Source organism: Miscanthus floridulus, chromosome 18, assembly GCF_019320115.1.
Source record: "Miscanthus floridulus cultivar M001 chromosome 18, ASM1932011v1, whole genome shotgun sequence".
NCBI classification, from domain to species: domain Eukaryota; kingdom Viridiplantae; phylum Streptophyta; class Magnoliopsida; order Poales; family Poaceae; genus Miscanthus; species Miscanthus floridulus.
In genome coordinates, this window is record NC_089597.1 from 13,839,387 (window position 1) to 13,911,475 (window position 72,089).

General features: G+C 47.8%; 1 protein-coding gene across 1 annotated transcript; it reads left to right on the forward strand.

Moving 5' to 3' along the window:
- Positions 1-35,940: 35,940 nt before the first annotated feature.
- LOC136521924 (protein EXORDIUM-like 3) lies at positions 35,941-37,657 on the forward strand. Its single transcript, XM_066515698.1, has one exon. It carries the CDS (start codon positions 36,159-36,161, stop codon positions 37,191-37,193), a length of 1,035 nt encoding a protein of 344 aa, XP_066371795.1. The 5' UTR covers positions 35,941-36,158; the 3' UTR covers positions 37,194-37,657.
- Positions 37,658-72,089: the final 34,432 nt, after the last annotated feature.

Here is a 72,089-nt window from a genome sequence, read left to right on the forward strand (position 1 = left end):
AGCATATGCGGCCTTTGTTTGCTTTATGCTTGTTTTGCTTGTATGGACATCTATCAACCTTGTGGCCCATCTCATTGCATCCATAGCATCTTCTTGTTGCAACTTGGGCTTCCTTTCTTGCCTCCTTGTACATTGGGCATTTCTTGGTTGGATGCCCCAACTTCTTGCACATGAGATAAGTGCTTTGTCCATCACTTTTCCTTTGGTTGGCCAACTTGTTTGAGGTCGTTTGATCGGCCACTTCACACTTGTCGGCCCAACTCTTGTGTGGACATGTGGTAATCTCATGTCCATTCACTCCACAACCATAGCATAGTCTTTTTCCATGTTTCTTGCTCTTGGTTGTGTTGGCCTTGCTTGAAATGTGATTCTTTTGTTGGGATTTGGAGGAAGCAAGGTTTGAACCCTTCTCAAGCTTCTTCACCATGTTAACACGGTTATCTTGCGAAGGTTGTGCTCTCTCCTTACCCTTCAATCGAATCACATCATTTCTTAGCCTTTCCACTTCTTCCTTAAGCTCTACATTTTCTATAAATTTTTGCTCAATCGAAGATTGGCTTGCTTGAGAAGCACACTCATTAGCACAAGAAATATTCAATTGAGATTGTGTACAAGTGAGTGTGCGAGTGGGAGGTTGAGATGATTTTACCATTGTAATCACAACCTCATGAGCCACCTCAAGCATGATGCTTGATTCTACTAATTCTTCATGAGAGCACTTGAGATGAACATAGTTTGCTTGTAGCACATTATATTTGCTTGAGAGTTCATCTAATTTTGCCTTGAGCTCAAAGTTTTCCTTCTCTAGTTGTGAAACACTAGAAAAGGAGTTAGTAACTAAAGCATGCTCAATTGATAATTTTTCATACCTCTCATTTATGGCCTTTAGCTCTTGCAATTTGGAGATGAGAAACTTTTCTTGATTTTGAAGTGATTGCTCTTGTTTCTCATTCTCTTCCTCTAGCTCATCATTCTTCTCAACTAGCTTCATGAGAATGAGCTTGTCTTTGTTGCTTAGATGATCAAGAGTGTAGCTATCTTCAATTTCAATATCACTCTCTTCTTGATCATCTACTCGTGCTATCTCCTTGGCTTGATCTTTCTTGCTAGCCTTCTTTTTGCTTTTCTTGGCCATGTGACACAAGTGATGAGTATCATGAGATACTGAGGTTGACTCATCACTTGGCCACCACCGGGCTTGAGCCTCATCATCATAGACTGCCTGCTGTCCGGCTGCCTCAGCCATACCAGACACGTTTGGTAGGGATACCGAACACGTCCGGTATGAGCTTGCAGACAACGCAGTCGCCTTGGCTTGCACCTCTTGCTCCGGCTCCACGCTCTTGAGGTCTTGTGAGGCTTCTTCGCCACATGAAGACATAATGGACATATTTTCCATTGACTCGACCTCAAGTGCATCATCGCATTTGGATTTTCCATATACCTCAACGAGTTTGGTCCAAATGAGATGAGCACTCTCAGGAGGTGGTTGTCCATTGAATATTGCCTCATCTTGAACCTCTACACTCAATGTACTCAAAATGATATTAATAGCTTGAGCATTGAGTTGCACGTATATTTCTTCCTCTTTTGATAAATTTTTATAGTTGCTCCAATCAACTATAGGAAGAGGTATGCTGGCAAACACAATATGCTCAACAAGAGGACTAATATCTCTAAAAGCATTGAGTACATGAATTGACCAAGGTAGAAAGTTTGAACCATCATTTTGGAGAAGCATCGGCTCCAACTCGATAGGCGTCAACATCCTTTTCTCACGGCGGTGAAGCTTTAGGTGAGAACCTCGCTCTGATACCAATTGAAAGGATCTAGGATGTCGCCTAGAGGGGGGGTGAATAGGCGTTTCTGAAAAATCAACACCTTTAAAAGCGGAAACGATTAGTAATAGGAGTTTCCAAAATGGAAACTCCAAATCAGAGTAATACAACCCCTCACAAGTTAGCCACAAAGTATATAAAAGATACTAGATAAACCTAGGGAGCCAAACAGCAGCAACCAAAGAGTTGAATCAAAATGCACTAGTCAGTTAATGTCGGAAGTCCCGACAGTTTGGGTCAGAACTTCCGACGTGCCAGAAGTCTCAACGTTTGGGTCAGAACTTCTGACATGTCAGAAGTCTCGACAGTTGGGGTCAGAACTTCCGACGCAAACTGTCAGCACTTCCGACCCCTACGGGAAATGAACTACAAGTGCTAAAATGAACTTTGTGATGCCGATAACTTACAAACCCACTTCCTAGTGGTAAGGTAAGGTGATGGGTCACTCTCTTGACGTTGATAAGCCACCACTTCGTAGATCGAGGCCCAAACCCTAAGAAATAGCTAGAGAGAGGAAGACAACCAAATACATGTAATTTCGAGCAAATCACAACAACAACAAGCACGCGGGAGACAAGAATTTATCCCGAGGTTTAGCAGCCCCACAAAGGAGCTCCTACATCCTCGTTGTTGAGGTGACCACTTTGGTCGGAGTCTCTTCCACCTCCTTGCCTCACTCAAGGATACCACAAAGGTCACTTGAGTTTCTTCACTAGAAATCAAGGGTAATACAACTTCCCAAGGCTCTTCCACAAGATGGAAGGTCTTGGGCGACGCCTCGTCGGCTAGGGGAAAATCCCCAAGAGTAACAAATGCAAATCAAACCGGCTTGACGAAGAAATCAAGTGCTCAAGCTTGCTCAAAGTGTTTTTCTCACTCAATCCACTCTCCAATCACTCAAACCCTTTAGGAATTGAAGTTGGAGGCAAAGGAGAGAGGAGTGGCAAGCCTAGAATGCTTGGGGGCTATTTTGGCCGACAGTTTGTCGCAATGAAATGAGTAGCCAGCGGTTAGAAGAAAGGAGAGGGGTATATATACTCCAAGGCAAAATCTAATTCAGATCTATGTCGGGAGTTCCGACGCAGATCTCGGGACTTCCGACGTATGAAGAAAACACTGTTCATGCGAGGTCAAAGTCCACTCGAGACAGCCAATGTCAGAACTTCCGACGAACGTCGGGACTTCCGACGGTCGGAACTTCTGACGAACGTCGGGACTTCCGATGTGCACAGTCAGCAGGTCAGTAGAACCATCGATGTCGGGACTCCCGGCTTGGGTCGAGACTTCCGACTGTCGGGAGTTCCGACTCACGTTGGGACTTCCGACGTCCACAGTCACCGCGCAGGCTGTGACTGGGAGTCAGCACTTCCGGCAAGAGTCATGACTTCCGACTGTCGGGAGTTCCGGCTTACGTCGGGACTTCCGACATCAACAGTCACAGAAAATAATTCTTTGTGCTCGTGAAGTGCTAGAGTGTCTCTCTTTTGATTGAATTATTATGCTTGAGCACTCTATCTTCCTCAGACCACCTAAACTTGCATCCCTCTTAATAGTACGGCATACCTATTAACTCAAGATCAAAAGAAAAATGAAATTAAACCTTTTGAGTTGATCTTCTTTAAATTGATGCCGTGTCTTTCAATCTTCATCAAATGAGGGTGCCAACATGTCAATATTGATCTTGTCACTTGAGCATAGCCATCTTGAGCACGTGACTTGATTCCATTCATCAAATATGAATAACTCCAAAAGCATCAAGTCACTTTAATCAACTTGTCCAATATAGATTTGATCCTTCACATCAATATGACCATCTTAGCTTGATTAGTACCTCAACTAAATGCAAGTACTTTCTTCTTCACCCTAGCTAGGTTCTTCAGCTGCCAAGCCGTCGCTTGCCCTTCACCCTTGCTTAGTACCTCGAAGCCTTTCCTTGCTATCTTCACCATCTCAAGCCATTAAGTCACATCTTGTGTTGAATCATCCATTCATATTTATTGTTATCTTTTTCATTTCAATTTAGCAAGCTTCAAATATGAGACCATTCTATATGCAATCCCTCATGTCTCATTAACTAATACTCACAAGCTTGCTTTCACATAGTACATGGAAATCCCACAATAAACAAGTATTTGCATGAATTCCATTTGTATTGTTGTCTTGTGCTTGAACTAGATTGTTTATACAACAACACATCATTTTGGCTTTCATTAAGTACCTGTGAGATAACCTATTACCTGTCCACACTTAGCAAACGGGTTAGTTCTTTAATCACATTGTCATTCAATCATCCAAAACCCACTAAAGGGCTAGATGCACTTTCAATAGGCCGTGAGCATGTCTAGCTCGTTCATGAACTCAATGTACGCTCGCTCTAACCTCGCGTGCAGAACTCTAACCTGGTCTCAAAGGTACGCCCACATCGGCTGCCGACCTGGAGACTGACCTAGGAACCCGTCATGACGAGCAACAACCTTGGGATGGACAACTAGTAGACAAGCCCATATCCACAACTAGTGTAAGTACACGCATCCAGTAAGTGAGGCTAAGAATGAAGTCCAACGACATGCCTCGCAAAGCTACCGGTAAAGAAAAGCCAACACTGTAGAGCCCCAGCTGTACTGACCCGCCTAGTCCTAGTCAGTGAGGCAGTGGACCCACATCCACGACGCAGTATCCCCCATTGTGTCGGGGAAGAGAACATAGGCAAACGGGTGTAGGATCCATGCCCTGTAGTAATACCCAACTTTCTCATGGTCTGCCTCCTCAGGGCACTATGCGAACTCTTGCTGGAGCTAGGAGATTAGAACTCCTAAAGTGCGAGCCCCTTGCTCACCAACCTCACGCCCAAGGAAGGCCTCCACTCATGCTCTCCAACCTTCTGACCTACATGGTCTAGTCATTGCATTGCTGTGACTCCTTAGACCTAGCATTTTCTGACAGTCCTAGAGAATGACTGTCATCTCTTCGGAAGGAAAGTGAAAGCTATGAGTCTTCGGCCGCCACCTACATTTTAGACAAAGCAAGATTACATGTCAGAAAGGCAAGCGTATGAACAAATGCATATGAATGGAGGCAATGGTTGAAGATAATACCTGTCAACCAGCGTATTTAAGGCCGTTGAGTTGAACATAGGAAACCCATGATGAACCTAAAAAGAGATGACATCTAGGCTAGCTCTTTGTAGGAAAGGAGTGTACCTGTCGTCGTACTGCATGTCCAAGAACCCATTGTAGGTTCTAGGACGAAGGAGCGGAAGGTCTTGCATGGAATAAAACATAGTCTCCCATTACTTCACGAACACATGTATGCTTACAAAAGATTGAACAAGATGTATAGATTATTACCTAGCTCTCCGCTATGTGACATCCTCGGTGGGTCTCCTCGTACGTCGGGTCGAGCAAGTGGAATTGCGCCATCCTACAAAGAAAAGTCAATGAAATAGAAATTCAATATACAATGAAACATAAACTTAGATATGTATAAGTAATTGACACAATTAGAAGCATAAATTGAGACATGCATAATTAATGAAATGAATACGCTAAATATGAAATAATGAAAACAACCAATAGTCGCACCTCACTAATCTACCAATGGCAAGTGTGTGAATTGTGGTCCAGTCTACCATACTTGCCACACTCGTACTGCTCGGGGTCAGTAAGAAACAGGGTTCCTCTTCCATGCCTCGTTCTTCCAAGTATCCGATCCATAACCATCCTATGTCTCGTCCTCTTCATGGATCCACGCTTGTTCCAATGGTAAGCTAGATCCACAATGTACTTTGGCCCATCATATGGAGGCCACTCTCCAGGGACCTAGAAAGGCAGGAAGCGGGGGCTCCATGTGTGCACAAGCGTGTCGACACTGAACTCATGAGGTATCCTGCTTTTGATATTATAGTTGCGAGGCCTAGCTGCTGCCACCAAATGAGAACATAGAAAGTGGTACTACCTTGGTTTACCACAAGTGCATGTGAAATCTTGGAGGACTACCACATGCATCCTTGACTCTTGAACCTCGCTGCCGGACGTTGTACTGCCCCTATGCTTGACCTGATAAGTCCCTATGGCGTAGTCAAAACATGTAACCTCATGTGTGCTAGCCCTTTCATTTGCCTTATCTAGGTGTGCCTTTGATTTTGGAGCCCATATCTCTCCATCACTCCACAACTTCATTGCATGGGCGTGTTTATCGTTGAACCAGGCAACAAGCTTGTAGAAGGTGAATTGAATGATTGCATTCTTGGGCATACCACGTATCCCCAACAGCATCTTATTGAATGACTCAGCCATGTTGCTGCATTAAAACTCGTACCTCCATCCACCGGTGTCGTAAGCTCTTGTCTATTTCTCCAAATCCATCATCAAATCTGTGAACCATTGTCTACCTTCTACATTTGATGCGGTTCTGACCTGCTCTAACTTTTTTTGAAAGTACTTGTCCTCAAGCTGTCAAGCAGCCTCCTAGAACAGATCAAAGTTATCCTTCACACCATCCTTTTGGCGTAGATTCTTGGCAAGGTGTCGAGTACACCAATGATGGTGGAAAGATGCATACCCCTCTATATGCTCTCGGATGGGAATAAACCGTGTCCATCTATGGGCTATTTTGATGAGTACGATGGCAGCAGTGTAGAATCTTTCATCTAGAGTCTTTTTAGGATAAAAAAAGAACTTTGCTCTAAAATACCATATATGTGTATACGTGCTAAATTTTTTCTAAAGATGTTGGATATGGTCGAGAGTACCCAATCATACCTGTATGTATATGCACCCCTAGCTTTGTTAGTCAAACATTTGTATATTTTAAACCTTTGATCTCCATAAAAATTATATAGATTCATGGCACTATTTATTTGGTGATTCTAGAAATTGATCTTATTATTATACAACGGAGGTAATATATTTTTAAATTCACTATGAGAAATGATTTCATAATATATAGTTCATATATTGTGGTACAAAAAAATATTTAATGATGGTAAATGATCATAATATTTGACTTAGAACAAAGCTAATGTAATATATCAAATAAATAACAGAAGTACCCTTGCGTTAGGAGTGAAGGTGTAACACCTCTGGTGTTATGAGCTCACTAAGCACTGAGATTATGACCTGAGAGATAGATCTGTTAATATAGTGAGTTAGTTATGTAAATGCCTATATGTGTTAATGAAAAAAATCCTAATGGGAAGAGTAGAATAAGTAGTTCTAAACATTGGCACGGAAGCAATTTTTATAAACAAAATAAAATATAACTTGTATTTAGTACGTGAATAAAATTTGGAGCGCAAGTTTAATAGATGAAAATGCAACTTTTGTTTCCGTAAATAAAAGTCGTTCGATAGTATTTTGATAGATCCTGTTTGTGCATTGTAGTGCACGTATTGCTTGTAGATACGCTATCCATAGGTGCCACGCGTGTCGTATTGTGCACGACTGACTCATTCCTGTTCTGGAGTTAATGCTAAACTGTGGCTTTGTGCTTCGCTCACGCCTGCCGTGATCCATGTCTCCCCGTACTCTTTTCTACGCTCTTGTCGGAACCATGTCCTACAGCTGTATTAGTCATATATGGCCACATCGCTTGCCTTGAACGCGCGAAAAATTTGATCGATTCATTTATAGTGATTTCATGCTGAAACCATGGTGGACCATGCTAGGACCCCTGACAGCCCTGCCTTTATAAGCAGGGTCTAGCTTAGCCATTGGTACCACCACTTGGTGCACTTTAGCTCACCTAGCTTTTCCTTTTGAGCCAGCTTTTCACTCAGTCCTCCCTTGCAACCATCGCCAGCGATGGCAGGAGCCTAGGTTAGTAGTTACTGCCTGAACACTAAGGGTTTTCCCAAGATCCTATATGCCACCCTGCAAAAGCTCAGAGTCAAAGATCGTCTAGAGTATGAGGGTCGTGAGTATGAAAAGCATGGCACTAAACGGTGTGAAGTTGCCGTATACATTGGGAAGAGTGAAGAGTTCCTCGACATCACTGAAGCCTGGAATGTGACCGCAACCGGGTTTCGCTTCGTCGACACCTACCAGGTTGTGGCCCGCAAAGCCTTGTGTTACCTTTCCCAGATCTATGAAGAGCCCATTGCCCGTACACCCATGAGATTCTTTCCACATTTGGAAAATAATCGATGGGCATGGAGGGCTCGCATGGAGGCTTTGCAAGGGTGGGATGCGCAAGAAGATAGTTCTACCACGGTTCACTTGACCATGTACCAGCTTGCTCTGGATGAGCAGTATGACCGACAAGACTCGGAGCTGAGGAAGTGCCTTCGGCAAGCCAAGGAAGCCGAGATTTTCTCTAGGATGCTCCAGGTGTAGCTTGCCAAATGTGGTAGAACCACCCGAAATAACACGCTTACAGAGGTGCTCGTCTTCCACCAGACACTAAGCACCCCGAAAGCAAGCTACAGCGGGTGGTATCCGTCGGCACACCCCAAGGGAGAAGCCGAAAGATCCATATTTTTCCCAAGGATCCAATAATGAGAACGAGTTACAATACTTGTCCATTTCATACATCAGAGTTTCTTAAAATCTCATTATTACAATACCAAATGTCAGAGTGCGGAATGATAAACAGGGGAATTTAAAACAAACATCTAGCGATAAGGACGAGGATCCGTCTGAGCCTACTAGAAGAATCCTACACACAACGATACTTCTCAAGCATCACCTGCAATAGGGGTAAATAAACCCTGAGTGCACAATGTACTCACAAGACTTATCTGACTAGTGGGAATAATTTCTCGACTCCAAAGAATATGAGAAGCTTTATGGTTTGCTGGTTTTCTTTTAGCAGAAAGCAATACTAATAGTGAGTCCTTATTTATGTTATTATTATCAGCCGTATTAGGTTATTATCTATCCAATCTATATAAGCACATATTCTACTTTTAAGAAAGAGTTGAGCAATCAGTTCCATTTCATCACCTTTCATCTTTCAGTTCTTACTACGGTGCTAGACCAAAAAACAAGCCGTACCGGATTGCCCGGCGATTCGTGAATCAATGCCCCAAGCTGTGTACCCCGAAAACACACGCCTCGCTTTTACCCCAGGCACAATCAGGACTAACCCATCACACTCCTGTCCTAGGTGTCTAGGTCCCCGTCTAAACTTGGACTCCAAGCCTCCACTCCTGAGTCTCGGACTTAGTGCGGTGCAAGGACCTCCACCATCCCCGCCTCTAATCAGTCGGTCCGGAAAGAGCTGGATCCATGACAAGAGAGCAACGAGTCTTTCCTGTGCCCATACCCAAGTATGTGCTCGGGATAATAGATCTGTGACTTGCCTCGAGACATAGGCAATGACCGGTCCTTAATTGACATAGACAGAGAAAAAGTGTAACCGGGCTATGCCCTGTTGGCTGTAGGACACAACCCCTTACACCCACCAATACCCAAACCATATCCCTGCCCGGTCACTATTTTTCTTTCCACCATTTTATCATGAGTGATCATATTTATCTCCTATTTGCAAGTAACCCAGGTTACTCACTCTACCGATATCCTGTGCATAGCAACTATTTGACATATACTAGTAGGACTCATTGGTAGATATATTTATACATGTAGTTTCCATAAAATGCCTGTAACTTAAATGTATATATATATATATATATATATATATTCGGTGTTTCATAAAATAGGGATTATGCATCGGGGCTTACCTTGGACAGGCGACGAGTCAGTGAGGTCAGCACCAAAAGGCTCCGGGGCTCCCTCCTACACGAGGATCTCCTCCTCGTACTTCTCGATGACTTCCTCATACTCCTGTTCATCGGCAGGCATAAACTTTACCAACTCATGATCTACATGCATGAAATGATGATGCAATACTTAGTAATATAGCAATAACAACTCTTAAAATAAAAAGTACATCTGTCTAACTACTAAGCTAGTGCTACCGACCAAGGTACTAAGTTACCAATAACAAGTATAAAGTATGGCATACCATATTATAGCAACTACCGGTATTCTTACTCCTAATGCTAATTTACGCTATATATGATAAAGCAAGGATAATAGCTACTCTATTTATCTTCCTACTCTAGGGCTATAAAATTTACAGTAAGTACATAATAATCTAGTGAGCCTATTGTAAAATTTTCATATCCATATCTATCACCAATCTACCATAAAAATTCCTACAATTATTAATCCACATAATATTAAGCTCTCTAGTTTGAATTTATGAACCTACCATTATCCTAGCTAAATATAATCTAACTATACTAACAAGTAGATGGTATTTTTGCGAACCTAACAAAATTGGTCTCACTATTTTTGGATAACTACACAATTTACTACGATTTATCAAAGTTCAGCTCAAACTAATATTGAATAAACATTCACGAATTTACTGGAAAAATCGAAACTGATTCCTATCTTGTGGCCCAACGCGAGCGGCTCGGCCCAACTTGGCGCCACATGCACGCACACGGCGTGGCAACCGGTGTGGCCCATTCAGCGGCGCGCGACTCAGCCCACATCCCGCGGCCCACAGCGAAAACCCACACGCGGCTGGCTCTTTTGCGAAAGAGCCCCCGTTATCTACCCTATTCGCGAAACTAACCCGAACACTATTACACCGAGTCACAGATTTTCATCTACCACCCTCCCCTTTCCCTTCTTTGCCGTGGCCACGTCCCTCGGCACCCATGCGCGCACCGGCGCGATGCCGCGGGCAACGGGCGGCTACGCCGGCCACACCCGAGACTCCAATTCCTATCTAAGGGGCTGATGCTCACCTTGACGTCAACGCAAAATGGTTGGAGGCGATATGGCAAATAGGGACGCTGTCCTGAGCTCCCTCCCCGATGATGGTCCTCTCCCTACGACGGTAGACACGTTCTCGTGAGCCAAAACACAGTCAGCGTGAACCAGCTCACGGATAGGCAATAGAGACTCACCCCCGAGCCTACTGGTCGTGGTGGCTTGACCGAAGACTACCCAGGTGCACCTGGCCATGCGCACACGGGCAGTGCGGTGGCGCACGACAATGGCACGGTCATGTCAGGGAAGGCTGGGCTACGGTAGCGCTTCAGACAGGTGCACATGGTGCTTAGCATGTGGAGAAGAGGTCGGTGGTGCAAGGAATTGCCACGAGGTGCTCTAGATAAGCGGCTTGCCGATGGCTCATGCCAACCTAGTCTTAAGGACCTGGTGAAGCAGTAGCTCCAAATTGGAGCATGATAAGGCAAGATTCGCTACAAAGTGGGGTCGGTTGGGTGGCTAGATACACAGCGAAGCTGAGAGTGGAGTTAATTGCACTGCGATGGCTTTACTACGATGAAATTAGAGGCGGCGGTCCTGGCGACTGTGAAACAGGGAACTTATGTGCGACTTGGCTCGGTGCTGTTGCGGACATCAATGCAAAGCACAGGCACGCACAGCGATGGAGAATAGCGGGGCGTGCACAAGATGTTGGTCACACTGCCCAGCACGCTAGCCGCTGGCGGCTCAGCACTTAGCGCCGCAGAGAATGGTAGGTCTAGGAAAATGATGGCGTAGCCTGGCAGTGGACACGAATGTGATGGTGAGGTTAGGTAGCCGTCTGTCGGTGTAGAAAGTGACCAACTAGTAAATATTTGTAGTTTTGCTGCACGTTGTGATCGGAGGTGGCCTAGCACTCAATGACATAGGATTTATACTGGTTCAGGCAATGTGCCCTATGTCCAGTCGGGGTTGGTCGGTGACTTTATTCCTAAGCCCAGGTGCTCGAAGTCTGTAGTGGGGTTACAAATGAGAAGGAGAAAGGAAGGGGTGTACAAGAGGTTCGGTTGGCTCCGACCAGAAGGGTTGCGGTCAGAACTTGGTGGTGCTATGGTTGTAAGGTGTTGATGTCGATCTAGTGAGTCTGAGCTTGGTGAAGTCGACCCCCTCGTTGGAGGGAGTGCATCCCCTTTTATAGATGAAGGGGATGGCTTTATAGGTGAGAGGGAGAGAGTACGGATGTTTCCAAGCCTTGTTGCCTACGCTGATGAAAACTAGATAATGGTTGACGCCCCCAATACTGTCGATGTTGCTGTAGGATGTCAGATGTGCATGGGAGGTCGAGCTATCTTCTTTAGAAAGGATGACGCCGGTACCTGCAAATACTTCTTGATGCCTAGTGGCATGTGAGGAGCCGCGCTATGTTCACCCGGTATGGCAAATCCTAGAGCCCATACTACGATCGATGTCTAGAGACACGCATGGGGCTTACCATATGGGAGTTTCTAGCAGCCCCTACAATACTTTGTGTTAGGGTGGTTGCAGAGCACTGTTTTGTGCAGGGCATGGTACCTGGTATAGTGGTTTTGACTTGTGAGCCATGCCTTGCCTTTCTCCACACGTCTTCTGGTTCCTTTCGAACGGGGAGCCCTCGGTCGGATGGCTCCAGTCGACTCTTAGTGTGCCGGTCAGAGTAGAGCGGTGAGCAGGGTTCCCACGGGCCCCGGTTGTAGGTCGAAGTCATGGGGTCAGAGTAGGAAGCAGCATTTCAGGCCTTTCGATTGGAGAAACCGCTCGGAGATGGCTGTTGCCCAAAGCGAGCACTCCAGTTAGAGAGGTGGGACGAAGAAGTTGTCGAGCGGGTGCTTGTTCTTAAGGGTAGACCTTCCGGTCGGCGATCGGACTACCCTTCTGGCCCGCTGTGTTTTAGATTTTTGGGCTGGCCCATGAACTATATGTTGTTTTCCTGGGCTGAGCCCGGGCGTGGAAGCTAGTCCTCGAGGGACCCCGGGTTTATGAACCCGACAGGAGCCCCCGAGCCCCGGGCGATTTGAGCCGAATCGTCCGGGGGATTTTTTCGTCTCGCTGGCGGGTGTGCGGGTTCATAAACCCGACAGGAGCCCCCGGGCGGTATGGGCGGAACCGGCTGGGGGTTCTTTGTGTTGTGTCTATGGGTGCATGTGTTTTGAGTTTGAAGATGTAATTTTGTTTAACCATGGCGTCGTTGTGCAGCCGAGGTGTTTTTAAGCGCGGAGATTGGATTGATACAGAACTTACTGATCCCGGCCTTGGTGCGCGCCGAAGATCGGGCAAGGAAGTTTAGTTTGAGACAAGCCCTGGCATTGGTGCGCGCCATGAATGGAGATAGCTTAATTTTGGATGCAACAGAGTTTGATCTTTGGCGTCGGTGCGGGCCGTGGGATCGGGTAAGGTGGAGTCGCGAGTAGACCTAGGCGTCAGTGCTCGCCGTGGATCAAGAGAGTTAGTTTTAGTTAGTGAAGCCGTTACGCGAGTTCGAAGTCACAGTCCCAAGAGCCGTAGCTGGATGTCGCCGATCTAGTCGACGCGAGTTCAGAGTCATGGTCCCAAGAGCCGTAGCCGGATGTCACCGATCCAGTCAACGTGAGTTTGGAGTCGCGGTCCCAAGAGCCGTAGCCAGATGTCGCCTATCCTACCGACACGAGTTCGGAGTCGCGGTCCCAAGAGCCGTAGCCTGATGTTGCCGATCCTATCGACGCGAGTTCGTTGTCGCGGTCCCATGACGTTTAAGTCCCCGAGCCTTGTCGGGCCTTCGTGGGGGTCGATGTGAGTTGTTTTGCGCTACCCCATCTGATTCCTCACAACCAGAGGGGTAAGTTTCGTCGCCTGTCCCGATCGCTCAGGCTCGAAGACTAGCACGGTGAGCTCGCTAACAGGTGTGATCGAGCGGAATTCGGGTCGGTCGTTCATGATGGGGTTGGCATAGCCCTCTTGTGGCGTTCCACTACTCCTTTACCTACAACCCGGCCAATGCCTAGGTCATTCCGGAGACCAACCTGGGTGGCCTGACAGCGTCCCCTCGATGGAGGTTCTATGGGTCTAGCGAGAGGTTCAGGATCGAACGAGAAGGTTGAGATGACCCGGTTTGCCAGACCGAGCGAAGGTCGCACGGTGCTCATCTACAGTATTCTCCCCTAGATTTGTTTGGTTGCTCATGTTGAATGAGGCAAGCCGCCGCTTTGTGGCGCAACACGGAGCGTTCTGGTGTATTTCGCTGCACGTGCGATGCTTAGTTCCTGAGCCCCCGGGCGGTTCATGCCCTAACCGTCCGGGGGGTTCAGGCGTATGAGATGAATGCACGTATGGATGTATGAATAATTTGTAATGAAATAGAGGGGGTTTTGGTAACGTTTACCTTGACGATTGGAGTGACGGGGCTTGGAGGGCTTTAGTCGGAAATGTCCGACCGGAACCCGTGCTCGTCGTTTGAGACGGAGTCGGCATGGCCTGCATGAGGCATCGCTTTGCTCCTTACCTGTCGCCTGGTGTCCCTCCTAGGTGACTCGATCAACTCAGGGAGGTCTGGTAGTCTCTTCTGGCGGAGATTCCTCGCTCTCTCTTCCTTCTTCTTTCTCACCGAGAGTGCCTATACGTTGTGGTGGTTCCTAAGTGAGAGGAAGAGTGAGCAAGGGGGAGGACTTACGGCTCCTTTTGCGAACCCAGAGCGTGATGTCGGATTAGAGGTGACGCTGGATCTGGTCTACGAGGCCTCCTTCGGGATTTAGCCATGTGTAGACTTTCTGGTGGATCTTTTTTAGGCGAGCCTTGTTGGAGGGGAGGTTACTCATGACTATGCTGGTGGAGGGTTCCATGCCTACAGCTACTCAAGCTGGCCAGTTCATAAAGTTTGATGAGATTTCTTCCAGCCATGGTGACCTTACCTCGGTAGCAGTGCCCCCCTTAGGAGCTGCCTTGACTGCATAAGAAGGTTAGGAGCTCCATGTTCTTCTGCTGAGCATCTATAGGTGCGACGCTCTTGAGGTACCTGTTGCGTTTTGCTGAAGTTTTGAAGGAACGGAACCGAGCGATTTCTGGCGTTCAAGTGAAGTTGTCGAGTGGCCGTAGTAGTTTTTGTAATAGTAGAAAATGTATTGGTTAAGTTCATGGGGGGGAACCCTATGTAAAATGTTCGTGTGTGTTTTAATGACTGCAATCGGTTTTTGTTTTTGTGATGGAGTTGCTCTGTTCGGGGAAGCTTGTTCCCTTTCGTTCCTTAGTTCTCCCTTAGCATACTTTTGTTTTAAATTTCTTTCTCTCTTATACCTACCCGTTTGTTCCGTGGGCTGCAACTTCGCATGCCCGGGGCATGGCCCGCGAGGCTTGGCCGATCGTAGCCGTAGGAAAAGGCAGGGTGCAAGCAGTCAGAACATTCTAAAGTAAAGCTACGTAAGGTAAATCAAAGGAACAAACTGCCCTTTCGTTTGGGTAAGAAGGAGTTTCTCCATATGAAAGTAAAGGGAAAGAGAGGCAATACTCAATATTTGTATATTTATGGAGCCCCCGAGCGACCCAGGTTGAAAGTGTTCGGACGGGGGTGCTCTTATAGGAGCATGTGCTTTAACCGAAGGTGTTTAGACCTATTCTAAGGGAAAAACGACGTAGTTGTTCAATGTTCCAAGTGCTGTTGAGAACATTGCCGTTGTTGTCCTCCAGTCGGTAGGTGGCCGGTTGGATTACTTTGGTTACCATATAGGGTCCTTCCTAGGGTGGAGAGAGCTTGTGTTTTTCCTTCGTCGATTGGGTCCTTCGAAGCATGAGATCACCGACTTCAAGAATCCTTCCTCTGATCTTCCTTTCGTGGTACCTACGGAGGGTTTGTTGATAGCGAGCGAAGCGGATGATGGTTGTCTCGCGGGACTCTTCGAGCAGGTCGACTGCGTCTTGTTGAGCCACCACGGCTCAGTCGCGGTCGAAAGCTTTTACTCTCGGTGCGTCGTGGTCGAGGTCGGAGGGCAACACAGCTTCCTCTCCGTAGGCCAGGAAGAAAGGTGTGAATCCCGTGGATCGGTTTGGGGTTGTTCTTAGGCTCTAGAGGATCGCTGGGACCTCTGCAACCCACCACCCGGCGTGTTTGTTGAGTTGGTCAAAGATGCGCAACTTGAGTCCTTGGAGGACCATGCCGTTGACGCGTTCGACCTGACCGTTAGTTCCTGGATGTCTGACCGAAGCCCAATCGATTCAGATGCCGTATCCATTGCTAAAGTCTTGGAACTTCTTTCTGGTGAAGTTAGTTCCATGGTCAGTGATAATACAGTTAGGAACGCTGAATCGATAGATGATGTCGAGGAAGAATTTGACCGCCTCTTCCGAGCGGAGATTGGTGATGGGCTTGGCCTCTATCCATTTGGTAAACTTGTCGACTGCTATGAGTAGGTGAGTAAAACCACCTGGACCTTTCTTGAGAGGTCCTACCATGTCGAGGCCCCAGACCACGAATGGCTAGGTGATTGGGATGGTTTGGAGCTCTTGCAATGGTAAATGGGTTTGCCGAGCGTAGAACTGGCATCCTTCACACCTGCGGGTGACTTCCTCTGCATCTTGTAGCGCGGTGGGCCAGTAAAAACCTTAGTGAAAGGTTTTTCCGACCAGGGACCTTGGGGCCACATGATGCCCGCAGATCCCAGAATGGACCTCGAGGAGGATCTGTTTTCCTCGGCTGGCGGGAACGCACTTCATGAGCACTCCTGACGAACTTTGTTTGTAGAGTTCATCACCGAGCACGATGAAGGTGTTGGCGTGTTGAGCGATTTATCGGGCTTCAGTTCTTTTAGGTGGGAGAACCTCCTCGAGGAGGTAGGCGACTAGTGGTACTCGCCAATCAGTTTGAACGAGTGCCAATACAGCGACGTCCGCGAGTGACGTCGTTATAGAGGTACTAGGATCAGAGCCCCCGAGCGCCGGCTGGCCATCGGGGCATGTCTGGGTCAGACCTTCCAGGATGCGGGTGGATGACTCGTGGCCATCGTTGATGAAGACTCCGCTCAGGGACGGATCTCGCCTGGCGGCCAGTTTTGCGAGGAAATCGGTGGCGTCGTTGTCCCTTCGAGGGACGTGATGCAGTTCGATTCCCTGGAATTTGTCCTCGAGTTTACGCACCTCTTGGCAGTATGCTGTCATGAGGGGACTTTTGCAGGAGGACTCCTTCATGACCTGATCAACAACTAGTTCTGAGTCGCCGCGGACGTAGAGTCGCGTAGCGCCGAGCTTGATGGCAATGCGTAGTCCATTGATAAGGGCCTCGTATTCCACGGCGTTGTTTGAAGCTGAAAAGTGGAGATGGATGGCGTAGCAGAGCCTACTCCCATCTAGGGAGATCAGAACTACTCCAGCCCCCGAGCCGGGCGCCATTACGGACCCATCGAAGTACATTGTCCAGTACTCGTGGGAGACGTCCTGGGCCGGTAGCTGGACCTCCATCCATTCGGCGACAAAATCCATGAGAGCCTAAGACTTAATTACGGTGCGGGTGGTATACCTGATGTCATGGCCCATGAGTTCAAGGGCCCACTTAGAGATTCGTCCCATGGCGTCACGATTGCGGATGATGTCTCCGAGTGGGTATGAAGTGACGACTGTGACTTCGTGGTCGGTGAAGTAGTGTAGGAGCTTCCTGGTGGCCATTAGCACGGCGTATAGGAGTTTCTGCACCTAGGGGTATCGGACCTTGGGGTCGGTAAGTACTTCTCCAACGAAGTACATGGGCCGCTGTACCTTAAGCTGGCATCCCGGTTCCTCCCTTTCGACGACAGGGTGGCACTCACCACTGGGTTACTTGCCACGACGTAAAGGAGGAGGGGTTCTCCCTGTTCAGGAGCGACGAGGATCAGGGTTGACATCAGGGATGTTTTGAGGCTTTCGAGAGCCTATTGGGTTGCCTCAGTCTAGACAAAGGTGTCTGTCTTTTTGAGGAGCTTATAAAGTGGTAGCCCCCGTTCACCGAGCCGGGAGATGAAGCGACTAAGGGCGACCAGGCAGCCGGTGAGCCTTTGTACGCCTTTTACGTTGTGTATGGGACCCATGTTGGAGATGGCCGTGATTTTTTCGGGGTTGGCTTCAATGCCATGCTCGGATACGATGTATCCAAGTAGCTTTCCCCTTGGAACCCCAAAAACACATTTTTTGGGATTTAGCTTGATGTTGAACCTTCAGAGGTTCGCGAACGTTGCGGCCAAGTTTGCGATCAGGTCGCAAGCTTAAGCTGTTTTGACCACTATGTCATCAACATAGACGACAATTGTTGGTTTCAACTGTTCAGCCTGGTCAGGCTGATTAGGCGGGTCAATTTGGTCGGCGAAGCATTGCTGCATGCACCTTTAGTAGGTGGCGCTAGCGTTCTTCAGACCGAAAGGCATGGTTACGTAGCAGTACGAACCATACGGGGTGATAAACAAGGTTGTGAGCTGATCAGAATCTTTCATCACGATCTGGTGATAGCCTGAGTAGGCATCCAGAAAGGAGAGGATCTCGCAACCCGAGGTGGAGTCAATTATCTGGTCTATGCGTGGTAAAGGAAAGTGATCCTTCGGGCACGCTTTATTAAGTCCGGTGTAATCGACGCACATTCTCCACTTCCCGGTCTTCTTTTTGATAAGGACGGGATTGGCGAGCCAGTCGGAGTGGAAAACCTCCCTGATGAATCCGGTTGCTAGGAGCTTGGCGATCTCTTCGCCTATGGCCCTACGCCTCTCATTGTCGAAACGACATAGGCATTGCTTGGTGGGCCTTGAGCCCGGGATAAAGCATAGCGCGTGCTCAGCGACTTCCCGTGGTATCGTCGGCATGTCAGAAGGCCGCCATGCGAAGACATCGTGATTGTTGCATAGGAAGTCGATGACCTCGCATTCCTACTGGGCTGGGAGCTGGGTCCCGATTCGCACCATCTTGGCTGGGTTGGTGGGGTCGATACCCACCGCCTTGGTTTCCTCAAGCGGGCGGAAGGCCATTGAGAAGGTTGGTTTGTTGCTGTCTAGGACTGCTGGGGTTGACGACTCCCCGGGCTGTAGGAGCTCGGATGAGTTGACGACCACGGTGGCGAGCTTGTAGTGCTCGTGGTCGCACTCGAAGGTGTGTGAGAAGGTGCTACTCACTGTGATGACACTGTTTGGTCTCGGCATCTTCAGCTTGAGGTAGGTGTAGTTGGGGATCACCATGAATCTTGCGTAGCATGGCCTCCCCAAGAGGGCGTGTTAGGACCCCGGAAAGTCTACCACTTCAAAGGTGAGGACCACTGAGTGAAAGTTGGCCTGGTTGCCAAACATGATGGGCAGATCGATCTATCTGAGCGAGTATGCCTATGCTCCCGGGATTATCCCATGGAAGGGGGAGCCCGCTAGGCGGAGCTCCGATCAGGGGATGCGCATGGCATCGAGGGTGTCGACGTACAGGATGTTGAAACCGCTGCCTCCATCCATTAGCACCTTAGTGAGTCGCTTCTTGCAGACAATGGGGTCAATGACGAGCGGGTAGCATCCCGGTCTCGCGAGGTAGGAGGGATGGTCCCTCTGATCAAAGGTGATCGGGGATTCCGACCAGCTAAGAAAGGAGGGGACGGCCGTTTCGGTGGTGCACGCCTCCATGTAGCGTATCTTATGCTGGCGTTTGGACCAGATGGCATTGGACCCGCTGAAGATCATGATGCACTCCTCAGGTTCAGGGAAACCATCCCCATCCTTGCCTACCACGCCACCCCTCTTGACTGCCGGCTCCTTGCTGTCCCCCTCCTTTGGCGCGCCGGCCTATTGGAGGAAACGTTTGAGGAGCTCACAGTCCTTGTAGAGGTGTTTCATGGGATAGGCGTGATTGGGGCATGAACCATCCATGAGTTTGTTGAAGTGGTCAGGCAGTCCCTGTTGGGGCTGCTTGGGTGTATGATCAGCTGCAGCAATCAACGCGGTGTCGTCCGACCGGTGCCGATCCTTCCTGTTCTTCTTACCCCTCTAAGTGGAGGGGCCTTCATCTAGATCCGCGCGCTTGTGCTTGCCTTTGTCCCGACCTCCACTGAAGACCGCTCCGACCGCCTCCTCGCTAGAGGTGTGGTTGGTGGCGACGTCGAGCAGATCGTGGGTGGTGCGGGGTTTTAGGCAACCAAGCTTGTGGATCAAGGACTCACAGTTTGTCCCGGAGAGGAAAGCACTGATGACGTCTGCGTCGACGACATCAGGGAGGGAGTTACAATGTTGGGAAAACCTGTAGATGTAATCCCGTAGGGATTTGCTGGGCTCCTGCTGGCAGCTCTTGAGGTCCAAGGAGTTTCCCGGGCGGACATACATCACCTAGAAATTCCCGACGAAGACCCTCTTGAGGTCTGCCCAGTCACGGATGCTGTCGTGTGGAAGGAATTCGAGCCATGCCCGAACATGTTCCCCCACGCAAAATGGGAAGATATTGGATGATGAAAAAGTCATCATCCACTCCTCCGGCTTGACAGGCGAGCCAGAAGTCTTCGAGCCAAATGCCTGGGTTTGTCTCCTCGGTGTATTTGGTGATGTTGGTGGGAGGCCAAAAATGCTGTGGGAACAGTGCTCTCCGGATGCACCGGCTGAAGGCCCATGGCCCCGGGCCCTCAGGGCTGGGGCTCCGGTCATCCAACCGGAGATCGTGCCTGGGGCGCGTTTCACCGCTTCCCTCGATGGTTCAGCCAGGGTCCATGTCGCCTGCTGCCGTATGGCGGACGTTGTTGCCGTGTTGGGCCCGACGATGGTTGCTAGTGATGCTACGAGCGTCCTGGTGCAGTCGGTGTGGAGCAGGCGCCTGGTTGGACCGTGGCGCGGCTGCCGCTCCTCGAGTCGAGCCTGCTGGCTGTGGCGGCGAGCGAACAGATCAATCCGGCTGGTGCGTCCCCGTCCCACTGGAGGGGAGGGCGCGGGTCGGAGTCGCGATGTGGAGCTTTCTGCCTATTGGACAGCGGCGGCCTCTACTAGAACCCAAAGGTTCCGGTAGACCGCCCGCTCCTGAGGGTCGACGGGCTCGGGAACACCGCGAAGAAGCATTGCTACAGCAGCGATATTCTGGCCGGCCCGGGCAAATTGTGGGACATCGTTCCCCTCGCTCATGATGTCATGCTGAACTTGACGAGCGCGACCCTGGGAGCCACCCGCCGGGCCAGGCGCATGGGGCGCAACATGCTGTACTGACGGCACCGGTGCAGGCGGCGACTGATTCTGCCGTCGTTGTCGTAATTCCTCAGCGTGTGCTTGCGCAGATGCGAGGGCTCCCGTATGTGGGTCCGGAGGGGTGTGAGTTTGCACAGACTCCGCAACCACTGGCAGTTGTCCCAGAGCATCCGCCATAGCGCACTCCTGGGACGGACAGTGGCGGGGCGCCATGTCACCGATGCTGGAACCGTCGCTCTCGCCATCACCATCCGGGAGTTTGTGGGAAATGGCAGGAACGTAGCCCGCCACTCCCATGAACTCGGACGTGAGGGGGGATGGTGCCAGCATCCTTTGGAGCCCCCCAAGCGTGTGCATCCACGGAGGCCGCGAGGCTGTAGGGGAACCGATCGTATGTCGTTTGTGGCATGGGTGGTACATTCCCTCCGGGCGATTGGTGAGGGATAGTAAATAAAGAGCGAGTAGTAGTACGCATATTACTTACAGCAGGGGTGGCTGTGGCAGAACCTACTAAATTATAGGGCCCACATGCACCTGTCACTGTCCGACGACGACCTTTGACATCTGTGCATATGTTTCCGGTAACTTAAGAAGATTGTTGGGTGTCCTCGGTGAACCCCGAATCATCCACGATTTCCGAGCAGGATCACGTTACAAAGTCATTGCAGTATTACAACATTTATTCAAATATCTACACCAGACTAAAAACAGCGGAAGTCTTATTATAACATAATTTACAAAATAGTAGCTTCAAACCTCACAACTAAGTTCGATGATTATTACAAAATGAAATAGTGGAGTGGCATTATAATATAGTACAAAACACACAATGAAACTGCCCTGCCCAAGGCCACATATTTACTTCTCATCGTCATCACAAGGAACAACCGTCATGCAGCACGATCCAAAATAGATCTGCTCATGAGGCTCACCTACAACAAGGGTCAACGAACCCTGAGTACAAAAGGACTCAACAAGACTTAACCGAAATAAAATTGATAGAACTCAGGAATGCCGGCTCATGGGATTCAAGGTATGGCTTTAACAATAATCAAAGTTCTTTTGCGTAAAAGCTCTTTGTCGGTGTTTTGTACAAGCACCGGCAAGTGAATTTATAGTAATGTGCGTTAGGCTCGGATGGTGCGCTAAAGGACACAAGATTTATACTGGTTCGGGCGGAATGTCCCTACGTCCAGTTTGCTGCTGCTTGTGTTATTAGCACCGTGAACGGTCTGTAGTAAGGGGTACAAACTATCGAGAGAGGGACTGGTCCCAAGTCTCTGATGGAAGGGTTGAAAGGTGGTCAAGAGCTTCGTAGCCGCTTGACTGTGCGTATGAGTGCGTTCTCTTGTTCGGTCCTATTTTTCGGGGTCTTCCTTGATGGAGGAAGCGCATCCCCTTTTATAGATGAAGGGGCTGGCTTTACAAGGGTGAGGGCTCTAGGACGCGTACTCTACTTAGTCTTGTGGCTCACGTCTACCCGGTCAGGTCCTTCAGTGCGAAGGAAGATAAGTGCTTATAATGTTGTCGATGTCTCTGTAGGATGTCAGGTTAGTTTACAGAATGCTGCCCTACGCAGGGTATGGGCTGTAGTACAGTGGTTTTGACTTATGAGCCTCCCCTAGCCTTGCTCCGCACGCCTTTTGGTTCCCATGAGTCCTCGTTGGAGGAACGCGGGGTCGAGGGTCGATGTAGCGCCGTGGCTAAGGCCTTCTGACAAGGTGGGCCTGAGGGGTCGGGAAGCGGGCGTCGCTCCCTCAGGTCCACAGCGTGGTGACGGAATATCCGTCATTCGTGGAGATAGCAAATCCTTTCGTGGAGCGTAGCGGTTGTCGTATATCTTCGTCGGGTTCCGTGTCCCAGAGCTGAAGGCGGCGCCTACAACTCTACAGGGCGGGATGCACGCACCTGCAATGCCTTTTAGGTTCTGCGGCGCCCGGAAGGGTCTAAAGCATCAGTCCCGTCGTTCCCCGGCAGTCCTTTTCCTGCCAGGGCGCAGGGTATGGCCCTTGGAGCCATGGTTGACCCGAACGTCTTGTCTCGTCCTGTACCCATTATTATGAGGTACAGATATCGACCAGGGCGAGGCTCGTTTTTGGACGTCGGGTGAGACGGAGACCAATCCCTATCTCTTGGGCGAGACTAACCCCATCCCTCTGGGATCGGGCGAGGCGGAATCCATCCCTCAGCCCTCGGGCGAGACCGAGCCCGCCCTATAGGCGTCGGGCGAGACGAAGATTAGCCTTGAGCCTTTGGGCGAGGCAGGGTTATCCCACAAAGGCGTCGGGTGAGGCTGACCCCGCTCCTCCGGGGTCGGGCGAGACGGAATCCATCCCTCAGCCCTCGGGCGAGACCGAGCCCGCCCTAAAGGCGTCGGGCGAGACGGAGTTTATCCCTCGACCCTCGGGCGAGACTAAGCCCGTCCCAAAGGTGTCGGGCGAGGCGGAACCGAACTCCCATCACTTGAACAAGGGATGACATGGCGCCCTTATGCTTCCAGAGGTTTTTCACATTCGGTGGTTATCGGCTCCACCTTCTGGGGTACCCTGGTATTAGGTCCTCGACACTCTTTAACAAAATTCTTTACTTCAAAGGTAAAACTTTATAAGTACCACATATGAATATGCCATGATCCGTAATGAGATCATGAACTTCATATCAATCTCTTTCGCAAACCTTTCTCAAGTTCCAGTTATTAATACTATGATGATGAACAGTGAGTTGAGTCTCCATAACCGATGAGCAACGACGATTCGAACCGATTAAAACCCAGCTGGGAATTCCAGACCACACGACATATGCAGGTCCTCGACCTACATATACCAACCTGCACTCAGATCCTCTAGAACAAGAACGGATCCGCGCCACCCGAGAATATACTACTCCACCAATCTAGCCTATGGCCACGTGGGTACACGCTACTCTCGCCATCTCTCCACTCCCAGTGCGTGAGTAGCCATTCTCGTAATAGAATAGCCAAGTTAAGGCTTACCGGAGTATGTGGTTAGTAGTACAAAGTCTCACCTCATGCAATTCAACAACGGACGGACCTTAATCGACACAGGCGGAAAGAACCCGCTCACAAGACCTCCATGTCTTGTGGCTCACACGCACCGAGTCCGCCCGGTCTAGATTTATTACTCCACATTCCCATATCACATGTTAACATAATTAACCAAAGTTCCATTTAAAGTTCGCAGGTGACAGGTAATCACCCGACTTTCATCGTTCTACGCATAGCTAAGCAAAACTAGGCATATACAAATTTAAAACTAGTAATATGGTAAATATAGAATAACAAGGTTGGTAATGTACCAATTTGGTTTGTACTTGACTCCTAATCACTTAATGCAGTAAAAAGAAGCAAAAGCGAAATCAATTTGAAAAATACAAGGTAGGGTTGTATGCATCCGGGGCTTGCCTTCGTTGACGGAAAAGTCCGGTTCCTACGACGTTTCACAAGTATTCGATCCGACCTCAACAGACGGATTAACCTTCTCCGCAACTTGATTAACTACTACGTGTTCACCTTCGTTCACTACACGTAGTAACAATGCCGTGTTTAATATGATGCAGAATATGAAACATGATGCTCGATGATGGATGCAAAAATTAGCAATTTGAATACAATTTTCTTTCGCGGTACAGTTATAAGTCAAACTAACCAAATCTTTTTCATACTACTTACATCAATCGCCAAAGATCATTACCAACTAATGACCCAAGGACATCACTCAATCAAAAATGCAAACAAAACCTAAATCACTAAAGGTTACTATTTGCTTTTATGAATTAATTAATTAATTAAGAATTATGAAATAAATCAACTTGTTCCAATTGACCTCAAAATTTTTGTAAATGTTCATTACATGATAAGTAAGTGACAAAACAAATTTCATAATTTTTGGACAATTAAATAAGCCTAGAAAAATCATGGAAATTCATTTATTAATAACTTAAGCAATTTTTATCACATTCAAAAAGTACTGAAAAACAACATTTCATATTTTTATTAAATATTATACATCACAGAGAAGTCACACAAAAATTTTCATAATTTTTGAAGCTCTAAATAAATCTATACAAAAATAACAAAAATAGACACTATTCATTCAAATATGAAAATAGAAAAAACCATTTTGAAATCACTGAGTCACTGACACCTTGACCCCACCTATCATCCCCTTCCTCCCGCACTGACTACGGCAACGATGGCGCTGACCGGCGATTTCTCGCTGTCGGTGAGACCAACGGCAACAGCGAAAGTACCAACACACTCCCGTCATCACCCCGCATCGATTGAGTGTACTATCGAGACTAATTGCATCGGTGCACGAGCTTGCCGACAGCCATGGCGGACACGGTGGCATGGCTGCGCTATGCTGGTGAAACAAGGCCGGTAGCGACTAAACAAATGGCCCAGAAAGACTCAGGGGCTCACCCCGATCACGCTGGAGTCGAAGACCGAGCCGGAGGACCAACGGAGAGATGGGTCGACGTGTACAGCAACCACGGCGGAGCAAGCCACGACGACGGCGATGTTTCGGCTACTGCGGTAGACAAAACGGTCAATCAACTAGGCACGAAGCACCACAGCATCACGAAGAAGCTGAAACAAGGCTTCACAAGGTCAGAGGCTCACCGTAGAGCGCTGGCCACGACGGCGCTACCACGACGGAGATGTTGCCGACCGCGAGGAAGAAGAGCGTGGTCAGTGAGTTCCCAACAAAATCAGTCGACCACAGTTGGCTGGGTGGATGCGCAAGAAAAAGACAGAACTGGAACGGCCTTTACCGAGACGGCAACGGCACTAGGGAGACGATGCGAGCTCGCCGGAGCTATGGCGTCGGTGACTGGAAAACAGAGCAAGGAAAAAAAAAGAACGGCGACTGCTCCAGAGCTTTATAGGACGGCCAAGGAAGCAAGGAGAAGCCATGGTGGAGTCTTTCCCGCGCCAGCGCGAAGCCAAGGCCGCCACGCGCGCGCCTGGAACGCCGAAGATGGTCGCCGGTCATGTAGCAAGAGCGGTGAACACTGTTCATCGAATTTACAAAATTGCCATCCAGTTTGAAACTCAAATTACTCCCAAATTTTTGTAACAACTAAAAAATCTCCAAAAATAAAAGTTGTTCAAAATCAAAAGTTCTACAACTTTTCTTTTATAACCACCCCCAAATTCGGTCTAGATTTTGAAATGAACTTTTGAATTTGAATAGGGGAAATTTAACGAATTACGCCTTTTCGAATTACTCCAAGTTTTTCATAACAACTTTGAAAACTCCAAAAACAAACTTTGTATAACTTGTCAAGCTCTACACTTTTGCTTTTGGGCTCAACCCCAAAATATGCTTAGATTTTGAAATGAGTTTTCAGGGTAGGATTTAAATGCTGAAAATCAGGGTTTCTCGAAAATTTTAAAAAAATCCAAGCAAACTTTGAACTTGAGTCAAACAATACAATTCAACACATACCACATAAATATAAACTTGTTTTAGTGTATGCATCTCAAAGTTTTCACCAAATGCCAAATGCTTTGCAATGCATATGATGACATGTCAGGTTTTAGTATTTAAACACCCGACGTGTTACAATCCTTCCCCCTAAAAGAAATCTCGCCCCGAGATTCAAAGCCATCGAGTAAGTAATGGAAAAGGAAATATGTCAGTCCAAAAACATCCAGAACTTGTCCATAAAATAGTTGAGGTCCCTTTACAAAACACAACTTGTACAACCGAGCTCAACTAACATTACTCTATTCTATATAGACACTAGAAACTCTGGAAACTTTTCTAACAAGTAATCTTCTGATTCCCAAGTAGCTTCCTCTTCTGAATGTTGATTCCATTGTATTTTATAGAACTTGATTATCCTCCTTCGAGTAACACGATCCTTTTGATCCAAAACTCGGATAGGATATTCGGAATAAGTCAAATCTGGTTCAAGTTCCACTCCTTCAACCTCAACATTCTGCTCAGGCACTCGGAGACACTTTTTCAATTGAGAAACATGGAACACATCATGTACAGCTGCAAGATGTTCAGGTAATTTCAAGCGATATGCCACTTTTCCATACCTCTCCAAAATTTGATATGGTCCAATATATCGAGGTGCCAACTTGCCTTTAACACCAAAACGGGTAACTCCCTTCATTGGTGATACTTTCAGATATACAAAATCTCCTTTGTTAAACACCAATGGTCTACATCATTTATCCGCATAACTCTTTTGTCGGGATTGAGCTATCTTCAAATTACTTTGTATTTGCTTAACCTTGTCTTCTGTTTCTCTCACAAGGTCAACCCCAAAGAATCTTCTTTCTCCAGGCTCAGACCAACTCAGCGATGTTCTGCACCTACGACCATAGAGTGCTTCAAATGGAGCCATTCTAATGCTTTCCTGATAACTATTGTTGTATGAGAACTCGGCCAAAGGCAGACATTCATCCCACTTTTTGGAATAGTTAAGAACACAACATCTTAACATATCTTCAAGTACTTGATTGACTCTTTTAGTCTGACCATCAGTCTGGGGATGATAAGTTGTACTGTATAGAAGTTTGGTACCTAACGAAGCATGTAAGTGTTTCCAAAAGTTGGAGACAAACTGGGTACCCCTATCTGACACTATGGTCTTTGGTACTCCATGCAAGCTCATGATTCTTGCTAAGTACATCTTGGCATATTGGATCATAGGATATATAGTCTTGACAGGAAGAAAATGTGCTGACTTAGTGAGTCGATCTACAATAACCCATACTGAGTTAAATCCCTTTGATGTCTTGGGTAGACCAACAATAAAGTCCATACTTATGTCCTCCCACTTCCAAGATGGAATAGGTAATGGTTGTAATTCACCAGCAGACCTCAAATGTATAGCTTTCACCTTTTGACAAGTATCACACTTTACTATATATCTAGCAATCTCTATTTTCGTTTTAGTCCACCAGAATCTTTGCTTCAAGTCATGGTACATCTTGTTGCTTCCCGGATGGATAGATAACCTAGTAGCATGTGCCTCTTCTAGAATTGACTGCAGCAACTCAGGAACTTTTGGTACCACCAGGCGATCCTTGAACCATAACACACCTTCATCATCTATGCTAAAGCATTCTGCTTTTCCATTCTTGACTCTTTCCTTGATATGGGCTATACCCTTGTTTTCCTTCTGAGCAGCAGCAACTTGATCTCGAATAGTGGCTTCAACAATTATGTTGGTCAAGCTACCTTGTTGAATTACTTCTACATCCAATTTCTCCATTTCTTGGCACAAAGTCAAACCCATTGTTCTCACTGCCAGACAATTGCAATAACTTTTGCGACTAAGGGCATCTGCAACTATATTTGCCTTACCGGGGTGATAATGTACTTCCAAGTCACAATCCTTAATCAGTTCTAACCATCTTCTTTGTCGCATGTTCAATTCTGACTAAGTAAAGATATACTTTAAGCTTTTATGGTCTGTATACATATGGCACGTATTACCAAGTAGGTAATGCCGCCAAATCTTCAGAGCATGAACCACAGCTGCTAACTCCAGATCATGAGTCGGATAGTGTTCTTCATGTTGCTTAAGTTGCCTGGACGCATAGGCAATGACTTGGCCTTCTTGCATCAACACACATCCAATACCAATACCTGAAGCATCACAATAAACATCAAACGGCTTCTCTATATCAGGTTGGGCTAATACTGGTGCAGTAGTCAATAATCTCTTCAAAGTCTGGAAAGCCTCCTCACAATCAGATGACCAAACAACTAACTTGGTTCTTCAACAATTCAGTTATGGACTTTGATACTTTAGAGAAATCTGGAATAAACCAACGGTAATACCCCGCCAATCCTAGAAAACTCTGAACTTGATGAACTGTGGCTGGCGGTTTCCAATCAAGCACATCTTTCACTTTGCTTGGATCAACTGCAACGCCTTTAGCTGACAAGACATGTCTAAGAAATTGTACTTCCTTAAGCCAGAAATCACATTTGCTGAATTTGGCATATAGTTGATGTTCTCTCAAGCGGGTCAGAACAATTCTGAGATGTTCTGCATGTTCTTTCTTATTCTTGGAATATACTAGAATGTCATCAATAAACACCACTACAAACTTGTCTAGCTCAGGCATGAATACTGAATTCATCAGATACATAAAATGAGCTAGAGCATTTGTCAAACCAAAAGACATTACCAAGTATTCATATAATCCATATCTTATGGTAAATATCGTTTTGGGAATATCTTCAGGCTTTATCTTGATTTGGTGATATCCTGACCTCAAATCTATCTTGGAGAAAACTTTTGCTCCGGCCAATTGATCAAAAAGCAAATATATCCGAGGTAATGGATACTTATTCTTGATGGTCACTTCATTCAACGGACGATAGTCGACACATAACCTCAGAGTCTCATCTTTCTTTTTCACAAAAATTACCGGACATCCCTAAGGTGATGAACTAGGTTGGATAAACCCCTTCTCAATCAATTCTTGTAACTGAGTCTTTAACTCAGCCAATTCCTTAGGTGGCATCCTATAAGCTCTCTGAGAAATCGGAGCTGTTCTAGGTTGCAACTCTATGTTAAACTGTACATCCCTATCAGGTGGTAGACCGGGTAAATCTTCAGGAAACACATCTAGAAATTCACACACTACCAGGATATCTCTAATTTCTTTGACAGCAGTTGCACAAATCTTGCCCACTGATCTTCTTAAGGTTGGAAGTTGGATGAGAAGTTGAGAAGTACTATCAGGCAAACTTACCCTTAAAGTTCTATTCAAAGCATCTATAATAGCCTTATGCTGATACATCCAATTCATTCCTAAGATTACATTTATATCCTGATCCTTAAGGATAATCATGGTAGTGGGAAAAATATGCCCACCCAGGTTTATGGGTACCTGGTATACCATTTCCTTAGTACACAGACGTCCCCCGAGCGACTGTATAAAGAAATTTTCCTTTGTTGCCCCAATTAAAATTTCATGCTTTACCACAAATGTTCTATTGATGAATGAATGTGATGCGCCAGAATCAAAAAGTATAACTGCAGGGTGATTGGCAACAGGAAACATACCCATCATCACTGGCTCCCCTTCCAGAATTTCTCCAGCTTGAATATAGAACACCCGTCCTGTCTTTCTCTCATCTTTGCCCTTCTAAGCATTCTGATTGGGGTTCTTATTTGGTGCCTGACCCTGTTGTTGATTGGCAGGGGCCTTCTGATAATTTTGATTAGCCTGCCTGGGATATGGACATTCCCTAGAGAAATGACCAGTCCTTCCACAATTGTAACATGGATAGTTGTGACCCTGGGACATTGGAGCATAAGGTCAGAGGCTCACCGTAGAGCGCTGGCCACGACGGCGCTACCACGACGGAGATGTTGCCGGCCGCGAGGAAGAAGAGCGTGGTCAGCGAGTTCCCAACAAAATCAGTCGACCACAGTTGGCTGGGTGGATGCGCAAGAAAAAGACAGAACTGGAACGACCTTTACCGAGACGGCAACGGCGCTGGGGAGACGATGCGAGCTCGCCGAAGCTATGGCGTCGGTGACTGGAAAACAGAGCAAGGAAAAAAAAGAACGGCGACTGCTCCAGAGCTTTATAGGACGGCCAAGGAAGCAAGGAGAAGCCACGGCAGAGTCTTTCCCGCGCCAGTGCGAAGCCAAGGCCGCCACGCGCGCGCCTGGAACGCCGAAGATGGTCGCCGGTCATGTAGCAAGAGCGGTGAACACTGTTCATCGAATTTACAAAATTGCCATCCAGTTTGAAATTCAAATTACTCCCAAATTTTTGTAACAACTAAAAAATCTCCAAATATAAAAGTTGTTCAAAATCAAAAGTTCTACAACTTTGCTTTTATAACCACCCCCAAATTTGGTCTAGATTTTGAAATGAACTTTTGAATTTGAATAGGGGAAATTTAACGAATTACGCCTTTTCGAATTACTCCAAGTTTTTCATAACAACTGAAAACTCCAAAAACAAACTTTGTATAACTTGTCAAGCTCTACACTTTTGCTTTTGGGCTCAACCCCAAAATATGCTTAGATTTTGAAATGAGTTTTCAGGGTAGGATTTAAATGCTGAAAATCAGGGTTTTCTCAAAAATTTTAAAAAAATCCAAGCAAACTTTGAACTTGAGTCAAACAATACAATTCAACACATACCACATAAATATAAACTTGTTTTAGTGTATGCATCTCAAAGTTTTCACCAAATGCCAAATGCTTTGCAATGCGTATGATGACATGTCAGGTTTTAGTATTTAAACACCCGAGGTGTTACAGTGGCGGAAAATGGGCCATCCGATGACCAAAAGAGTGTTGAACGTACAGCGTCTTCCCCACGGATAGCGCCAACTGTTGGTGCAGAAAGTGACCAACTAGTAAATATTTGTAGTTTTGCTGCACGTTGTGATCGGAGGTGGCCTAACACTCAATGACATAGGATTTATACTAGTTCAGGCAACGTGCCATACGTCCAGTCGGGGTCGGTCGATGACTTTATTCCTGAGCCTAGGTGCTCGAAGTCTGTAGTGGTGTTACAAACGAGAAGGAGAAAGGAGGGGGTGTACAAGAGGTTCGGTTGGCTCTGACTGGAAGGGTTGCGGTCGAAACTTGGTGGTACTGCGGTTGTAAGGTGTTGATGTCGATCTAGTGAGTCTGGGCTTGGTGAAGTCGATCCCCCCTCGTTGGAGGGAGCGCATCCCCTTTTATAGATGAAGGGGATGGCTTCACATGTGAGAGGGAGAGAGTACGGATGTTTCCAAGCCTTGTTGCCTACGCTGATGAAAACTGGATAATGGTTGACGCTCCCAATACTGTCGATGTCGCTGTAGGATGTCAGATATGCATGGTAGGTCGAGCTATCTTCTTTAGGAAGGATGACGCTGGTACCTGCAAATACTTCTTGATGCCTAGTGGCATGTGAGGAGCCACGCTATGTTCACCCGGTATGGCAAATCCTGGAGCCCATACTGCGATCGATGTCTAGAGACATGCGGGGGGCTTACCGTATGGGAGTTTCTAGCGGCCCCTACAATACTTTGTGTCAGGGTGGCTGTAGAGCACTGTTTCATGCAGGATATGGTCCTAGGTACAGTGGTTTTTACTTGTGAGCTATGCCTTGCCTTTCTCCGCACATCTTCTGGTTCCTTCCGAACGGGGAGCCCCCGGTCGGATGGCTCCAGTCGGCTCTTAGTGCACCGGTCAGAGAAGAGCGGTGAGCAGGGTTCCCACGAGCCCCGGTCGTGGGTCGGAGTCACGGGGTCAGAGTAGGAAGCAGTGTTTCAGGCCTTCCGATTGGAGAAATCGCTCGGAGACGGCTGGTGCCCGAAGCGAGTGCTCCGGTCGGAGAGGTGGGCCGAAGAAGATGTCGAGCGGGTGCTTGTTCTTAAGGGTAGACTTTCCGGTCGGCGACCGGACTACCCTTCCGGCCCACTGTGTTTTAGATTTTTAGGCGGCCCATGAACTATATGTTGTTTTCCTGGGCCGAGCCCGGGCATGGAAGCTAGTCCTCGAGGGACCCCGGGTTTATGAACCCGACACTGTCCCACGCGCATGTAGCCACGAGGCGTCAACGGCAATAGTGGCCACGCAGACGATGCGTGTGAGCGAGCTTGGCGAGCAGCGACACCAGTTCGGCGTGGCGGCAGCAAGCAGAAGGCGCGGGTGGACACAACGGCGGCCGAAGCAACCATGCCCAATGGCATAGTGCGCGTGCATGCGTGCGCCAGGCGCATTAGTGGTGCGGCAGCGTTGGACGGAGCGCAGCGCAAGCGACGCAACGACGAGCAGTACCCTCGGGCGGACACGATGGAGAGGGGGGGCAGAGTAGCCAGGCATGGCCGAGCCCAGCGTGCACGCGTGCCGTGTGCTAGGACACGACAGCAGGAGACCTTGGCCTGCAGCACAGAGCCACCCCGTGAGGGGGGGCGCAGGCACGACGGGTGGCCAGCGTGGCACGCTGAGAGCCGGGCGGTGACCGCGCCCTAAGTGCTAGCATTGCCAAACACATGACTTGCACGCTTTTTAAAGCTGTTTAAAAACTCAACCCAATGATTCAAGGGTCAAACAAGCTATTCTACACTCAAGAGGGTACCTAGGGCTGTCGAACTAAGCCAAGACACCTCACCACTTCTTAACCCGATCGCTCTATAAAAATTGCCGAACACGGCTTCGTCGACCCATTTTCAACTTACGCGAAACGACTAACCTCGAACGGTTTCGCGTCAGATTCCATTTCTAAGCTATTTGATATACTAGCTAGCGAACCTCGTCATCGACCGCACGTATTTCATCACCGCCTATGAAGTTTGGGCTACCAACTTTACTACGTTCCGCCGATACGTTCCGTAGCATTTTTGTTCAATAAAAATTCACGTAGGACCCTAAATGATACAAAGAGACATGAATTGTAACATTTATTTCATGGTCCAAATGAACGTTTCAAGTGCCGTACGTTGATTTATACCCTAGATTACACCCATGTACAAACAAGTATGATGCTCATGCAATGTTCTAGCAAAAACTATACAATGTAACATCGAGAGTGTTACACCAAAGCGCATGCCAGTGCGGCAGACGCTGAGAGTCGGGAGACTACCATGTCGAAAGCTCTGAAGGAGGCTGAAGATTGACATGCCCATCACATAGGAGAGGCCTACCTTGTCACCAGGGCTAAGTGGAGGACGCTGACTGCTGAACGACATAGTCCCTTGATCGTGGAGGGGATCCCTGTCCACCCGCTAGAAAGAAGGAGAATCGATATTGCAGTACCGCCAGCACCTTCACCCTCAGAAGTATTAGAAGTAGAACCCTTTATTCCTCTCACACAGCCATTGCCAAGAGAGGAGGTAGATCCATAGCCAGGGCGGTAGAAGAATCCACCGAGTCCGGAAATGAAGATGCGTGGTCTAAAGTAGATTAGTTGCATTGGGATGATATACCCATAGTTAGTAGTGTCTTTCGTTGCTGTCCACCGGTATAGTAATCTTTCCGTTGTATTTCATCCATAGTTGTTGAGGTAGTCCGATCTTAGGAAAGGTGAACGATGTGTTGAGAATGGGAGAGTAAGTGCCTGTATGTTGTACCAGCACAAAGACGTTCGAAATATGCATTTTATTTATTTTGCTGTGTTATTGCGTCCATCTACCTTAAGTCTCGTTAGACGTGCTTAAGGTTTTCGAGGGCGATGTTAAGTGGGTTATAAAAGAAATTACCATTTGGATGCCAGTAGACCAGCTGCGATTGGATAACATAGAACACTGTATCAACTAATTGTGGATATCCCAACAGAACACTTGAATCTCTTTAAATCAGACCCGTTGTTGGATTTGAAGTCTGTGTCCCTTGTTGTGAAAAGAACCCTTATTGTCTGAATCTTCCCTTGCAATACTCCTATGATTCTGTGGTCTATGACCCCACTGTCTTCATTGCGTGTAAGTTGGTAGTAGTTGCCTGGTTAATAGCTTATGGTGCCACGACGAAATCGATGGCCCCTGTGGAACAACTGCCACATGGTGACGATGCTCGGCACGCGATAGTATCGAGGTTGTTGACCAAGTACCTTTACCAAGTTACACCGTCATACCACTTTTGATACAAATATTCGGGTGTTTGAACGGGAAATCGACAACGGGTTGATGAAATAGTGTTCTCTCAAAGTAAACAAAAGGAGGTAATTTCGGAGGAAGCATGTATGTTGCTATCTCACTTCATACAAAGGTTGGCGCATATTGTGGATAAGGAGGGGAAGGAAAGAAGAACACCTGGAAAAAGTTAGCCTTGGATAGTAGGGAGTGGTTTGAAAAGCCTAAGTGGATGTCAAGTCCCAAGCACTATGCCCAGGTCGATCACGCTACGCACGCTGGGTCGCTATCACCGCGTGCCCAGTGGACGCCGTTGGTGTCGGGCCCATTAGCACCCTATCCTCGCATGGCCGCGACATCGTGCCACACTCATTGTCCTCGTGCACTATGCGCTTCTCTTTTTCTTGGCCTCTGGTCCGCTCTTGATCCTCGCCCTCATTCTCGTACCGGACCCCTCCCTTCTTTCATCTTTTGGGGACACAGCTGCCCGCACGCCTCCCTCGTCGAGCGAACCCTCTCTCCTCTCCTTTATTTCCCCCTCCGCTCGCTTGCACAGGGAGCGCGCCATGGCCGACTTCATCCCCACAGGGTGAACCGGCAGTGTATCTCATCCATGCTGTCTCCACTTCCGATGCGCTGCGCCCCATCTCCGTTCGCCACTATAAGATGCCATTTGTCCTTGCTCTTCTTCTTTATCTCGCTCTCTCTAATTCGAAGCAGAGCTACGAGATCCAGTCGTCATTGTGAAACTAGGTTCGTCTGATAGAGATGATGGTGTAATCTGAGAAGAAGAGATCTGGTTTTTGAAGAAGTTCAAGTCTACCGTTGGATAATTTGGTTTTAGGGTTCACGATGTTTGACTTCTCAGTCTCCTGTTTCTGGATCTGTTGGTCATACGCCATGTTTTGGATAATCATTATCTTGTTGTTTCTCCATTGCCCTCGTCTATCCCGACTTCTGGAGTAAGCCTTGGTTGTACTAGGTTGCTTTTAACCATGCAACTTTAAATCCCGGTGTAATTTAGTGTTCGATGCCTTGTAATCTTTCGTGTAATTCTAGATTTACGAAATGTGTTGTAGTTTCACCTAAGGGGGTGGATCCTAATTCACTCTTTTGTAAACCCTCGCGTTAGGAGACGTACTTGTGTTGTAGTTTTTCTCTTTTCACCTATAATATAATCCTAGCCAATGTTGTGCTTTGAATATAAGTGTGTTAGTTGCTTGAGCCCAACTCCATCAAATACTTCTTTCCACTAACATGTCATTGATTTGCTGGCCTAGAATAGGCACCATGTAATGACAACCAACCTCTACGTTAATTTACAACATTGTATTAAAAAATCTATGTTACCTTTCCTTTTCATATTTTCCTATTTAGTGTATCAAATATACCGACCTTTTGTAGCAACGCGATGAGAAAACATATTAGATATATGAGTCATATTTTCTAATATTTTTTTATACAAGCCCATCACCCACACCGAAGCGCGGACAGCAGTGGCCAGTGTGCATAAAGAACTTTGACACGAGCACACTTTGAAAAATTAGCAAAAACAACCCACATTCTTTTATAAAAAAACCCCACATTCCAATATTCCACTTGAAACAAGGCAGCACAAAGAACCAAAAAGTTGGGAGGTCCAACAAGTCCAAAGGAGACGCGCAAGCCAAGAACAAACAGTGAGCCCTCTTTGGCTCTGCTTCCTCTCCAGTCTCACCTCCACTCCACATTCTCGCACTCTCGCTCAGCTCCGTTCCCCTCCATTTCTCTTCTTCTTCTCCCTATAAAGCGTCGTCCCCAGCCAAGAAGCCAGCCTAAACCTCCAGTACCCCCAGCAGGCCAGCCCTACCAAGCCTCGCCGCAATGCCGCAGCACCTGTGCGTGCTCCTCGTCCTGGCGGCTCTCACCGCAGCCCCGCTCGCCGCGGCGTGGCGCCCGTGGCCGCCGCGCGACAACGGGACGACGACGGCGGGCCTGGGCGCGTCGAAGAAGTTCGAGGGGTCGTCAGAGTTCGTGAAGCTGGAGTACCACATGGGTCCCGTCCTGGCGTCCGCCATCACGGTGCACCCGATCTGGTACGGCGCCTGGCCCGCCGCGCAGAAGCGCACGATCCGCGCGTTCCTCCGCTCCCTCGCGCCTCCGCCCGACTCCGAGGCCCGCATCCCTCGCCCCTCGGTCTCCGCCTGGTGGCGCACGGTGCGGCTGTACACGGACCAGACCTCAGCCAACGTGTCGGCGGTGGTGTCGCTGGGCGCGGAGAAGTGCGACGCGCGCATGTCCCGGGGCGCGCGGCTGTCCCGGATGGACATCCAGGCGGTGGTCCGCGACGCCGTGACGGCGCGCACCCGCCCGCTCCCCGTCGACTCCAGCGGCGGCGTGTACCTGGTGCTCACCTCCCCGGAGGTCTCCGTGGAGGACTTCTGCGGGCAGGTGTGCGGCTTCCACTACTTCACGTTCCCGTCGGTGGTCGGGTACACGCTCCCCTACGCGTGGGTGGGGAACTCGGCGCGGCGGTGCCCCGAGGTGTGCGCGTACCCGTTCGCCATCCCGGCGTACGTGGCGCCCGGGCGGAAGGCGGAGGCTCCGCCCAACGGCGACGTCGGCGTGGACGGGATGGTCAGCGTCATCGCGCACGAGCTCGCGGAGCTCGCGTCTAACCCGCTCGCCAACGCCTGGTACGCCGGGAGTGACCCCTCGTTCCCGACCGAGATCGCCGACCTCTGCGAGGGGATCTATGGTACCGGCGGCGGTGGCGCGTATACCGGGCAGCTCCTCACGGACTCGCGCTCCGGCGCGGCGTACAACGTTAACGGCGCCGGCGGGCGGAGGTTCCTCGTGCAGTGGGTTTGGAACCCCGTGCTCAGCTACTGCTCCGGCCCCAACGCCCTCGACCAGTAGCGGATTCTAGCTGTCGCTGTTTCTGTTTCGGTTTCATTTCATCCGATGGAATGAAATTACCATCATCCATTGTCTTTGTGCAAGGATGGTGATCTGCTCTGGCCTCTAGTGCATTGGATCTCCTTTCTCTGGAAATCCATGGAATGCTTCTGTACAGAGTTGTTATTATTATTAATGCCACGTTTGGTGGAAGGAAGGCGGTAATGGTGAGTAGCAGGAGGATGGTAATGGCCTGGCATGTCTGATGAGGTGAATATTGAAACTTTTATTTATTAGTGGTTCGTTTAGAATTTGGGCTACCGTACTTTTGTTTTTATTTGATAAATAGTTTTTATTTGGTAAATAGTGTTCAATCGTGACTAATTAATCTTAATATTTGTCTTGTAATTTTAAATAATTAGTTTTTTTCGTCTATATTTAATGTTCTAGGTAAGTATAGTAAGATTTGATGTGATGGTACTGCAGTCCTATTTGAAAATTTGGTGTGGGAACTAAACACAGCCTTACCATCTGGCCGTGGTTCGTTTGAATTTCAAATTGAAAATTTTCTCTAGCCTGTAGGACTGGGGTTAAAACTGTCAGGGTTACTTTCGACTCCCATTTCCTTACGGTGGGACGGCTATTATCATAGCTAGTACTGCCTTGGCTTTACTAGTGCAGCATCATGGCTTCTGTACAGAGTGGTTGGCTTTGCTGTTGGCTCCATGCTCTGAAATGATGGTGCATCGCAGGACAGTGCAAACAATGCTCCACAGTACTCACACTCTACCACATTGCAAAAAGACAAGGCTGTGCTGTGACTGTGAGCTACTCCTACTCCTACTACCCCCACCATCCGCTCCAGTACTAAACTCTGACACGTACTGCTAGGTGTTGGGCTCATAGCCGCCGCTAATCACGGAATCAGTTTACCTGTGCAGTGCAGTGCAGTTGACTGTTATTGGCCTCCGACCGAAACAGTACTAAGGAAGACTGTTGTGCGCTGCGCTGCGCTGGCGTCTGGCCTCCAACCAGATCCATTCGTAGACGCCACCCGTGCTTGCCCGCCCGCGCAGAACACCAGTACTCGTAGGAGCACTAGTGTACGCACTCCCATAGTGATAGCTCTGTACTCCTATCCTACAGGCGTGGCGTAGTACGGCGGCGCTCGTCAGTCATCATGGTCGCGGCGAGCACTCGATGCACTTGCCTTGTGAGGCGTACCCGCCCGGGCTCCCGGTCGAGCCGTCATCGGCAGTCGCCTGCTCTCCATCCAGGCGCCAGCCCCGCCGTTCACCAGCGGGATCGAGAGCAGCCTGTGACCCTGCGCAAATGCGATCGCGACCGGCTGCTGCAGCGCTTCCTGCCTCAGCAAGTCAGCATTCCCTCATCCCGGCCGGTCGTGTGCAGTGCGGTGCGGTATATGGAGGCAGTGCATTATTGCAGGCCCAGAGCCTGGGCGTGCTGCTGGTCCAGTGCCATGCCACAGACATGGCAAGAGGGGGGGGTCATTCCATTCGGCACAAAAGCATGTGTGAACGGCATCGATCGGCCGACAGATCGGTTCGAGTTCACGACCGAACGCCACCAATCTTTGGAGTTTGGAGCACTCCTCGCTCATGTCTGAACTCCATTCGCCGCTGTTCCCACTTTCCTCCACACTCTTCAGTTGTCTCTCTGAACTCGGCAGCATCAGCAATCATGGAAGGGGGTCAAGGTGAACCAGCCAGCACCACCACCACTGCAGCTAGCTGCATACTAGTTCATAGCTAGCGCCTTTGTTGTAAATGACATGCTTGCACCGTTCCTTCCACAAATTCCAAGCAGGCGTGCAGATAAGCTATGGTAGAGACACCTGAACGTGAACCTTACCTGAACCTGAACGTGCTACCTGGTCCAGGGCCTGAGATGGCAATGGTCAATCAACACAAAGTTTCAGTGAGGGCCATCGACATAGCGGCCACTACAACGATCTTGGTTGCTTCATTGTTATGTCTAACCTATAGCTCCTACCCGACTGGTTGGTTTCTTTGGAGCACTCCTCTCTGAAGTCCGTTTATCACCGTAGCAGTTTCCTCCACTCGTCTCTGATGTCTGAATTCAGCAATCATGGAGGAGATGGCGAGCCAATAGAGCTGTACCACTACAGCATCCGCCACAATCACAGTTCACTGCGAGAATTATTCGTGGAGGTTGATGGAAAGAAAAGTGCAGACCATCGTAGATTGGTACTGACCAAGCTGCAGAGCTCATCACTTTTGAAGTCTCAACTCTACGGTTACTGATCGGGCTGTCCTGGGGACAATCTGCTCTGTTCCTGTACCTGCACGACGAGATGAAGTTCAGGATAAGTCTTTGGTGGGTCTTAACTTGAAAAACTAGTGAAAAGTGTGTCCACTAAGCCAGGCGAACTGGGGGGAAAAGGTAGACAAGCAGGGGAACACAATGCCTGAATTTGTTCGAATTTCATATCCGTGAGCAGTCTTCAATTTCAGGCGCCTGACAATTTGGGTGCTCACACCGCCAAGTGCCGAGCTTCGTATCGCCCTACCCCTTAAGCACAAAAGCAGTTTTTAAGTGTTTGTTAGAAGGGATAGGCACATTTTTTGTTCAAAATTGCATGTATGTACTATGACAATGTAAAACCATTTGGGCCATGCATAAATCACCATCCAATTGCTTTATAAATCCTTCGATGTCTAGTCGTAGGATAATACTGTGAGCACATTTATAATACATTTCAATACACCACCTACGACTACGATCACATGTGTCACCGAGGCATAGACATATATCTATATATAATGCTTCAACTTCTTCTCTTAGCAGGCAAGAAGTCCCAGAGAGTGGAAGCCAATGAGAAATAAATCAAAGATGGTGATGCATACACGTAGGAATAGGAAACATTAGGAAAGCAGCTGGAACTCCAAGATAGAGACGATCTGCTATAGCGTTCGTAATCTCTACCAACTACCACAGCTCTAGATGAAACATGGATGAGCAATCCTCTTTCTCGGTCGTCATTTCAGCATCTGTATGTCTCTAATTAATATTACTACCATAGGACGCGTGCTTCACTGTACGAGCAGGTTGTATATGCGTTTGTGCAATTTACATGGGACGCCCATTTTAGCATTATGTGTTGAGTAGAGCCACTTTGTTTTAGGCCCCGTTTGACACGGCTCGCACGGGCTCCGGCTTATCTGACGAAAACACTTGTAGCAACACTGCAGTAAAAAGGCGGCTTTCTCTCGCTTACTTTTCTGGCTCACTGTAGCACGCGCACTGTAGCAAAGCGGGAAAAGACAGAAAAACCGGCTTCTCCGTCTTCGATGAACAGTGCCAATGTCAGCGAGAGGGGAGGAGAGAGAAAACCTGTTTTTGCTACAGCGTTGCTACAGTGTTTTCAGATAAGCCGGAGCCAGCGCGCGCCGTGCCAAACGGGGCCTTACTCTTGAAGTTAAAATTGGTCAACCCTATTTTCAGTGACTCCTTTATGTGATGAAAGTATGGAATTAATGTTATTGGATGGTACATGTTGATCCCTTTCATTGAATCTTTTCAAGACTATGCCTAATGTTTTCCACAGTTGACGTTTATGTACTATGATTATGTATAACTATTTTTTTGAGCATAATTTGGCAGGCGCTCTGCCTTTTCATTCAGTAGTAAGCAAGGTTTCTATTTACATAGAAGTTTCAGAAGTGTGAAGGACCAAAAAGAGGAGGAAAACTAAAGAGGGGAAAACACAACAGCATGTAAAACTATTGAGGCCATGCATAAATCACCATTCAATTGCTTCCATGCCTAGCCGTACGATAATAGTACTGTGAGCACAGTAAAAGTAAATGTGAATACGCCACCTATGACTACGGCCACATGTGTCACCGAGGCATAGACCTGTCTATATATAATGCTTCAACTTCTCTTAGCAGGCAAGAAGTCCCAGAGAGTGGAAGCCAATGAGAAATAAATCAAAGATGGCGATGCATATATGTAGGAATAGGAAACATTAGAAAGCAACTGAAATTCCAAGGTAGAGACGATCTGCAACGTGGTTCTTAGAGCTTCTTTGGCAGGGCTCCTGGGGGCTTCAGCTTCGACTCCTGCAGGAGCTGTGTTAAACGTCTGTTTTGGAAAGGGCTCCGTATGGAGAGTCGGGCAAAAGCCAGAGCCATTTTTTGCATGCGCATGAGAAGCCTCAAAAACGAGCTTCGCGCGGTTCTTTACTGTGGGTTCACGTCGTCTAGTGCGAAGAAACTGTTTTACTAAATGTTTTTCAGAACGGCCCCAGCTTCTCTAGAGGAGCTGCTCCTCTAGAAAAGCCAGAGCCGGAGCTATTTTCAGAGCAGCCAGAGCCCTGCCAAACAGGCTCTTAATCCCTACATGAATTCTTGTTGAGACATGGATGAGTAATCCTCTTTCGGTCGCCATTTCAGCATCTGTATGTATCTCTATTATTATACTAGCACAGGACGCATCCTTCGTCCCGCATTTCAGAAGTGTCAGACATATTTCTTGTTCCATGACCGTCAAAAAAAAATATTTCTTGTTCGAAGTTGCGTATATGTACTATGACTATGTAAAACCATTTGGGCCATGCATAAATCACCATTTAATTGCGTATATATACTCCTCTCTCTAGTCTGAACTCCATTCTCCGCTGTTCCCCCTTTCCTCCACACTCTTCACTTGTCTCTCTGAACTCGGCAGCATCAGCAATCATGGAGGTCAAGGTGAACTAGTCACCACCACTGCCATTGGAAAGGGAAAAAAAAGCGCGAAGTGTTCGTGGTGGGCTCTGTTGCACGCAGCTGCAGATGACATGTTGGCCATTGGTATGCCCCCCAGCACGTCGCGTGTCATCATCTTTCTTCGCTTTTACTCTTTCCTCTACCACCAAGAGCTCTATCAACAGTTTTCATCTTTCCAGTTCCAATTCTACCGCTACCGTCTGGGGGATAATCTGCTCTACCCCTATTTCTGTACCTGCACGAGCAGATGAAGTTCAAGATAAGTCTTTGATGGGTCTTAACAGGAAAACCAGCGTGGCGTGACCGCTTATAGCCAAGTACTAAAAAGGAGCGTACCCGGTACGAGCTCCCGCTCTGTGCGGGGTCTAGGGAAGAGTGTCAGTGGCAAGCCTTACCCTCGCATGTGCAATGCGAGGAGACCGCAACTCGAACCCGGGACCTTCCGATCACAGACGGTAAGACTCTACCGCTTGCACTAGGCCCGCCCTATATAAAAAAAGGGGGACAGGTACAGACACCCTTTCCAGCTATCCATGACCCCAGGAGTCAGGACAAGCAGCCGCACAGCGCCTCGACTTGAGATCCTTTTGCCTGGTCTTGGATTTCAGGCAAGAATTTGGGTGTATTGGGTGCAATGTCTCGCTTGATCAGTGATAACTGCAGCTAGTTGCATATAGTTCCTACTGTAATAGGCACAAGCTCGTGCCAGTTGGTTCAAAAAAATAGTTCCTACACTAGCACCTTGTTCTCAAAGACACCCCTGCACCACCGTTACTTCCACAAATTCCAAGCAGCCGTGCAGCTAAGCTATGGTAGGGACACCTGAACTTGAACCTTTTCTGAACCTGAACGTGCTGGTCCAGGGCCACAGAGATGGCAATGGTCAACCAGCACAAACTTTCAGTGAGGGCCATCCACACAGCGGCTGTTAGAGTTCACAGCTGAACACCAGCATGACGACCTTTGTTGCTACGTTGTTTTCGATTATTAAGTTTAGTCGCATTTTGGTTTGGACTTGTTTTTAATACAATCGGCTGCTCTCTACCCTGTTTGTTAAAAAAACAATCTTTGGAGCACTCCTCAATCAAGTCCATTTACCGCTGTTGCAGTTTCCCCAACTGGCTTGTCCCTGCTGGAGTCTTAATTCAGCCATCGTGGTCCATGGAGGAGATGGCGAGCCAATAGAGCTGAACCATCCGCCACAATCACCGTTCACCCCGAGAATTATTTGTGGAGGTTGATGGAAAGAAAAGTGCAAAACACTCGTGGATGGCTACCGACTAAACTGCAGAACTTCAATTTTGAAGTTTCAAGTTTCAACTCTACGATCGACCTGTCCTAGGGACGACAATCTTCTTTGTTTCTCTGTACCTGCAAGAGGAGGTCAAGTTCATCATGGGTCTTTGGTGGATCTTAACTTGAAAAACCAGTGAAAGGTGTGTCCGCTAAAACAGGCGAAACGGGCAAAGCCATACAGGAGGAACACAATAACTGAATTTGACATCCATCACCAGTCTCTAATGTCAGGCATCAATAGTTTGGGCATTCACACCACCAAGTGCCGATCGCCCAACCCCTTAAACACACAAGCAGTTTCTTTTTTCTAGAAGGGACAGGCATATTTCTTGTTTGAAATTGCGTGTATGTACTATGACTATGTAAAACCATTTGGGCCATGCATAAATCACCATTCAATTGCTTTGAATTCTTCAATGTCTAGTCGTACAATAATACTGTGAGCACAATAATGATACATGTCAATACAACCCACCTATGACTACGATCACATGTGTCATCGAGGCATAGACATATCTATATATATAATGCTCAACTTCTTCTCTTAACAGGAAACAAGCCCCATAGAGTGGAAGCCAATGAGAAATTAATTAATAAAGACGGCGATGCATATACGTAGGAATAGGAAACATTAGGAAAGCAACTGAAACTCCTAGGAAGAGAGAATATGCCATAGAGTTCTTAATCTCTACAGCATACCTGGGTGAGACATGATGGATGAGCAATCCTCTTTCTGTCGCTATTTCGGCATCTGTATGTATCTCTAATATTACATGTAGGACACTGCTCCGCCACGCAAGCAGCTTAAATAAGCCTTAGTGCGAATTACATGGGAGGTCCATTTTAGCATATACATGTGTTGAGTAGAGCCAGCTTAATTTGTTTTACTCTTGGAAGTTGAAATTTACCAAACTGAAAGAGAAGACAACTGGTCTTATATCTGGGGAAGGAATGATTTCTCTTCTAGGAGGGCTTACAAACAGCTTGCTGATTCCAGGCAGGTTCATCCCACCTTCAGGTGGCTCTCGAAGTCTTCATGTCAGCATAACCATAAGGTGTTTTTCTGGCTTTTGATTCAGGACAGATTGAGTACCAGGAACATTCTCAGAAGGAAAAACATGTTTCTCCAGTCCTATAATTGTGTCTTGTGTAATGAATTGGTGGAGGAAACAGTGGAGCACCTCTTTCTGCATTGTGAGTTTGCCAAAGAATGTTGGAGCATTATTGGCCTCACTATCCCTCTTGGGCAAGAACCATTCCAGATCCTTGATTCATTCAGAAGGCAGCTTAATGTTCAATTTTTTATGGAGATCATCATCCTTTTGTGTTGGAGCATTTGGATGTCAAGAAACAATCTCATCTTCAGAAATGAGGAGGCAACCAAGGACAGATGTAAAGCCATCTTCAGAAACCTTTTTGGCCTAGTTATTCTAAGGGCAAAGAAAAAGTACTTTCCTGAAATTAGTTTATGGCTAGAGCAACTTGTGTAATAGTTTCCACCTTTTTTGTGTTCTTTCTTTGTTTCTTGAGCTTGTACTCCTGTTTTGAACCCCTTTTTTATTAATAAATTTCCAGTAGGGCGCAAGCCCCTCCTGTTCCCTCAAAAAAAAAAAAAAAAACGTTCTGGTCTAGGGCCACAGCCACAGTCCACAGAGATGGCGATGATCAATGAACACAAAGTTTTAGTGAGGGCCATGGACATAGCGGTTATTAGAGTTCACAGCCGGACACGGCCAGTACAACAATCTTTACTGCTTCGTTGTCCTCGGTTGTTAGGTTTGCTTCGTTGCTTTTCAGTTTGGGCTTTGCCTTTTAATATAATCGGCAGCTTTGCTACCCACAGATTCATTAAAAAAGGCGATCTTTGGAGCACTCCACTCTGAAGTCCGTTTATCGCCGTTGCAGTTTCGTCCACTCAGTCTCTGAAGTCTGAATTCAGAAATCAATGGAGGATATGATGAGCCAATAGAGCTGCACCACTGCAACATCCACCAGAGTCACCGCTCACTGCGGGAATTGTTCGTGGAGGTTGATGGAAAGAAAAGTGCACAACACTCGTGGATGGCTGCTAACCAAACTGCAGAACTTATCACTTCTGAAGTTTCAACTCTATGGTTACCGATCGACCTGTCCTAGGACGACAATCTGCTCTGTTTCTATACCTGCACGAGGAGATGAGTCAAGCATGAGTCTTTGGTGGATCTTAACTTGAAAAACCAGTGAAAGGTGTGTCCGCTAAAACAGGCGAAACGGGCAAAGCCAGATAAGAGGAACACAATAACTGAATTTGATATCCATCATCAGTCTTTAATTTCAGGCGTCCAGAATTTGGGGACTCACACCTCCAAGTGCCGATCGCTGAACGCTCCAACCCCTTAAAACACACAAGCAATTTTTCAGAAGGGAAAGGCATGTTGCTTGTTCGGAATTGCGTGTATGTACTATGACTATGTAAAACCATTTGGGCCATGCATAAATCACCATTCAATTGCTTTGAATCCTTTGATGTCTAGTCGTACGATAATACTGTGAGCATAGTACTACTAGTACATGTCAATACACTACCTATGACTACGACCACGTGTGTCACCGAGGCACAGACATATCTATATATAATGCTTCAACTTCTCTCAACAGGCAACAAGCCCCATAGAGTGGAAGCCAATGAGAAATGAATCAAAGATGGCGATGCATATACGTAGGAATAGGAAACATTAGGAAAGCAGCTGTAACTCCAAGATAGAGGCGGTCTGCTATGGTCTTCTCTTCTCGAGAAGAGAGGAGCCGCGGTGCCCCCGGGACCGCCGGATCCCTCAAGTGAATAGGATCTCACCTGAACTCTGTCGATCTCTTATTTATGTGTTGAGTAGGGCCACTTTGTTTTACTCTTGGAAGTTGAATTTGCCAACCCTATTCTCAGTGACTCCTTTATTGTGATGATCACTGGGTGGTACCTGTTGATCTCTTTCTCGAATCTTTTGAACACACAATATGCCTAATGTTTTCCACGGTTGACGTTTATTTCAGCTCAAAAAGCACCGTTGTGTAAGTAAGAATTAAAAATCCGTGATCATGACCAAGAAAAACCGAATACGGGGTACCAAAATCCATTAGTTAGGAGTCACCACACAGGCGACTCGGGCAGCGACTCACCGCGCCGCCACCGAGGGCCGCACGCCCACGTCCACCGCTCTGCCTCCGGCTGAGCCAGCCCCTGGAAGCCCTGCCGGAGGCGAGGATGGCAGCGGCAGGGCTGGGTTCTCTTCCTCCCTCCCTCTCTCCCGTGAAGGTCATGCAAGTGGGCCCGACGCCGTCGCGGGGGAGCCGGCCGGCGGCGCAATCGGCATCGGTGTGGGCGGATCCAACTCCCCCAAGGCCGGATCTGCCGTCTCCCTCAAGCGCGGGCGAGCTCCCGACCCACCCCTCGTTTCCCATGCGCGGCGAACGGCCGGCAGGTTCCTCCGGCCCGGTGCTCCCTCAAGACGGGCATGGTCCGCCGGCCTCCGGCTGGCGTGGGGCGCGTCCCCAGAGCCCGGATCCGCCGGTCACTGGCCGGCGCACCCCCTTCCGGCGCGACGCACCTTCCCATGAGCCTCATCTGCTGGCCTCCGGCAGGCGCGAGAAGGCGCATCCCTCAGCTCCTGAGCAGAGGGGCATCTGTATGGGCGTCTGCTCGGCTTCGTCGCCCCCCTTGGTCAGATCTAGTGGTGATGCTCTGTGCTGTTGGTGCCTTTTCTTCTTGTGCGTGTGGAGGGCACCGGGCGCGTGGTTTGGTCGCGGGCATGCTGGTGGCGGGGCTGCAGGACCATGGTGTCCCTACGCCGGATCCGGCGACCTCGGGTCTGGATTTGGTGGAACCGCTGCTGTCCTCTTTCCTGGGGCACAGATGATGCTCTAGCAGCAGTTTCTTCTACACGTGAGTGCGCGGTTCTCGCGGTTTGGCCGCGGGCGAGCCAGTGGCGGGGCTGCTTGTCCGCGAGCGCCCTCCCCCTATGCCTCTCGTCGGGGAGGGCAGAGCACCATCTCAGCAATACGACGGTGTGACAGCGTGGTGGTGGTGCTGGGGCGTCAACTCTGGAGTCCCGATGAGGCTACGTGAGCTCTTACGAAGGTTCTGGACGAAAGCTCAGCTAAGTTCTAAGACGGGCCAGCGGTGATGGATCTCATCCTTTGAAGGCGTCTCTGAAAAACCTTTTGCAGACTGTTGGCCATTGCGGGTGCTCCTAGACATAAGACTCGGGCGAAAGCCTTGCTAAGCTCCTGCTTGGCTGACGATGATTACGCTCGCGTTGTTCACCTCCCTGGAGCCATCGTTGAAGAGTTCTGTGCCTTGGTGTTGCAGTTTTTTTTTCTTATTGGTGTTTGTGGTTGTGCCACCATTCGCCCTTATGCTTGGGCATTTGTTGTTGTTTTTCTTATTAGTGGATATGCCACGAGCTCATTCTTACGTTGGGGCTGTTGTATGGTTTTAGCCTGATTTTCCAAAATTAATCGGACGAAAGGGTTTTGCCTCGTTTTCGAGGTTGTTGATTATATATCAATATATATTTAGGTGGGGATTATCTCGCCCCGGTGACATTCAAAAAAAAATTCCATTAGTTATTACAGTAGTAGATATCATAGAAACGGTAGGACATAGAAAAAGTAGTAAGGTGGCTCACAAATAGCATGGGTAGATATTTTTTTTAGTTATAATATTTATGTTTTTTTGCCTTTTTATAAAGAAAGTTTTACTTATCCCCACTTCATGTGCCCTGTTGCATCCATCATCATGAACTGCGTAGCTATAGGGGATTATCATGCCCTATTTCACTCGTCCCTTCCTTTTTTCCTCACTCGTATCTCGTGACTATACACAATTTCTATCGAGTCCAGATCAAGTTAGGCTTCGATTTTTCTTTTCGTGAACTACATTCTTTTATAAACACTAAACTTCCTTGTCACTTTGTCACTAAACTTCGACATAATTCTGCTCAAGTAATTCGTTTTCGAAATTCTCGATATTTCGTAAGTTCGTTGTTTTCGCGCCTGGCTTTACCACTTTTGCTTTCATTTTTGTATTCAAATCTAGAAGTAGAAAATGGTTGGGGGGTTTTCCGACCGTTTCCATCCGTTTTCTTCCGTAAAGGCTGGTGAACCAATGCAGCTACACCACCGCAGCATCTAAAGATGAGCATTCGGGCCGCCCGGCACCGCCTGGTAGAGCACGACACGGTAGAGCACGACGGGCTGCCGGACCGTACCGCCCCAGTCCACCGTGCCTGGCCGACGGCCCAGGCACGGCCTGTCGGGCCACTTTCCGGGCCAGTCCGGAAAGCATGGCCTTTTTAGCAGGCCAGGCCGGCACGAGGCCCGCGTCCAAGCCACCCAGCGTCGCCGCCACGTCGCGAAGGAGAGGGACGGAGCGAGGCCGTCGCGTCGCAAAGGAGGGAGGGAGCTTGAGGCCGCCGTGTGGTGGCGAGGAGGACGCGGCCGCCGTCGCCGCGCTTGAGGCCGGCGCTCGCCTGCCTGCGATGCGGCTGCGCGGGAGGCGTGGAGAACTGGAGGAGGAGGATGCGGTCGCCGGTCGGTGGCGCGGGGGCGAGGAGGTGGCCGGTGGTGCTGGGGTTGAGGAGGATGTGGCCACCGTCGGAGGCTCGGAGCTGGGTGGCCGCCGGAGCGCCGCATGTCTCACGGCGTCGTGGTTGCGACCTTGAGGAACGACGAGATTCGCGGACTCGGGACTCGCGGTCGAGTGCGGTGCGTGGGGTGGGGGGGATTGGCCGAGTGAGTTAGGGTTCCAGTGGAAAGGGAGAGGGATACTGGGATGGGTCTTTACTTTAGCAGGCCATTCCAGATACGGGCCGGCACCGGGCCTCCCCATAATTTTCGTGCCGGGCTGGGGTGACGGCCCAAGCACGGCCAGCATCTGCCACTATCGCCATTCACCGCTACTGTCTCTGGAGGTTGATGGCAAGAAAAGCGCCCAACATTCGTGGTCGCCTCTGCTGCACACCACTGCAGAGGACACGCCATGTCGTCATCTTGCTTCACTTTCACCCTTTCTTTTCCAACCGAGAACTCAACACTTTTGATCTCCAAGGTTTTCTAGCGACCGTCAAGTTTCTGCTAAACTGCTACTGGCCCGGTCCTCGGGACAATATGCTCCATTTCAGTACTGCATGAGGAGATAATTTAGCTGTCTAGGATAGGTCTTTGATAAATTTTTACTGGAAAACCAGTGTAGTGTGTCCGCTAAACCAGGCAAAACATGCAAAAGGTAGAGACACCTTTTTCAGCTATCACTGGGGCACAACGGACAACTTGATGTCCACAATTGGCCTTCAATTTCAGGAGCCAAGAATTCGAGTGCTCACCCTACCCGAGTGCGGAGCTTCATATCGCGAAAAAACCTTAAACTCATAAGCACTTTTCTTTTTTTTCAAGAATGGACAGGCACATTGTTCCTTTTGAAATTGAATGTATGCAATATACTACTATGATGACTCCGTATGAAAATTTGGGTGGTTGGGCCATGCATAAATCACCACTCAATTGCTTTCAATCCCTGTGATCTCTATATATAGCGCTTCAACTTCTTCCCTTAACGGGCAAATTACAGAAGTTCAAGATGCATTCATGGGAATAGGAAGCATGAGGAAGGCATATGTTCCCAGTTGGTCTACTGAAACGCTGACCAAGATGTGATGGTACCGTCTTCATTTTTTCTTTGGCGTACATGTCTGGATTCAGATTTCATGATTGAGAATTGAAGGTCACAATCCCTGATCCTAGGAAGCCAAGGCTTGAGGGAAACCATTAGACCATTGTTCGGCACCACGCCTTTTGCCCTTGTCTGACTTGCTGCATCACGCGCTCACCGTCCAGGCGTGCTGCACCTCTCGAATCCTGGTGATCAGCTCAGCATGGCAACGACCACGGAGTATAGTAATGTGTCAGCAAACCGGTTCCACCGCTGCCTGAAGAAGCTGTACCTGAAGAAGTCGAAGATGATGGCGCGTCCGTCAGTACTGAGCCGTCCACGCCAAAGGTTGCCAGAGCCCGCCGGCCCATTGTCTGCTACTCTGGCCCAATATGATCCAAGTGATGTAATACTTATAGGGTAAGTCGCTGAGAGAGAATTGTATGTATGAAAATTATCAAAGACTATATTCCTAATACAAAAACTGGGCCAGAGTGAAATTCAAAAAAAAAAAAAAAAACCAGGCCAGAGTGCCGTCCCCGTCCTTCCTGCTCTCGTCCTCGATCTGTTCTTCCCCGGCCTGTTCCCCCAAATTCCCCTCTCGGTTCTTACATAATGGTAGTCAATTTTGTTTGCCGCATTTCTTAAAGAGCTCACGCTGTAATTTGTGCACCATGTGATAGATCAACGGAAATCCATTGCGTGTCTATACAATTCTTACATGCTTTCATGGTACCACGAGTCATTCACGTGATCGCGTCCTGCGACCTCGCCTTCCGCTACCCTAATCTTCTCCACCTCTCCCCATGGTGCTTTCACAGGATGAATTGGCGTGAGCTTGAGCGCCTCCGCGCTGCCGAGGCCGCTCGCGCCAAGCGGATGCCGACGATCAGGCCAAAGAGCCGGAACACCACACGCAGGAGTGTGTGTGTCGCGATGCCACGGTCACCGCCGACGTCGTGGCATTCTCTGATCTCCCTGCTCAGGCCGTGGCAGTCACTGACATGAGGGCACAGTGAAAACGGCTGAACCAGAACCTGCTGCAGAGTGCTTCCCGATGGGCCGTAGGAATGCAGGATACAGTCCATGTCGATAGAAAATAAAAGTCAGAGCAAGACGTTCAATTCAAATCCACGACTGAACAGTGAACAACTGAACACTAGTACAAGTGTACATTTACTAAAAAAAAAAAAAACTAGTACAAGTGTACAACAATCTTTGCAGCAATCCTGTCTGAACACCGTTTGCTGCCATTGCCCCTCCACTCCTCTTTTTCGCAAACGTGCATGAGCACGTGTTTCATTAAGATGAACATAAGTTTATAGCGACCAAACCCCCAGACCTGGCTAACCATCCTCTGAACTGAACTCGACAACAATCATGGTGGTCAAGGCGAGCCAATAGGGCTGGGCCACCACATCATGATCCACTGTCACCATGCCTCTGGGAAGTGACATTGTCAGGTTATCCTATTTCTTCACCTTTTCCTTTCTTTTCCCAGCAAACCAATACAAGGACTCAAGCTCATCAGTTTGGATCTTAATTTCTACTGCTACTGATGGCATGATCGACCTTCTCGGTGAAAACTGCTATGCATGTTCTCGAAAAAAAACCTTCTCGGTGAAAATCTGCTCTATTTCTGTACCAGCTGCACAAGAAGACGAAGTTGATGAGGACAGGTCTTTGATTGAGAACTTCACTGGAGAACAGAGGCACACCCCTTTCTAGCTATCATTACTATCTCAAGATAAATTGCATGTACTATGAGTCTATAACTCCGTAAACAACCATCTGAGCCGCATTGCTTCAAATATGTGTCGATGAGGCATTCCGTGGAGGCCTAGATATATAGCACTCCAACTTCTCTCAATACGCAGCAAGCCCCATAGACTGGGAGACAATAAGAAACAGATCAATGATTGACACATGCAGTGCAATAATACTTGGGAATAGAAGCACGAGGAAACCAGCCACTCTGAGGGCTACTTTAGCAACTAATACATGGGAATAGGAAGCACGAGGAAACCAGCCACTATGAGGGCTACTTTGGCAACTCAGGGTCACTAAGCCAGGGAAGAAAATGGTGGGGGAGGGATGATGGGATCAAACAGCTCCAGCACAAACAAGGCTTCAGCCATATGTTCAATCCTCCTTGGCTTACCGCTCGCATCAGAAATTGAGCTTCAAGTTCTTTGGTCCCTATCGCATCCTGGAACGTGTTGGCTCCATTGCTTATCGGTTAGAGCTCCCGACATCATCTTCTGTCCACCCAGTCTTCCATGTTTCCCAATTGAAGAAAGCCGTGGGTGCTCACCATTCTGTCACTGCAACACTGCCGCCAGATTTCATTCGTTGGACAATCCCTCAACGCATTCTTCAGAGGCGCGTCATCATGAAAGGTACAACATCTGTTTGCCAAGGCTTGATTAAATGGTCTGATCTTCCAGATACTTTGGCGACTTGGGAGGATCTTGTGTACCTATAACAGCAGTTTCCTCGCGCTGCTGTCTTGGGGCATCAAGGCGCGCAACAACGGGGGACTGTCAGGATCGCCCCTACTGCTCCTATTGTTCCTGATCCGGCAAGGGCGGCAAGTGAAGGGGATGCAGCCGAGCCACGAGACGCAGGAAGGCCGAAATGGACCAGGCTGAAGAGTACTCGCATCTATGGGCCGCAGTGGAAGAATTGAGAAGCCAAGTCCACGAAGTCTCCTATGCTGTCTCAAAAAAAAATCCATTCTTGTTTGAGGGGTATGAATCAAGTTGTAACAACTACTCTCTCCTCCTAAACTACTAAAACCTGTCCTCCTCGCTAGCCTCCTTCTCTGCTCCTACCCCGAATTCCCTTCTTCCCTACTCGATTGCTAACAAGCGGTTATTAGGGTTCACAACTGAACACCAGTACAACAATCTTTGGAGGTCCTCTATGAAGTCTGAACTCCATTTGCCGCCATTGCCGTTTCCTCTACTAATCTCTGAACTTGCTTGACAACAACCATGGAGGTCAAGGCTAGTGAGCCAATGCAGCTGCACCACCGCAGCATCCGCCACTACGACGCCATTCACCACAACCGGCATCGGGAGGATGATGGCAAGAAAAGCGCCCAACATTCGTGGTCGCCTCTGCTGCATGCCACTGCAGAGGACACGTCATGTCGTCATCTTTCTCCACTTTCACCCTTTCTTTTCCAACTGAGAACTCATCACTTTTGATCTTTCAAGCTTTCTAGCGACCGTCAAGTTTCTGCTCAACTGCTACTGGGCCGGTCTTCGAGACAATCTGCTCCATTTCAATACTGCATGAGGAGATAAGTTTAGCAGTTTCGGATAGGTCTTTGATAAACTTTAACTGGAAAACCAGTGTGGTGTGTCTGCTAAATCAGGCAAAATGGGCAAAAGGTAGAGGCACCTTTTCAGCTATCACCGACCTCGAGACTAGCTGGGATTTTGGGACACAATGTGGATGGCCTTCAATTTCTGGCACCAAGAAATTGGGTGCTCAACCTGCCGAGTGCCGAGCTTCATATCGCGAAAAACCACACAAGCCGTTTTTTTCAGAATGGACAGACACATTTTTCTTTTCAAAATTGAATGTATATACTATATACTACTATGACTCTGTATAACAATTTGGGTGGTTGGGCCATGCATAAATCACCATTCAAATGCTTTGAATCCTTGTGATATCTAGTTATGTGGGAATACTGTCAGTACAGCAATACTAAAAAATAGTACTACAAGTGTCAATAGGCCACCTACACTCACTGAGGCACAGACATATGACATATCTATATATAGCGCTACTTCTTCCCTTAACGGACAACACGCCCTGTAGATTAGGGTTTGCGAGACAATGTGAAATGAAGAGAAGTTCAAGATGCATTCGTGGGAATATGAAGCATGAGGAAGGCATGTTCCCAGTTGGTCTACCGAAACACTGACCAAAATGTGATGGCATCATCTTTCCTCATATTTTCTTTGGAGTACATGTCTGGATTCAGATTTCATTAAGAGGAAGATAGAGAATTGCAGGTCACAATCCCTGATTCTAGGAAGCCATGGCTTAAAGAAGCTGTTAGACCATGTTCCCTACGGTTCATGGAACGGTACCACGCCTTGTGCCCTTGTCTGACGTGCTGCATCATGAGCTCACCGTCCAGGTGCGCTACACCTCTCTCAGCATGGCAATGACCACGGAGTATAGCAATGGTAGTCAATCTTGTTTGCTGCATTTCTTATAGAGCTCACACTGTAATTTGTGCACCATGTGATAGATCAACGGAAATCCATTGCATGTCTATCCAATTCTTACATGGTATCACGAGTCATTCATGTGATCGCGTCCTATGACCTCGCCTTCCGCTACCCTAATCTTCTCCACCTCTCCCCATGGTGCTTTCACAGGATAAGGATGAATTGGCGTGAGCTTGAGCGCCTCCGTGCTGCCGAGGCCGCTCACACCAAAGTGGATGCCGACGATCAGACCAAAGAGCCGGAACACCACACGCAGGAGTGTGTATGTCGCGATGCCATGGCACTGTCGACATTGTGGCAGTCTCTAATAATCTCCCCGCCAGGCTGTGGACATCACTGACATGAGGCCATGAGGGCACGGTGGAAACGGCTGAACCAGAACCTGCTGCAGAGTGCTTCCCTTCCCGATGTGCCACAGGAATGTAGGATACAATCCATCAGGCTGTTCGTTTCGGCTTATTCGCTCGTATCTAGTTTATAATCCACGGTTTGAACAGTGTTTTTCTCTCACACCAAACCAGCCAGCAGTACTTTCAGCCATGGCTTATAAGCCAATTCAGCCAAAACGAATAGGCTGCATGTCGATAGAAAATAAAAATCAAAGGAAGGCATTCAATTTGAATTCACGACTGAACAGTGAACAACTGAACACTAGTACAAGTGCACAACAATCTTTGAGCAATCCAGTATGAACTTTGTTTGCTGTCGTTACCCCTGCACTCCTCTTTTTCGTGAACGTGCCTGAGCACATGTTTTATTAAGAGGAAGAGAAGTTTACAGCAGCCAAACCCGGCCCCGGACCTGGCTAACCATCCTCTGAACTGAACTCGACAACAATCATGGTGGTCAAGGTGAGCCAATAGAGCTGCACCACAATAGCATGATCCTGTTGGGCCCGAGATCTCTGGCACGGGTGAGCCGACCGCTCACCGGCATTGCTGACCATACGCTATGGCTAGAGGTAGAAGAAGGGAGGAAGAACAGAGCGCGCACACACAGCACAAGCACCAGCGTTGGCCGGAGCTCTGCAGAGGAGATAGCAAAACTAAACTCACTCACTTTACTAAGTTGCAATGGGAAGCTATATATACAACTCTACCCATCTAATCCGAGTGCACAGACATGTCAGGCTACCATGCTGCTACAGTTACTAGATGTGAAAGCAGGGCTGACTTTGGCGCCTGCCCCTGCAGCGGCAACAGTGCAGCAACAGGGGAGCCCTTTCGGCGTCTGCCCCTGCCATGTCGTACAGAGGAGAGCAGCAGATTACTTAACAATTCTTCCCCTAATCCTGCCGCTAACCCTAGAACCTCCACCATGTCGATCATCTTTAGCTCCGTGAACCGAAGATGGCCGAACGGCTTGGTGAGGACGTCCGCGAGTTGATGACCAGTTTCGACGAACTCGATGACGTTCTGCCCTCCATCGACACAGTCTCTAAGGAAGTGGAACTCGACATCGATGTGCTTGCTCCGGTCGTGGAGAACCGGATTCTTCGTGAGGGCGATGGCGGGCTGGTTGTCAACCATCAGTGCTGGTGGGTGAGATTCCACACCGGTCAGCTCGCCCAGCAGCCGGCGCAGCCACACAGCTTGGCACGCCGCTATGGCCGCCGCCATGTACTCTGCCTCGCACGTGGATAGCGCCACCACCTTCTGTTTCAGCGACAACCATGAGATTGGAGTCGAACCGAGGAAGACGAGCAGGCTAGAGGTGCTCCGCCGTCCGTCGATGTCCCCTGCCATGTCTGCATCACTAAACACAGTGAGCTGCAGGCCACTTCCGCTGGTCTTGGGGAAGACGATCCCCTGATCCACCGTCCCCTTGATGTAGCGCAGCAGCCGCTTCACCGCAGCCTAGTGATCCTCTCGGGGATCCTCCATGAAGCGGCTGACGTAGCCCACGACGAACGTAATGTCCGGCCTCATGTGGACTAGATAGTGCAGACCGCCGATGATGCTCTGATAGAGTGTTGCATCTACCTTCACTGCGGTACTAGCCTTCATCAGTTTCAACCGCTCCTCCATTGGAGTCACACATAGCTTGCACTCACCCATGTCTCTCCGCTCCAACAGCTTCGAGGCGTACGTGCTCTGACCGAGCGTGAGCGCCTCCTTCCCCTGTCTCACCTCGATGCCGAGGTAGTAGGAGAGCGCGCCGAGATTTCGCTTGAAGATATCGATGTCCTCCGCACGCGCGTCGGTGATGATCAAGTCGTCCACATACATGCCGACGACGAGCTCCTCGTTCCCCCATCGCTGTGTGTAGAGCGCATGCTCGGTTGCGCACCGCATGAACCCAAGCTCGCCCAGCGTGGAGTTAAGCTTAGCGTTCCATGCTCACGGGGCTTGCCGTAGCCTGTAGAGTGCCTTGCGCAGTCGGAGCACCCTATGCTCCGCTCCCTTGACGGTGAAACCTAGAGGTTGCCTGACAAAGACCGTCTCCGCCAGCTCATCGTTGAGGAAGGCCAATTTTACGTCTAGGTGATGGACGCGCCAGTCCTTCGCTGCTGCCAAAGCCAGCAGAAGTCGGATAGACTCCATACGTGCTATCGGCGCAAAGACTTCTTCGAAGTCGATGCCCTTGCGCTGGACAAAGCCTCGGGCGATGAGGCACGCCTTGTGCTTGACAATGGCACCACACTCATCTCGCTTGATCTTGTATACCAACTTCAGGCCGATCGGACGTCATCCTGGAGGTGGATCGACGAGCTTCCAAGTCTCGTTTTCCTCGATTGCCTTCATCTCCTCCAGCATCACCCGTCGCCAATTTGCATCGCGCTCGGCCAGCGCAAACGTGGGTGGTTCCTCTGCACTGACGAGAAGCAACTCTGGGTCATTGAGCAGCTGACCCACCAGGCCTAAGGACCCCGTGCCACCAATGATGTCGTCCAGCCTGCGGAACCGCACCTCCTCATCGTCGTAGAAGGCATCCACGAACTCAGTGATGTCACTTGGAGGAGAGATGAACTTGATCAGCGTCGATGGAGCCCCCTGTTCCGCTGGAGAGGTCGGCACAACACCTGGAGTGCTCGGCACTACTCCTGGACCGCTCGTCACCACTCCTGGAGTGGTCGACACCCTTCCTAGAGTGTTCGACACCAGTCTTGGAGTGGTCGGCACCACTGCAAGACCTCTCGGCTCCGCTACGGAGCGTTCGGCACCCGTCCTGGAGTGGTCGGCACCACTATAGGACCGCTCGACACCACTCCTGGAGTGCTCGGCACCCCTCCCGGAGTGCTCGGCACCGCCCCATGAGTGCTCGGCTCTGTTGCTGGAGTGGTCGGCACCTCCTCTCCAGCGTCTCCACCAGCGTGGATGACCAAGTGCTCGACAACGAAGGTGCCGGTGAAGCTGCCAGCTTCCCCATGCCCGGACTATCCCAGTCCCAGGCTGCCTTCTCGTTGAACACGATGTCGCGTGAGACAACCACCTTGCCTCCATGTGGGTCATAGAGATGGTATGCCTTGGTACCTTCCTCGTAGCCTAGGAGCACCATCGGTGTGCTCCTGTCCTCCAGCTTGGTGAGGACCGACTTCATCTTCCTGATGTGGCCGATGTAGCCAAATGTCCAGAGCAAAGACACGCTCGGCTTGCACCCATACCAGGCTTCAAGTGGCGTCATGCCCTTCAAGGCCTTTGTGGGTGCACGGTTGAGGATGAACACCACCGTGGTCACCGCCTCACCCTAGAACCTTGGCGGCATGCTCTTGGCCTTCGTCATGGATCGAGCCATGCCGACCACCGTATGGTTCTGCCGCTCCACCACGCCATTCTGCTGTGGTGAGTATGGCGTGGTGTGGTATTGCACCACACCCTAACCCGCGTAGTATGTAGCAAACTCCACCGAAGTGAATTTGCCGTCGCGATCAGTCCGTAGCACACGCAACTTCTTGCCTCTCTCTGCCTTAGCGCGCGCCTTGAACTTCTTGATTGCCTCCACCGCCTCGTCCTTGCTCGTTAGGAGTTGCTCCCACATATAGCGACTACAATCATCCACGAGTAGGAGGAAGTACTGCCGACCACCGTTTGTGGCTGGCGTGATTGGCTCATAGAGATCGCCGTGGAAGAGCTCGAGAGCGCCTGCCGCACGATACTTGGCCACCTTTGGGAACGACAGCCTCCTCTGCTTTCTGGCCAGGCAGCTGTCACACAGCTCGCCTGCGTGCTTGATGTGGGGCAGCCCTCAGACCATCTTCTCCAGCCGACCGAGCGCATCGAAGCTGAGATGGCCGAACCAGGCATGCCATAGCCACAGCTCCTCGGTGTGCCATGCTGCCAGGCACACCGGCTGCTCTACCTTCAAGTTGAGTAGGTACAGCCAGTTCTAGGACCTCTTCACCTTGGCAAGAAGGTGCTGCTCCCGGTCCCTGATCCAGAGGACGCCGTCCTTGATCAGTACCTCACTATCGCGCTCATCCAGCTAGCCAATGCTGATGATGCTTGAACGCAGCTGCGGGATGTAATATACATCTATCAGCGCGCGGTGCTCGCCGTTCTGGCATCTGAAGATGATGGTGCCGCGCCCTTGGATTGCCACCCTTGAGCCGTCACCAAACTTCACCATGCCGGTCACGTTGCCATCGAGCTCGGAGAAGGCTTCCTTGGAGCCCGTCATGTGGTTGATGGCGCCAGAGTCTAGGTACCACCGCTACTCCTGCTCACCGCCCACACGTCCGAGGTGGACTTGGGCGCGCGGTTCGTCGAGGTTGACAGCCTTTAGAGCCTTGTAGTGCCCCTCCACCGCCATCACTTCTCCCTTCTCCTTCGCCTTAACATCATGCAGTACACAAAATGTCGCCATCAGGAGAGTGGCCTCATCATCCTCATCAGCCTGTGCTAAATGAGCCTCAGCCTTCTTCTTCTGCTTGCGATTTGGGCACTCCTTTGCCCAATGGCCTGTCTTCCCGTAGCGCCGGCAGGCGTTGGGGTCGACCTTCTTCTTCTTTTTCTTCTTCTCCAAAGAACCCTTGCCGCGGCGCTTGCCATTGCCACCTCGGCTGGAGGAGGCTTCCCCGGACTTCTTCATCCGGGCAGCCCGCTCCTCCTCTGTCAGCAACAGCTTGCCGCTGTCCATCGTTGCTGTGGCCTGCTCCATGCGCTCGTCCACCGCCCGCAAATGGTCTGTCACATCCTCAATGGTGAGGGTGGACAAGTCCAGCATCGTCTCTATGGAGAGAGCGATCTGGATGTACTTTACCGGCACGGAGTGGAGGTACTTGGAGACCGCCTCTTCTTCATCGATGGTGACACCGTGGCTCCTCAGCTTGCTGATGAGCGACTGTAGGCAGAGGGAGAAGTCCTCCACCGACTCACCATCCTTAAACTTGAGGGTGGCGTACTCCTGCTTTAGCAGCTGGGCCGTCGCCTCCTTTGCGCGGTCGGAGCCGACGCGCATCACTGCAATGGCCTCCCACGCTTCCTTAGCAGAGTTTTTCGCCCCCAACGGCTCCCTGTACTCCGCTGGCACAGCAACAAGGATAGCCTCCATCGCTGACATGTCGTCTTCTTCATTGTTGATGCTCTTGTCAATGGCATTCCAGAGCCGTTGGGCTCTGAGCTTGACCTTCATGGTCGCCGCCCACTGGCCATAGTTGGTGCGAGTCAGCATCGACCAACTGGTGCCGCTGACCTCTCGCACCGTGCGCATGACGACCTCCTGTCGTGGCTGGGCAGCCACAGCAGCGTCGCTGCTGTCGCCCATCTCCAAACCGTCCGTCATCGCCAGCGGTTAGTCCGGTGACGGCGCTTATAGGGCTCCGGTACCACTTGTTGGGCCCGGGATCTCCGGCACGGGTGAGCCGACCGCTCACAGGCGTTGTCGACCACACGCTATGACTAGAGGTAGAAGAAAAAAGGGAGAACAAAGCGCACACACACAGCACAAGCACTAGCGTTGGCCGGAGCTCTGTAGAGAAGATAGCAAAACTGAACTCACTCAGTTTACTGAGTTGCAGTGGGAAGCTATATATACAACTCTACCCATCTAATCCTAGTGTACAGACATGTCAGGCTGCCATGCTATTACAATGACTAAATGTGACAGCAGGCCTGACTTTGGCGTCAGCCCCTACTGTAGCTACAGTGCGGCAGGTGAGCCTTTCGACGTCTGCTCCTACAGCGGCTACACTGCAGCAGCAGGGGAGCCCTTTCGGCGCTTGCCCCTGCCGCGCCGTACAGAGGAGAGGAGCAGATTAGTTAACAGATCCACTGTCACAATGCCTCTGGGAGGTGACATTGTCATGTCCTCCTCTTTGGTCGCCTTTTCCTTTCTTTTCCCACCAAACCAATGCAAGGACTCTCATCACTTTTGATCTTAATTTCTACTGGTACTGATGGCCTGATCGGTCCTTCTCGGGGAAAATCTGTACTATTTCAGCTACACCAGAAGACGAAGTTGACGAGGACAGGTCTTTGATTGAGAACTTAGGGCCTGTTTGGTTATAAATAAGTCACCTACTTATAAGTTAAAAAGTGAAATAAGTGACTTATTTTGTCAAACACCACCAACTTATAAGTCGCCACTGCTTATAAGTTTTAAGTTGATTCATCCATCCTTAAAACTTATAAGTCACCCTTTTCTGTGTGGGGCCCACACCTTTAATGAACTTATAAGTTATCTACAACTAAACAGGCATGACTTATAAGTCACTGGTTTTCAGTCACCTGACTTAATAAGTCACCTGACTTATGGAAACCAAACTGGCCCTTAATTGGAGAACAGAGGCACACCCCTTTCCAGCTATCATTACTCTCAAGATAAATTGCATTTACTATGAGTCTATAACTCTATAAACAACCATTTGAGCTGCGTTGCTTCGAATATGTGTTGATGAGGCATTCCCTGGAGGCCTAGATATTATCATATATAGCACTCCAACTTCTCTCACGCAGCAAGCCCCGTAGAATGCGAGCCAATCAGAAACAAATCAATGGTCGACACATGCAGTGCAATAATACATGGGAATAGAAAGCATGAGGAAACCAGCCACTCTAAGGTCGAGAAAATCTGCAATGTGATCGAGAAGTCCTGCCGCAGATCTTTTCCCACCAAGATCCTATCACTTTTTTTTTTCAACTTTCTATTCCTGGGGACAATCTGCTCTATTTCTGTACCTGCTCGAGGAGATGGAGATCAGAATATGTCCCCCCCATTGTCCTTGCTCAAAAAAAAAAAAAAAACTTTCACCCTTTCTTTTCCAACCGAGAACTCATCACTTTTGATCTTTCAAGTTTTCTAGCGACTGTCAAGTTTCTGCTCAACTGCTACTGGGCCAGAGTCTTCGGGACAATTTGCTCCATTTCAGTACTGCACGAGGAGATAAGCTTAGCTTTTTAGGACAGGTATTTGATAGTTCTTAACTGGAAAACCACTGTAGTGTGTCCGCTAAACCAGGCAAAACAGGCACCTCAAGGCAAGCAGGGAGTCAGGGACACAACGCACAATTTGATATCCACAATTGGCCTTCAATTTCAGGTGCCAAGAATTTGGGTGCTCACTTACCTGAGTGCCGAGCTTCATATCGCGAAACACCTTAAACTCACAAGCAGTTTTCTTTTTTCTAGAATGGACAGACACATTTTTCTTTTTGAAATTGAATGTATGCAATATACATATACAACTATGACTCTTTATAAAAATTCGGAAAAGCTATATAACACCCGGGTGTTTTAGCACCCAGGTGTTAGTTGATCTCCACCAATAGGCCCAACGGCCTATTGGGCCCTTGTCTCTGCGCCCTGATCGGGGGCGCCCAACTCTAATATGGTTGGTGGGCCCCTGTTGCACAGCACATATAAAAGAGAGGTGGGGATCATGGCTCTAACTACGAGGTTGGTCTGAGCCGCCGTGATCCACCTACAGAAAACCTATCCGATCTACAGTAGTGCTGCCAGCGACGGGAAGCCCTACCGACTCCGACGTCGCCACTGGACCTCGCCACAACTACGGACTCCACCGCGCCGAGCTGCCTCCACACTGGCATCCAAGCAGCTGCGGCGCCATGGACAGAACGATGACCTAAGGCGAGGTACATCAACTGTTTCCCCATCTAAGAAAGAGGCTTTACCCCGAATCTACTTCTAGAGGTACACCATGATTCTCACAATGGTACCAGAGCCAAGGTTACAGTATGGGGTAGAGCATAGAAAAGAAAGAACAAGGGTCCAATCCGTTTCAGATTGAAACCCTAACCCTAACTAGGTAAAAGCAAACAGAAAGAGACCGGGGGTGGCAGATGTCACCCAACTCCCGATCACAACCGCCACCGCGCGGGGAAAGGTGCCGCACCGCCGTCTTCGCTGGCGCACGGCAAGAAAAGAAATGACCCCGTTCGGATTTGAGAAGAAAGAAAGGATATCAAGAACCCTAACCCTAACTCACGACGAGGAAGGGAAGAGAATGATTCGGTACAAATAGAAAAGAAAGAAAATCAAGTTAAAAAGATGAACCGAATTGAAACAGTGGGTCGAATCCCGAAACCCTAACCCTAGAACGAATCCCCATCCCAATCGGACTCAACCGAGAAGAGCAAACAAGATCCAAAGAAGGGGAAAAGAGGAATAGGTAGACCCAGAGGGCTTACCTCGCCGTCATGCAAACCGACGCGCGGGGAGAAGGAGGCCGAGCCCGGGGGAGCTGCTCGCCGGACTCTGGCCACAGGGGCGCCGCGGCCAGGCCGATTTTCTATTTTCTTGAATTTTACCCACAGGGCAAAATTCATTAAATTGAATTAGTTTTTCCGCTGCTAAAGAAATAGTTTATTCTTCAGTTATTTTGAACCAACATGATATTTAATTGGAGAAAAAGAGATTTTAACTTGATTATGATGTTGTTATTTCCTGACCAACGTTGTTAATAACAATATCATGATTTTTAATGATTTATGCATTAATTCTATTTCTGTCTAACGGTGATGTAGAATTAGTGTATAAGAACAGATGTAAATTTTAATGATTTATGCATTATTTTTATTTCTGCCCAACGGTGATGTAGATTTAGTGTATAAGAACAGTTGTATGTTTTAATTTTGACAAACGTTGGAATCAAGGCATGCAATTGTTGTTATTTTATGTTAAGGAAAAGTTTGACCTGGCCTTCATCTTGACTGAGGTGGACTGGGTAGTCACCTCACTGTGTCCCACTGATACCGTGGCACCGGTGAGGGAGACAAACGAGACTGATGCCACTTGGGCAACTAAAGAGAGGGATTTTGAATCCCAAAAGATGTTCCTGTGACCTTGAGCATAGGAAGTGAGTCACTGCCAACAAGAAATGTTTGGCTGTGATAAAGAACACGATTGAACCTACAATTGTGGGCTCAATCCCAGAGTATGACACGGTCACCGAGTACCTCGATAGAATAAAGTCAGTTCACTGGTTCTTCAAAGACATATGCTACCCAGCTGATAAAGCAGCTGGTGACAGAGAGTCACTCTAGAAATGGTGGCATAAGAGAGCTCACGATGCGTTGTCAAAATTATGGCACTGTCGTTTAGGCCATATTTCGAGGGGGAGAATAGAAAGACTAGTTAAAAATAATATTCTTCCTCCATTAGAGCTATCAGATTTAGAACAATGCAAAGATTGCATAAAAAGGAAAGTATGTAAAGAAAATTAAGAAAGATCCTAAACGAAGCGTAGGAATTTTATAGATTATTCACACAGACATCTGTGGTCAGTTTTCTGTAAAGAGTGTGGATGGTGATAATTCGTTCATAACATTCACAGATGATTACTCCTGTTATGTCTACATTTATCCAATCAAAGAAAGAATAGAAGCATTGGATAAATATAGATATTTAAGGCAAAAGTTGAAATTCAACGTAATTTAAAGATTAAGATAGTCAGGTCCGACCGTGAGGGAGTATTATGGTCGGCATACCCCATATGGCCATATTCCTGGACCTTTTGCAAGGTTCTTACAGGAGAATGGCAAAGTAGCCCAGGATACTACACCGGGCGAACCTCAGCAGAATGGAGTAGCTGAAAGACGCAATCGTACCCTGATAGATATGGTGCGCAGTATGACAAGTTACCCCACCTTACAGTTGAGCCTGTGGATGGAGGCGTTAAAAACCGCCATTCATATTCTCAATAGAGTACCAAGTAAGTCGGTGCCCAAAACACCGTATGAGTTGTGGACAGGAAGAGTACCCTCACTAAACCACTTACGTGTGTGGGGGAGTCATGCTGAGGCTAAAGTATTTAACCCAAACATTGGGAAGCTAGATCCCAAAACAGTGAGTTGTCATTTTATTAGCTATCCAGAAAAGTCAAAAGGTTTTCGGTTCTACTGTCCAAAGAGACATACAAAGTTTGTGGAAATGAGACACGCTGTCTTCCTAGAGGATGAATTGATGAGGGGGAGCATGGTAGCTCGAGAAATTGACCTTGAATAGAAACGGGTGTATGCGTCCACTCCAATGATTCATGAGCCATTTTTCTCACTACTTGCTGTCGCTGCACTGATAGTGTCAGATACTGTGGTGCCAGCACCTATTGTTGTTCCGCCTATGGCAACAATGAATGATGATAAGGAACCTGTTCTTCAGGATCCTATAGAACCTATTGCCACACATGAGGGGGGAGCAACAACAGCCTCAAACAGAAGATGTGCCAAATATGGAGGCCCCTAGAAGGTCTTAAAGAGTTAGAAAATTAGTTATTCCTGCTGACTATGAAGTATACAACACTGAAGAATTTCAAATGGAGGATGGTCCCACCTCATTTGAAGAAGCCATGACAAGTGATCATTCATCAAAGTGGCTTGAGGCCATGGAAGATGAAATGAAATCAATGAATGCCAATAAAGTTTGGGATTTGGAGATAATTCCTAAGGGAGCCAAAACAGTAGGCTGTAAATGGGTCTACAAAACAAAACTTGACTCTCAAGGGAATATAGAGAGATATAAAGTGCAACTTGTGGCAAAAGGCTTTACGCAAAGAGAATAGATTGATTACAATGAGACCTCTTCTCCAGTCTCATGTAAGGATTCCTTCATAATCATAATGGCATTAGTGGCACATTACGATTTAGAATTACATCAGATGGATGTAAAGACGATATTTCTCAACGGGGACTTGGAGGAAAATGTTTACATGGTACAACCGAAGGGTTTTGTCATGGAAGGAAAAGAACGAATGGGATGCCGCCTAAAGAAATCAATTTATGGATTAAAACAAGCTTCAAGACAGTGGTACTTGAAGTTTGATCAGTCAATAAGGAATTTTGGGTTTTAAAGAAAATGTTGAGGACAATTGTGTCTATGCAAAGTTTAAGAATGGGAATTTTATATTCCCTGTCCTGTATGTGGATGATATCTTACTTGCTAGTAGTGATGTCAGTCTACTGCTGGAGACAAAGAAGTTTTTGTCCTCAAAATTTGATATGAAAGATCTTGGTGAAGCTTCGTTCGTTCTAGGGATCGAGATTCACCAAGATAGAAGTAAAGGGGTATTAGAACTGTCACAAAAGGCATACATAGAAAAGATCTTAAAGAAATTCAGTATGCACAAATGTAGTCCCTCACCTGCTCCTATAGTCAAGGGCGACATATATGGGGATTTTCAATGCCCCAGGAACCAATATGAGATCGATCAAATGAAAACGGTTCCATGTGCTTTAGTTGTCGGAAGCTTGCAATATGCTCAAGTATGTACGCGCCCTAACTTGGCATTTGTTACCAGGTTACTTGGCAAATTCCAGAGCAATCCTGGAACAGAACACTGGAAATTAGAAAAGAAAGTCTTACGTTATTTGCAAGGAATGAAAGGCCTCATGATGACGTATAGAAGATCTGATTCACTCCATATAGTGGGATATTCAAATTCTGATTATGCAGGAGATGATAGAAAATCCACGTCTGGATATGTATTCACTCTTGCAAGAGGAGCTATTTCATGAAAAAGCTCAAAGCAAACCGTCACTACATCGTCCACAATGTATGACGGTTTGTAGCGTGTTATGAGGCAACGAGACAGGTGAACTGGCTAAAGAAGTTCATACCCGGTTTTGAAGGTGGTTGACGACATCTATAGACCACTAAAGTTATACTGCGATAATAATCAGGTAGTACAGTATGCTCACAACAATAAGTCAAGTGATGCTGCCAAACACATTGACATAAAGTATATTGTTGTGAAAGATAAAGTCCAGGATCATGTCATAAAGTCTTGAGCATATAAGTACAGAAAAGATGCTTGTGGATCCGCTTACAAAAGGCTCACCACCCAACGTGTAGCTATCATGGGTTTAAGGGAAAGCCTAAAATTCCTGGACAAAAAAGGCCCAAAGATAAGTATCTATTTCAGGACAGAGTAGTGTGTTGTAGCTATTCAATCTATCGGCAATAGACCGTGACGATGAGACATGCTCTATGCGCTAATCTGTAATGGAATGAACAAAAGTAAATGATATGAAATTGAAAGATGGTAGTGAGATCAAGGGGGAGAATGTTAGTTGATCTCCACCAATATCCCTTATCTCTGCGCCCTGATCGGGGGCGCCCAACCCTAATATGGTTGGTGGGCCCCTGTCGCATAGCACATATAAAAGAGAGGTGGGGATCACGGCTCTAACTACGAGGTTGGTCTGAGCCGCCGTGATCCACCTACAGAAAACCTATCCGATCTACAGTAGTGCTGCCAGCAACGGGAAGCCCCACCGACTCCGCCGTCGCCACTAGACCTCGCCACAACTACGGACTCCACCGCGTCGAGCTGCCTCCACACTGGCGTCCAAGCCGCTGCGGCGCCATGGACAGAACAGTGGCCTAAGGCGAGGTACATCAACTGTTTCCCCATCTAAGAAAGAGGCTTTACCCCGAATCTACTTCTAGAGGTACACCATGATTCTCACACCAGGAACACACTATTTTTTTGGGCCGTGGCCGCCGCGCTCGCAACCGCCTGTGCCTGCGCTGCCGTGGCGCCCGCCCGTGGTCGAGCCTAAGCACGCTCGGCATCTTCCCTAACTCCAGCGAGCTTCTTTCTTCCCCAACTCTGGCGCCGCCACCAAATTTTATCTTTGTCCCTTCCTAGAAAAAAAATATGACTTATGATTTGTGATTTGTTACTTGTGATTTGTGATTTGTGCTAAGGAGAAAGAGAGGAGAGGAGGAAGATAAACAGTATCTATGGGGAAAAAATTCAGATGTTACTAGGTGCTAAAACACCCGGGTGTTAGATAGACGTTGGGTGGTTGGGCCATGCATAAATCACCATTCAATTGCTTTTAATCCCTGTGATCTCTAGTTATATGGGAATATTGTGAGTACAGTAATACTAAAAAAATAGTACATGTGTCAATACTCCACCTACAATCAATGAGGCATAGACATATCAATATATAGCGCCTCAGCCTCTTCCGATCACAGGCAACACACCGTGTAGATTAGGCTTTGGGAGACAATGAGAAATGAAACGACAAGTTCAAGATGCATTCGGGGGAATAGGAAGCATGAGGAAGACATGTTCCCGGTTGGTCTACCGAAAGACTCACGAAGATGTGATGGCATCATCTTTCTTTATTTTTTCTTTCGCGACCATGTCATGTCTGGCCTGCTCCACCAGTTGTCCCCGGAACTCGCGTCCCGGATCGCAGTTCGGGAACGACACGTTACATCGACGGATCGACGCCGGGAACGCGTCCCAAAGAACGGCAACCGCGGCGCAGCGGAGCTGCCGAGATCAGGGCGGTGGAAGGGCGCGCCGCTGCGACCAGGGGCAGCGCGGTGTTGTTTCCTGACGGAGCATGTCGACTCGTGAGACTCAGATGGGCTGCAGTGGGATGCGGAAACTAGTTTATGGGCCTGCAGCCCAGTGACGCTGGAATAATTGTCATGTCTATTATTTTATTAGATCTATATACGTTGACATTCTCTATAAAATAAATATTTATGTAAATAAATATTTTAGGATCATTTTATAGCTACGTTCCAAGCATATTGTCCCAATTATTTATGGATCACGTTCCACTCCTCGAACCGAGCGTCCCAAAGAGATATGCCCCCATTTGATCCCGGAATTTAAAATTATTGATCTGCGTCCCACGTACCGCGTTTCTCATACCCTACGTACCATGAATTTTGTGACTGTGTCCTCTTGGATCCTGGCGATCAGCTCAGCATGGCAACAACCCAGCCTTGTCTGACGTAGCTCAATCGATTATTATTAGATGGATTTTGATAGGCTAAATGAACCTCTTATTATTTCTACAACTAAAACATATGGATTGTCAACATCTACCCAGCAGGACCAAAACACTCATGCGATCCATATCCGGCAGACAAATAATCACCGCATCTCATGCGATCCATATCTGGCACACAAATAATCACCGCATGGAGACACTGGAAGGCAAGTAAATAAAATAATCTTGTTCGTCGTCCTTCGCATTGCGTGTTGACAACAAATACTTTTTTCCCAAAAAATAAATTATTGCCATGCCTCATGCGGCCTAGGATATTGTAAGTCCGAGTATACATGTTTTGGCAAGTAGAGCATGGATAAATTCAATTCGATGCCTACCAATAAATTTTCAGCCTTTGAGGCAACTGATGTTTGTCGTAACTTTCAGACAACAAGCTCCAAGCCTACCTTTTATTTCAGATTCATTACGATAATGAATGTGTTTCTAGACATTATCATGGTATAATACACCTGAAAAATTGAATTGATATATTCTTGATTTTGACTTAGCTAACAAACATCTCATTCAATTTATGTTGCATCCGTTGCAACGCACGGGCACTCATCTAGTCAAATAAGAAAGCTAAACAAGAAGAGGGAAAAGCACCCCCACCTGATTGCTAAGATTAATTATGATGCCTAGTTTTGCTCTGATCTGAAGAAAAGAGGATGGGGTTTGATTGCCTGTAACTGCAGAGAGTTCCTAGATGGAGCTGCATGCGGAGGCGTTGGCTGCGTACGTACTGGAGTATGTGACATGCAGCTGATCATCTTGTCATGACAAAGGTAATTTTGGAGACAGATGCAGGCACTGGCAGACGCTTTTAAATCAAGAGACATGGATCGACATTCCCTTGGTGCCTTGTGTAGGAACATACGGGAGCTCATGTACTCACAATAATTTACTCAGTGTAAAGTATCTGTATGCTCTACAGGTTGCAATCTGGTGGCTGGCTATGGTGCTTGTAATTTAATCCTTGACTCACGAGAGTTCGTGAGTCAGGCACTGAACTTTGTAGAACACTTGTCTCCAGCGACAAGCTTGGATCCAGTTGTTACTTGAAGCGTATGTTTCCATTTTAAAAAAAAAGAAAAAGAAAAAGAAAACACACGCACGCGCACACACAGAGTATAGCAATGCTAGTCAAGTTTCTTTGCTGCCTTTCTTACCACGCCGTATAGGCTGTATTTGTATTTTGTACACCATGATAGATCAATGGAAATTCATTGCGAGTGTATGCAATTCTTCCACGCTTTCATTGTATCACAAGTCATTCGCGTCCTGCAACCTCACCTTCTTCCGCTACCCTAATCTTCTCCACCTCTCCCCATGGTGCTTTGTTCACAGGGTGAATTGGCGTGAGCTAGCGCCTCCGCGCTGCCGAGGCCGCTCACGCCAAAGCGGGTGTCTTTCTGATTGAACTCAAGGCGAGCAGTGAGCTAATCGATCTGCGCCACCACAACATCATCTACTGTCACCATGCCTCTCCTCTTTCTTCGCCTTTTCCTTTCTTTACCCACCAAACCATTGGAAATATTAAATTGCATGCACAGATTAGTTCAACCCAAAAGCTTAAGCTATTAAGAAGAGGCGGGCAATGCACTTATACACACTTCAACACCCTCACGTGCAGCTCGAGAGAGGCGCAGCAGCCTGAGGCACAAACGTGGAAATAAAGGGGCGGACGATTTAAGTTGCATTTACCAGGATCCAAACTCGAGACCACTGGCTTTGATACATATTAAGTTGCACACATCGATCAGTTCAACCCAAAAGCTTAAGCTATCAGGAAGAGACGGGCAATGCACTTATACACACTTCAACACGAAGAATTCAAGCTCATCACTTTTAATCTTAATTTATTTCTACTGCTACTGATGGCCTTATCGGGAAAATCTGCTCTATTTCTGTACCAGTTGCACAAGAAGACGAAGTTGGTGAGGACAGGTCTTTGATTGAGAACTTAATTGGAGAACAGACACATCTCATGATAAATTACATGTGTACTATGAGTCTATAACTCTGTAAACAACCATTTGAGCCACGTTGCTTCGAATACGTGTTGATGAGGCATTGCCTGGAGGCCTAGATATATAGCACTCCAACTTGTCTCAAAACACAGCAAGTCCCATAGACTGGGAGACAATAAGAAACAGATCGATGATTGACACATGCAGTGCAATAATACATGGGATTATGGGAACTAGTCCATCAACTCGTGCTCTCACACGGGCTAGAATTTTAAAATATATAAGTATTATATACTATTTAATAATCCATTCATTTGAAATTATAAAACGTTTTGACTTTTCTAGATATATTGTTCTTATTATGTATCTAGGCAGTACATCTAAATGTATAGCAAAAGCTATGTATTTAGAAAACTCAAAGCTTCTTATAATTTGGAATGGAGGGAGTACATCTGACTAATAAAGAGTTACTTATATTAAATCGTATTTTTTCTCCTTGTTTATATTCGGACATGACAGATGTAATAGATACTCTGTAGTTTATATCTAATTATCATAAACTTATTAATTACTATTTTAAGGATCTAATCTATATATTTCTATCCATATTCATATTTTTTCTTTGCATGGCACCTCTATATATTTTAAATAGGTAATTACTTTGAAATCTTACCATTAATCATGGTGGCTCTTGTCACATCATGTATCATTTGAATTCATGAATCTAAATTTTGATTTTTTTTCAAATTTTATTCTTATCGACTGCTATGGATTTTTTTCTCCCTCAGTTAATTTGAAATTCTCGTGCTTATTGTATCTCTCATTAATTCTCTTTTTTGTATTTTTTAAAAATTAGAATTTTAGGTCATAGAGTATTTTCTTAAGTACTACAATAGCGTAAGCCATTATTTGAAACATGCACCATATCGCTTAATATAAGTCATATAGCTTGAAGTGTGATCTCGCATAGGGGTAGCAGCGCTAACCTCTGGAGAATTTCAATACTTAAACCTTATAATGATTGACATACTCTTAAAGGGCCAGAAAAAATCTATCCACCAATGGTTTCCCGCATTTCTCAAGGTGATTGAATTTTTCTATTAAGGAATTATAGTTGCAGTTTTGGTTAGACTATCAGTATAGACATGTCAAACATTTTATCTAAAGTAACAATCGATATAAATTATATGTTAGGTTACTATATGGTATTAAATAATTTGTTAGTATCATAATAAGTACATGAATTGTTAAGAAAATATGTGATGAAACATAACATATGTATTTTATTGCTCATGCATGTTGGCACGACACATATATTTACTTTAATTAAATCTTACTATATTAATATTGATAGAGGTGGGGTAATGGTAGAAACCTATAAATTCTCTATTCATTATCCAATATTTTAATAAAAGATGTTGATAATTTAGATGTAGATTTGAGGGGATATTTCATTTTTTTAACAATTCTAATAATGAGATGAAAATTGAGTTATGTAAATTAACGATCATAATAAGAGGACATCAGTAATTAAATGCAAATTTAGGTCTAATTTAGATCATGTTTCTTAATGACGTATGTGGGTAATATAAATTAGAGTCATGAGTTAATTTATATTGTTTTTACCAATAGCAGAAGTGGATAATTATTTTAAAAATATAATATACCCAATAGCTATTATTACTATCAATGGTGATTAGGTTATACCTAATCGATGGTAAGTTTTTTGGATTTTTATGAGAATTTCTAGGATCTACCTTTTATTTTCCTA

Bases quoted from the DNA above. Each gene is read 5' to 3' on its own strand.
- LOC136521924 (XM_066515698.1), top strand. From the start codon at position 36,159: ATGCCGCAGCACCTGTGCGTGCTCCTCGTCCTGGCGGCTCTCACCGCA.